The following is a 72,089-nucleotide window of genomic DNA, read 5'->3' on the forward strand; positions in this document are numbered from 1 at the left end:
AGCTCATTCATGTTGATCGAAATATATTACCCCTAGGTTCCTACGATGTACTGATATTAATGGTCTGGTTAGAAGGACGTTGTTCCTTAGTGGATTGTAAAAAGAAATTTATGAACTACCTTACCGAACTGAGGCAAAGAACAGAAATTCAGGGAATCTAGAAAAGCATAAAGTTATGCCCCATCACTGCTAACCAGCTAGGGAAATGCATTAGAAAAGGCTGTCAAATTTATGTTGTTTAGGCAGGATACTCTAATGATAGAAACAAAATGAATTCTTTAGAAAACATCCTTATAATCCAAGAATTCATGGATGTATTTCCAGAAACTATTCCTGGGCTACCCCCTAGATGTGACATCGATTTTATTATCGAACTCATACCTAGGCAAACCCTAGTTTCCAAAGTCGCTTATCGCATGAGCGTCCCTAAGTTAACGAAACTCAAAATGTAGTTGCAAGAGCTTCTAGACAAAGGGTACATTCATCCTAGTGTATCACCATGGGGAGCCCCAGTACTATTTGTTTGAAATAAGGATGGGAATTTAAGGTTGTGCATTGACTACAACCAACTAAACAAACTCACCGTAAAAAATAGATATCCCGTACCCTGAAAAATAATGCTGATATCATATCCTTTTTAGGCCTGGCAGGTTATTACTATCGAGTCATTAAAAAAATTTCAAAGATAGAATTTCCTATGATGTCCCTACAGGAAAAGGGCATGATTTCCAATGGACAACAAAATGCTAGCAGAGTTTTGAGTAGTTGAAGCAGGTTCCTCACCACAACACTGGTGTTAAAAGTAGAAGATCTAGAAAAACCATTTATTGTTTTCACAAATGCCAGTAAGGAAGGAGTTCGTGGGGTATTAAATCAAGAGGGAAAGGTCATCGCATATGAATTGCATATATTGAAGGACTATGAACACTGTTACTCTGCTTAGGATCTAGAGTTAACTGCAGTTGTACACACACTTAAAATTTGGCGGCACTACCTTTTAGGAAATAAATTTCTATTGTTAACCGATCATAGAAGTTTAACAAATTTTTTTAATGAGTCAAGTTTGAATGATCGATAGGGCCAGTGGACTACATTTCTAAGTGAATTCAACTTTGATATGAAACATGTTAAAGGAAAAGAAAATAGAGCTGTTGATGCATTAAGCAGAAAGATGCATTGTGTCTAAGAGTTACAACTCACTCAGGCACAATCTAACCTACCTGAAATTATCAACGAAGCATCCCTCAAGGACCCGAAATATGCTTTTCTATTGTAGTAAGCAGTAGAGGATGAGACAAAGTGAAAATAGTCTTATTATGATATAACTTCCCAAAAGTTACTAACTTTCAGGAACAAAATTTATGTTCCCAATCAAAATTACGCCAAGTAATTATTACTGGATGAATTTCACAGGAAGCCCTATGCCGCCCATCCACGATATCAAAAAATTTTAACAGTTATTTGGAAAAGTTACTTATGTCTAGGATTAAGAAAGGATGTTTCAGAGTACTTATCCAAGTGTTTAGAATTTCAGTTAGTAAAGGTAGAGCATCATCATCCTGTTGGTCTCCTACAACGGTTACCCATTCGTCAATGGAAATGGGATATAATTACATTAGATTTTATTACAAGATTACCCCGCATTAGAAAGCAACATGATTCAATTATGGTGGTAGTGGATAAGCTGAGTAAAACAACCCATTTAATACTGATGAAATATACCTACAAGAAAATAGAGATAGAAGATATATTCATGAAGGAAATCTTCCAATTACATGGGATACCCAGGGTTGTGATCTCCGACAGAGATGTAAAATTCACATCCACTTTTTCAAAAACCCTTTTTTGGGTTGGGTACTCAAATTCAATTCAACACCACTTACCATCTTCAAACGGATGGAAAAATGAAACGAGTAAACCAGGTCCTCGAAGATATGTTAAGAATGTTCGTTATGCAGCAACCCCACAAGTGGGAGGATTACCTCCATTTAGTAGAGTTCACGTATAACAATGGCCATCATGAGTCATTAGGCATGAGCCCTTTTGAGGTATTGTATGGAAGGAAGTGTCAAGTACCCACTGACTGGAATAACCTGGTTAATAAGTTGGCACTGGGTCTGGATATGTTAGCTGAAATGGAGGCCATAGTGACAAATGTTTGCCAGAACTTAAAGGCCATGCAAGATAGGCAAAAGGTTTGGGGGGATAAAAAGAGGACTAATAAAGAATTCCAGATAAGGGATCATGTATAGTTAAAAGTTAAGCCTCGGAAAAGCACTCTCCAGTGGAAAGGTTGCAGAAAGTTGGCACCATGGTATTGTGGACCGTTCCAAATCCCGTAACAAATTAGACCAGTGGCATATAAATTAGCACTTCCAGGCCACATCCGGGTTCACAATGTCTTCCATGTATCATTGCTAAAAAAATATGTACACAACCCTCAGCATATAATTACTTGGGAAAATGTACAGGTGACAAGAACAAATGAATATATGAAGTCGAAATTGTTGTTTGGCGCAATTTTAACTATCAATTATGGTTTTTACAGCTTGAGCTCGAGGGAGAGTTCCTGGTAGAGCCTCTTCGTATTCTAGATCAGATAGAAACAACCTTATGGAAGCGAACCATCCCCAAGGTTAAAGTGCAATGGAGGCACTTTGGCCCAGAGGAGGCCACTTGGGAAGAGGAGGAAGTCATGTTGCTGGCCTATCCGGTATTATTTTCTTAGAAGAACACTGAGGACAGTGTTACTCATAAGGGGGGAGAGGTGTAACACCGTTATGTTGCAACATATTCACTTTTATTTTTACCAAGTTATGCAGAACTTAGAAACTTTTAAATTCGCTTAACATGTTGTTAAAAGAAGTTAAGGTTGGAAAAGAAAAGTATCATGACATTTTGTTTAAAGAAATTAAACAAGGTTAATTAAGGAAAAGACCAAATACAAAATACTTATAACAACTCCTTGAACAATTACAAACAATTGCCATCACTTTTCTCCAAAATGGAAAAGGAAAGGGCAACAAGGGATGCAGAAATGTTTCCTTGAGCTAGGTTATGATACCAGTGGGAAGGTTTGAATTATGGCAAACAGTTGAGTGGGTATGGGACTTGAGGTTGGACAATAGTCCTCACGCCCAAGATACCTGACTTCTTTTATTCCAACTGTTAGGAGCAAAAAGTGCTTGGTGGGGGATCATGGACGTGATTTCCAGGTCCATGCCTCGGTGGCGAGACCTTCTAGAAAGATTATTGATTGCACAAAATAAATAACTCGAGACAAATAAGTATTCAAAGGATTTTAATTATTACTAACAGTTAAATGTTGTAAATGTTGTGTATTAGGAGTAATGGTCTCATTTTCTCGTCTTTAAGTTAGATACTGATAATTATGGATAACATTTTGTATACCAGTTACATTCATCATAGAGAAGAAAATTGATGCCATAGTCTTTTCTCTAGTTTTACATTATGATTAAATCTAAACCATGCAGTATTATAGTTTTTACAAACCTAACTAATACTTGTTGTATTAAAGAAAAATGTAATGATAGTAGAGTTACAATCCCTGCTTAAACCCTGCTAACTATGTATATTCTAGAATGGAAACAATATAAATTATTTGTACAAATAAAAACCAATTATCAAGGCAGAAGTAAACAAAGTATTCATTACATTCCTAAGCAAGAAAGGCATGATACCTCAAGGAATAAATTCCTTTCGATTGTGAAACATGATTGAAACCACATTCTATATATATATATATATTTCTAGGCTTAACATATATCTACGATTCAATATAGATGCCTCACTTATTACTATGCACATAACCAATATTAGCGTACATACAAGACTTTTTACTATGCATGGATCTTCCTATTCATGAACATGTATCGCCATTGGAAATCATTAGTGAAGACAGTATTATATAAACTGGAAGTCCAAAGAACTAAAACAACTAAGAAATATTCCTTTGTTCTGAACCCTCAGTTCAATCATTTCCCTTCATTAAACATGATACATTCATACTTCTACAAATCTATTCACATACCTAGCTTGCCTTGGCTAGGGCCGAAACTTGGGAACATTGTCTTTAAACCCATCAATCATTCAATACAATAAAAAATAAAACAGATGTCACTTTGGGCAGCGCATGCATTAAGCAACATCCATAAACATTTTTCAGTTCAAAAACCATTCGAAAAATTTAGTAAAGTCTAGGCAGTCAAGCTACGAATCCAAATGAGACACAACCTATCGACATAACCTTAATTCTTAAATCAATTGCAAATTTCAGGTTACGATGAGGGTTTGGCTATGCCGAGAGCCAGCAAACCCTCCCACCCCCAAACGTGGAGCTGAACCTAGTGTATCAGACAAGCAGACTGTCGATTTGCGAATTGTAACCAACCTGTCAATAGCAGAGAAATTTAGCTCAGGTATAGGTCCTTCTCAAAGGCTCATTAACTCCGAAGTTAGGGTCGAGCTATTACCTGTAAAACCATCAAGAAAAATCATTAGAGGTAGTCTTAGGAAATATTAACCTATAGATAATGCTTAAATAAAACTATGTTAATGATTTTGATACCTGAGAGGAGCGACGCCATAGTTGGAGCACCACATACTTGAAAACCAGCAATAATTTGTCAACCACAACTACTAGAGGGAAAATGAAAATAAGAGAGGGTGTTCTGGAGTAGAGCAAACCTCGTCTCTGTGGCAGAGGGGTATCTTTGTTCAGCCCTCGGGGACGAGAGAGGAGCCAATACCTTCCATCTAAACATACGTGTAGCAAACATTGTGGTCAGTATAACTGAAAATGAGTGAGGATAACTACAATTTCAAACTAAAGACTCTGTCTCATTGACTTACCTAGTTACTATTGCCTTCCTCAAGGTGATAGTGATTTTCTTCCTAAAGCGAAGGAGGGTACACAAACGTAGAGGCAGAAACCCTCATTCCATTGCTTCTTACCCTGCATGTATCAGAGCTTCACTCTCTCACCACGTAGAACGAAATGGGATGGAATGGTAAGGTTAGGGTTTACTTCAGGTTAGAGTCCCCATGTCTGAGCCACCTGCATCGACCGGACGCAACATTCAAATCTTTCACCTCTGCATTAATCAAACCCAAGTGGAAGAGTCATCACCCTACCGAGGTGAGGACAGGTGGAGCGCATCCATGACCTTGGACAGATAGCCATGCAGTTGAATCAGTGTTATATTTAATTCAATCCTTAATATGTGCCAGTCCACTGGGTCCCTAATGACCCCTTTAACCATTGAATACATTGTGCATTGAATAGGGTAATATTAAAAGTTAATTATGGTAATTAAGGAGGAAATTTGTTTTTGTTCGAGGTGTTACAATTATCTTCCCTGGAGGAATTATTATTAAAGATATGGGTGGAAATATTATTAAACTCATTTCTAATTTAAAGATGGTTTATTGGTTATATAATTTTTCATTGTATAAATTGCATTTTTGAATGCATAAGTATATTCAATGCTTTGAAAATCTATTTGGGAACTTCGATTGTGTAAAGTAGATAACTTAAACTTGCAATTCCAACAAATATTTGTTACGTTTCACATAAAATTACCTTGAAAATATCTTTGGGAACTTCAATTATGTAATGTACATAACTTAAACTTGCAATTCCAACAAATATTTGCTAAATTTTACACAAAATTGACAAAAAAAACATACTTGAAACATTGCTCTAAAATATAGATTAGTAAGATAACTTGAAATATTTTAACCATGAGAATTTATTTTTTCAATTGATTTATATAAATATACCAAGGTATTTCGTTTAACCATCTCTAATACATACATATTTGATATGTGTTGAAATATTTTATTTATAACTCACATTGATTTGTTTATTATTAATAATATTTTTTAATTGTAATATGCTAATTTTAAATTTAAAATTGAATTAATTGTACATCTTTCACTATGTTTGTGAGAGAGTAAATTATTATTATTATCTTCAAACTTTTAATCACTTTTTCTCCTTAATTATCAATTATTGAAATATATATAACTTTTTTTTTGCTTTCCATTTATATAAAAACTTGATATTAAGATAAAATAGTTTATATAGATATTTAAATAGTTTACACGCGTGGCTTGAATATAGAAAAGATTATACACTAATCTTATAGTAAAACATAGAATATATCCCTCAACTTAATAATAATTAATTTAATAAAAAAAATTATTATAATAAAAAAATTATATTTATAAATTATTAAGTTTAATTAAAAATAAAGAAATATGTATTCAAATTGATTAATGACATTGTGTGAAAATTATATTTATATATATCTATATATATAATTATAATTATAATTATAATTATATAGTTTTTAATTAATTCTTAATTTTTAAAATATTGGGATTCTAAAATAAGGTATGGACATCCTTTTTGGGCTTTAAATATATGATTTAATGTTAAATCCACGCCTTTTAGTTGTAAGCTAGCTAGAGCTTGGGTTGATTAACAACGATTTATCTGGTTAAAGCATATCAATCTTTTTAAGGTGAAAAATCAATGGCGCCACTGTTTTTGCAAATTGTAACGGGTCCTACTCTAGCCTCTCTACTTAATGGTACAGGTGGTTAAAGCATATCAATCTTTTTAAGGTGAAAAATCAATGGCGCCACTGTTTTTGCAAATTGTAACGGGTCCTACTCTAGCCTCTCTACTTAATGGTAGAGGTGGAAGGGCTAGTTGACTCTTTCAACGACAATCTACCTCACCAAAACTCAGTTGATAGTCCAGTTGGAACGTAAATGATTCCACACTGCTTCTACCTTACCAAAACTCAGTTGATAGTCCAGTTGGAATGTAAATGATTCCACACTGCAATCAAATCAATACATGAAGTTCGACTACCTTGTAATTAAATCAGACATTTCAATAGGACATCGATGTAAGAGAGACGTAGAGAAGGAAGATTATATTACAATTTTGTAGTATATTAATAAAGTGCGTATTGATGTTTCCCATTGTTTATGTTATCTAATCCTTTCTCTCATTTATGTTTATGTATGTATCATTGTTTATGTATGTATAATGTATGTATCATAATTTATAAGATGTGATATGATGTTCCAATGTCATACTATTAGTAATTACTTACAATTCCTTAGACTATGAAACGTTGCTTCCATTTTTGGGACTTTATTTTAATTGAGCATGCCTACATAACTACTCGATCGGAAGGAAATTTATGAATGGTGAGGTTGTAAGATAAAAAATTACATTAAGAATTATGCATAAAAAAATTTGACTAACATTTACAAAATAAGAGTGTATTTCATAGAAACTTATGAAAGATTTTTGTACGTTATTTTTAAAGAATTTTGTTAAGAATTATTAATGGGGTTAAATTAATTTGTATTAGTATAGATCCATCTTAATACACATGATCCATTTGATTTTTTTTAGAAGCTTTATATATATAAATAACAATTGTAATTTTTCTTTGTTTAAATTAGATTTTGAATGTATAAAAAAATTCAATGTCTTCAAAATTTGTTTGGGAGCATGGATTGTGTACACTACAGAGTTTATACTTGGAATTCAAACACATATTTGCTTAATTTCAAATAAAATTGATGAAAAAATATACTTAAAAAAGGGCCACAATGAGACTTCTTAGAATGTCTTAGCCATTAAAAGATGTTTTTTTCAATTTCTTTATATAATGCATATATAGTTTTTTTAATTATATATAATATATACATATTTAAATATTTTTCATGAAATAATTTATTTTGGACTATATTGTCCATTTTGGTTTTTAATACGTTTTTAAATACATTTTAATATTTATTTGTTTGCTAAGTTGTGTGATTCTTGATATGATTGAACGCTTAACATTTGGCTTGAGAAACCACAAGCTATAGGCATCTAAGCCATAAAAATCACTCAGGAATGTGCGTGACCTAGGCCACACCAGCCCTTAACATGGTTGGATTTTTTCCCACCAAGTCTCTACTTGTTGACCTTCACTTGACTCGTATGCCTCGTTGTCTAAACACACCTCAATACTAATTAACCCTCCACATTAAAATATTTTATTTAAGAGTCACATTGAATTTTTTATTATTAATAATATTTTTTAAATGCTACATATTAATTTGATATCAAGAATTAAATGAATTACATATCTCCTTGAAATTCTTTACCATTAAGTTACTCATTTGCTTTAAACATTGAAATTTTTTATTATGATCAACACTAAAATCATTTTTTGTTTGCTTTCTCTTCATATATATCTGTATCCATGAAGTTTGGATTGAAAGAAATTAGCCAACATGCATATTTAAAATGTTTATTTGGGTCACGTACTCAAATATTTTTATAAAGTATAATAATTAAACAATTTTCTCATACTCAAAAGTAAAACTAAAAGTTTTGTTTTTGTAGTTCATTTCTCTATAAATTTGGAATAAGATTATGATATTTCTTATGGACATTGAAACACTTAATTTATGGCTGAGTGAGGGTAAAACATGTACATTCTTTATTCTTTTTTATTATAGCCAACATTGTTTTTTAATTTAAAGAAAATATATATTTTTGAAAGAACATGTGTGAACTCAAAGTTTAGAATAAAGGAAACTACACATATCCGTTATAGTGGGTTGTAGAATGAACCTCTCAACTCAATAAGTGGGTTGAGAAAATGTGCAAGTATTGTTATAAAGAACGAGAACTTGAAGAGAGGGTATCCATCGATAAAACTATAAGAATGTTTCATGATTATCTCCATGATAGCTTTCTGTATACTATACCTTCCTTTTTGCAAAAAATCTTGTTAGATAATGGGGTTGTTTACATAGTCAAATAGAGACCACCACCAAAGCCTCCACGTGTAAGCACTATTAAGGAGGATAGGCACAAAAGTTGGCAAATTGTTTTAGAATTTAACTAGAAGATTGCAAGATACAGTTGGGGTTACTTCCTAAGTAAATTATTTTAGTAATTATGATAATCATTTTTGACCTCAAGTAACATCGGAGTATAGGGGGTTCATTGATCATTGGATACCCCAGTTAGAGCTGATTAAATCAACTACACTGAAGAATGTGATGCCAAAAATGAGGATAAAGTTGACTAAGAGGATATTTATAGCAACGGAATAATGCAGTGTCATGAACTTTTAGCCGACATCAAGAAAATCAAAAGGGAAAAATAAAAAAAAGAATGTTGTATAATGTGTTTTCATTAATGTCAAAGCATAAGGGGACACCCTTTGGAGCAAAACTAAAGGTGGGAGCGTAACCATAATGCGATAGTATTTCCAAACCTAAAATTTAATCCAAGGCTCCTTCTTAGAAGAGAAAGGGGCCCAAGACCTTAGATTTCATTAAAATAAGGCACAATCACATTCGGAGGCATACTAGCCAAATCCATCACTAGTATGGGGTCCCACACACCCCAACAACATGCACACTACTTAATCAAGGCAAGAGGTCCAAAATGCATCACGATCAATCATTGGGTCATCCTAAGGGAGCAATGGTGAATCAAGATTGTTCTTGCTCAAACAGACCCCCACTCTTTGATGGAACCAATTATGATTTGAAGAAAATAAGCATGAGGACATATTTGATTACTTCTAATGTTAACATTTGGTTATTTTTGAAGGATGGTTATCAAGTTCTAGAAGTTTGGAAAACCAATTTAGATGGTAAAAGCAAATATGTATGTAATGCAAAGGCAATGAATGTCATTATATGTGGCCTAGTAGAATAAGAATTTGTTAAGGTATTCAAGTGTAAGTCTATCAAAGACATGTGGGACAAACCTGAGAGTATTTATGAAAGAGATGAAAAGATAAAGAGATAGAGAAGATTCAAACTCATCGAAGATAACTTTAAAAAAATTGTGGAATTCTTTTTTCATGTATACAAGGTTGTTAAAATTATTAGATGGCATGGTGAAAAGATTAAGGAATAAATAATTTTTCAGAAAGTGAGATCTTTTCCCTTGATATTTAATGCAAAGGTTTCATCCACTAAAAAAATGAAATATATGGATAGTTTAAAGATGGATAAATTGTTGTGCAACCATCTGAGAGAAAATATAGACCAACGACTTATAAATTATCCTCTTTGAGGGGGAAACCTCCTTTTGATTAAATAAATGAACAATTCTTGGATGATTCAAATGATAAGACTCCCTTGGTATATATAGGAGTCTAAGTGGTCACAATATAATCATAGACTACATAACAATAATAATGTAAGGGCACAACAATAACAATAGTGGGCCTCTACAGTGCAAAACAATAACAACATGGGGGGTACATTCCCACAACAATAATAGTAGTGGGCTACACTGATAATAATAAGATGAATAAAATATTATTATAGGAACCTAACATCACCCTCTCCAAAAAATTGTTATCCTCAATGCTGGGGTAGTTCGAGATTCTTCTATATAAAATTCTCATCCTCCCATGAGGAATATTCGACGGGTAAGTTCTTCAGCTTAATCATATACTCTGAAACCAATTGATTCCATAGTTGTCACGTTCTTTTTTCTGTGACTGATTCAGGATCAAATATGGTTTTTCCTTCTTCTTCAAGTTATGAAAACATTAATTGAACTCATAGATTCTCACCAATAACTTTATTTAAGCATGAAACATGGAAAACTAGGTGTATTCAGGAAGATGCATGCAACTCCAATTTGTATGCCATTGTACCAATCTTTTCAACACCTTGGAAGGACCATAGTACTTGGGTGATAATTTATTATCATTCTTAGCTTTCTTGATGGACATTTGTTTGCATGATTGTATCCGTAAAAATACCCAGACACCTACATCAAAACTTCTTTCACTGCAATGTTTATATAACTATTATTTCATTGAATTATTCACTAGAGTGATGTTATCCTTTAAGATTTGGAGAACTTGTTGTTGATGCTCGATGTGATCTTCCACTGTGATGTTGATCTACCTGTTGTTTCATTGGATTATTCACTAGCGTGATGTTATCCTTTAATATTTCGATAACTTTATGTTGATGCTTGATGTGATCTTCCACTGCTTGAACCTTATAATTTTCTCTTAAATATGATGTGATGAATGGTGGATGATATCCATAATGTGCCATAAATGTGTTCATTTTTGCTACAGTATGGAAAGAGGTGTTATACCATCATTTATCTAGAGGTAACCACTTGACCCATTGTGTTTCATTATCCAATACAAAGATGTTAAACACACATGGGAGCAAGAACAATATGAAAGATGAAACGTGCAAGTACAATTTTTTTATTGACAAATGATATACATTTATAGTACATTATTGTGATTGTTGGGTTTCATATCCCAAGGTCTCTTGGACTACTTAGTCTATTCAGCTTCCACACTAACCCATTTAGGATTAGGTTTCCAACAAAAGAAACAAAGATATCCTTCCAAACATTTGTTAACTATCTCATTTTTCCCATCAGATTGAGGATGATAAGATGAGCTAGTTGAGTACCAAGACAAGAAAATTTACGCACAAAAATTTCCAGTGAAAATGGGGTCTCTTTCACTTACAATAATCTTTGGGTTTCCATGTAGCTTTTCAATTGTTTCCATAAATGCAATAGCAATTCTACTAGCTTTAAAAGGATGAGATAATGCACATAAGTGTGCATAATTGGTAAAACATGAGCAAAGACGACTTACCTGTAGCAAAGATATTCCTTACTTGTAATTTTGGAGTTAAACGCTATTGAATCTCACTTACTGCAACATAGTTTTGGGGACGACTCTCCACCCAACCGTAAACTCAGCTGCACATAATCTTTCTTAGACATCTCACCACCCCTTAATCCCTCAACCAATGTACTACTACCAAGGAATCCTTTGACTCACAACGCTTTTATCTCAACATAATCGATGAAGGAATGATGAATCTACTCTTCCTCAGATTCCATTAAATAGACAAAAAAAGGAAAGTGGACTGCATGCACACGTTCCATGTGTCAACATGCAACTTTTATTTCTTTATTTTAAGTTTTAATTAATTTAATATTTCTCTTAATTTAACTCTTTCTTATATTATTTATTTTTACTTTTTGTTAACTTTACTTATTTTTACTATTTTTATAGTTTACTTTATTTCATGGGAAAGAAGCGCAATTTTGTAATGAAAATAAAATTACATGTTGCATTGAATAAGAAACATATCATCATCTAGTCGAATGACTAATGATAACGAGAAAAATACAATAATCAAAGTAATATGCATGATGGGAGAAACTAGGATTTTCTCCCCTTATTTTTCTCGACATTTCGCCATTCCCCTTGAGATGACATAGAAGACACAAGTGCAAGCTAATTCCCAACTTCCTGTCTGGCATTATCCTTCTCTATATCTAAACTGTCTGATGAGTGAATATGTTTGTTTCCACTCGTGCCCCTTTCTTCTGGTATCATGTTTGACTGCACCGGATGGTTTTGAGTTTCAGTTGGGTCTTGTGGGGTTTCCCCGTATGTTTCTGATTCCGTTGGTGTTTGGTTATTCCCCTTGGGTGGGGATTCATCCTCAGCATCACCCTCTTCCTCTTTGAATTTAGGTGGGGGATATTCTAAAGCTTTAGCCTATTTCCCAAACTTCTTCTCTCTTGAGGTGTATTTTTTAGCTTCTAGACACATATTATGAAGCTGCCCTATTTGCCTTTAATTTCTACACCTGAATTTTGTGTTCTCTTAGTTGATATATATATATATATATATATATATATATATATATATATATATATCTAGTTTATTAGTTAGTATTTTATTTATTCATTATTATTATATTTTATTCGTTATTCATTATTTATCATTATTATATTTTATTTATTGTTTATTATTATTTACTTATATTATATTATATTATTATATTATTTATTTATTTAATATTTTTATTATTATTAGGGGTCATTACAACTCTTTCCTTCAAAGTTGGGTAAAACTGTATTAAAATCCATTGATACCTCCTCCCAATGTTGAATTGAAAAGGATAAAGGTTGTAACAAATCTGGGATCTTAATTGTCTCAAATCTCTTTCTTAGCAAACCAAACATTCTGCCACAAACTTCTAAATGTTAGATTTACGACCATCCGAAAAGAAATCCTTCTTTATCATGTGGTAAGTTTTCAAAAATCCGTAGTGACCTCCTAAGGGTGAAGTACACATTTCCAAAAGCATATTTTTATTGAGTTGGGAATTCTTACAAACATATAAACGATCTGTGTACCATAATGAATCATTTTTCATCTATAGGTATCATATGTACTAGGATATGGCTGCAACTTTTGAATGAGTGCCCAAACATCTTCATCATTCTTCCATTCATCGCTTGCTTTTGTTATCCAATCAGGTTGGATAATAGAAATGGAATACATAAATGCTTCCACATCCTCATTCTTTCTTGAGAGTGCATATGCAACAACATTTTTCTTCCCTTTTTTGTAGACAATTTCAAAGTCATAACCCAACATCTTTATGACCCATTTTTTCTACTCTTATAAAGATAATCTTTGTTTCAAAAAGTATTTAAGACTATCATGATCCATTTTTACCTTGAAGTGCCTTCCCATCAGGTAAGGTCTTCATTGCTTTAGTTCATGTAGTATTGCCAATGTTTCCTTCTCATAAATAGGTTTCTGTACATACTTTCCTTTGATTGGACAACCTTCAAAATCAATGTGTTTTCCTTCTTACATTAAAACAACACCAATTCCATTTCCTGATGCATCACAATCCACAATAAATGTTTTTGTGAAGTTAGGCATAGCCAAATCTAGTGCTTGGCACATTTCCTATTGAAGATGTTCAAACGCCTTAGTCGCTTTCGCAGTCCAAGCACATGCATATTTATTTAGTAGTGTTGTTATTCTACCAGAATTCTTAACAAATTTATGATAATATACTATTAACCGGAGAAATCCTTGAATATGCTTTATGCTTGTGGGGATTTTCCATTCCTTAAATGGATTTAATTTTGTTAGGGTCTACCTTAACACCCTCATGAGATATTATATGACCCAAATATTCCACTCTTGTACTCCAAAGAAACATTAGGAGGTTTTTGCACATAATTGTTTGTCCTCCAATAATTTGAGTAGACTATCAAAATATTGAACATGATCCTTCCAAGACATGTTGTAGGTTAGTATATCATAAAAAAATACTAACACAAATCTTCTATGGAAGGGTTTGAAAATGGAATTCATCAAAACTTGAAATGTTGAAGGTGCATTAGTAAGGCGAAAAGGCATGAACAAAATTCATAATGACCCTCATGAATTTTGAATGTTGTTTTCAGAATGTCTTGAGTCTTCATTCGAATTTGATAATATCTTGAACGAAGATCCAGCTTGGTGAAGTAAATTGCTCCATGTAATTCATCATAATATTCATCAATGACAGGGATGGGAAATTTATCTTTAATAGTGAGCTTGTTGAGCTCCCTATAATCTAGATAGACATGTCATTATCCTTCCTTCTTGTCCACCAATACTATTGGAGGAGAGAAAGAACTTTGACTAGGTTGAATTATGCCAACCTCTAACATTTGTGCAACCATACATTCAATTTCACTACTTTCAGGATAGGGATATCTGTACGGTATTGTGTTCAAAGGAACACTTCCTGGAATCAAATGAACATCATGATCAAGATCAAAGATAGGTGTGAGGCCTTTGGGAGTCTCAAATATCTTGGAACCATTATCCAAAACTTTTTGGATATCTAGAGAAATAGATGATTTTGATGTTTGAACCTATAGTGAGCATAAGTGTGTAATTATGCCTTTTTGTTCTTTCTTCAAAATATGTGTCATTCCATTAGATATGATTATCTTTCTTAGTTTCCCTGTGATACCCATTAATTGAAATTCCTTTCCTTCCCAGTAAAATTTCAAGAAAAGTTCTTGAAAGTTAAAAGTTATAGTCCCTAAATATTGTAACCATTGGACTCCTAGTACAACATTAGCACCACCCATCAGAATGGGAAACATTGGACTATTCAATACATATTCCACCATGATTAGATTAATATTATGGAAATTTCCAATGAAATTTATAGTTCCTCCATTTGAAACCATCACTTGACACTCAGTTGTTGGATATAGGAAGCAATTCAGTTCTTTGGCTAACTTACAATCAATAAAATTATGAGTAGTACCTGAATCAATCAACACTATTACCTTTTTATTCTTGATATATACTTCTATCTTGAGAGTTTGAGGAGTGAAAATTATTGATAATGCATTGAAAGATATGGTATGATTCATTTCATCTTTCTTTGGGGTTGGTTCCTAGTTTATATCCTCCTCTTTTGATGTTTCTTGTTCCTTTTCTTCATCATCTTCACAATCTATATAGAATAATTTCTTCTCATCACACTTATGAAATTTAGTGTATTTTCTATCACAACTGTAACAAAGTCCTTTTACTCTTTTTCCCTCTAGTTGTTGTGACATCAACCTTGTAGGTTATGGAAGGCTAGGAGCAGCAACACTTCCATCTTTATAGTTGTGAGTGGTAGACTTCCTTGTTGCCATAATTTTACTTTCAACTTTTCTTCCCACCCTGAATGCCTTCTCCAATGAATCAGGTTCCCAAAGGCGAACCTCATGTTGGATTTTACCCTTCAAATTCCCTATCAATACATCAATCATTGGCTCCACTGGAATATTAACTACCATAATATTTAATTTTTGGAAGTCCTTAGTGTGCTTCACCATTGAACTGTTTTGTTCGAGATTTATCAATTGGATAAAGAAGGTGTTTCTCTTTATATCCTCATAATGTGCTATCATTTCCTCCATAAAAGCCAACCAGTAATCTTTTTTTACAAGAACAAATCCATCAATACAATACAAATTGATTGGGTTATGTTGATGGTGCTAGATCGGCCAACATTCTGGGGATCGCCTCTTTATGAATTCCCAACTAGAGCTCACACCATTTGGTGTAGGAGTCCCATCCAGTATGATGACCTGATTTCCATTATATTGAAGATATGCCTTAGCTCTCACTTGTCATCACATGAGACTGGGATAATTAGACTTCAAACAACGAGGTTCGTTTTCCTGGTGAGTGCTTAGTGTAACTTGCATCTAAGTTCTTTCACTATAGAGGGAGAGGGTGAGAGTGAGTCTCAAGTCGAGAGGGAATAGTCCCAACTCAGAAAGAGACACACAACATAGCAGGATCTGTGCAACATTCGGTGCAGTAGTCCTCACAGATGCGAAATCGTCATACACAAAGGTGAACAAATAGCACGTACAACACCCATCAGAGTAGTGTACATGAGTGTGACAGTCGTTATAACAATTTTACAAGAATGATTTTGACTATTACTCAGCAGAGTAGTCCACACGAGCGAGATAACAATAAAAAATGATACAACACATTTCCAATAGCATATGCACTAAAACAACTGAAATAGTTCAACTATCTTAGTACAACTTAAGAAAATATTCATTACAAGCATTTAAGGAATATTCTTAAAAATCAACACAACGCACGCATGAAAACGTGTTGGCTTGCGACCGAATTCTAAATTAAGGGAAAGTCCGAAGGCACATTTGCATGCCATACATCACTAGACCCAGTAGTGGATCATTGGAGGCACTACTCACTCCTCAAATAAAAGATTACAGACTCTCAAGGCTATGTGGGAGGAGCCAAGGTGAAAAGTCTTTTGCATGTACAAATGAGGGGTATATATAGCCAAGGGTGAAACTGGCCCTTGTGACTCTTCAACTTCCCTCATGATTGTTTGACTTACATGACTCTTTAACTTCATCCGTCAGTTTCTTGGACTTCAACTTTATATTATATTGATTACACAAGTATGACCCCAAGTAGTGATGTGGCGAAGACAACTCATGACACTAATCGACATAATACTACTGATATGCACATGTTGGTTAGGTTTCTCATGTCGCATTGTTGTACTACTGAGTGATACGTTTTCTCATGGTGTACCATCGCTTCACCTTTGCATGGAAAGGTGTGTGAAGTCTTCACTGGTCTTGGTGTTTTCTTGATGGTCCACGCATGTGCATTTTTTGCCTTTACTTGCTACCTGGTGATGAGTCCCAATTTTTGGTACAATTTGGGCTCATATTGGCCTACTTGCCTTGCTCAACCATTCATATTTTACCACTTATGCATTCATTTCTTAGTATATTCGTGTTGTTTGTAGGAAGAAGGGCAGGCATTATATCTATGTGACTAATACATGATGATTTCGGGTTCTTGGCATTAAAGAGAGCAAAAGACCACGCAAAAGGAGACAAGGAGACAGCAAAGGTGACATTGCGGGTTCATAGGGAGGTTGTCCACAGTCTTGATGACCCTCCTCTTGATTATCACCTTCACTCCGAGCTCTAACAGCTCTCCCCACCGAGCTTAAAGGAAGCCAACACGTTCTACAGGATCAGCAGTTTTACAGCAGTTTTGACTCTCAGTTAGACAGCCAAGATCCACAAATGGAGGAAGCCAGCTTGATCTCCATTTTGTACAAATATGAAGGCCGTAGCCTTTGTTAGGAGCTTTTTGAACTTTTGGACTGATATTGTAATTTTTGGAGCATAGCTCGGTGTTTGTTTTTGTAAGCCAGTTTTGGCATGACATCAGACTTTTGATTATGAATAAAGGCAAGCAGATTTGGATCTAATTCTGAGCTTTTAAGGGAGCTATAGCTCTCAGGTTAGGGCCCAACCTGAGAGCAATAGATCTCCTCTTCTTGTAGTGTTATTCACCTTTCTTTCCAGCATTTTGTTTACTTGTTTTGATATGCATTTCAAGAACACAGTTTGCTGATTTGATTTCGTTAATAGGACTGAGTAGGATTGGTTTATGATTAAATTACTTTCAGCTGCTTAGATTTGGATAGGAGGTTTGTAATACATAGGAGCTCCAAGAAAAGGTTGTTAGAGATCACTGCCATCTATGTTTAGGGATTGGGGTGCAGTCTATACCAACCACCAAAAAAAACAAACAAAACGCAGTCTTTTCTACTCTCATGCAAGCTGCAACATAGTCGGTTTAATCGTGGATCCTTCCATGCACTTTCGCTCTTGAGCCATACCTTGTCATTGCAATTCCATGCACTACTCTTCTTCATGATTTACATCACTGTTTATTGATTTAATAGCACAGGTAGCACTGGTTAATGAATTCTCATTTTTGGTGCAAGACACAAGTCATTTGTTTTATTTACACTGCTCCATATCATTCCACTTCCTTCTTCTTCTTCTTAACCTCTCCTCAAGCCACCTACTCGACCTCTGTTCAGCTCGTTTGCCTTCCAACTCATCCATTGCCACGTAGCTTCATCTTTTTGACCTTTCGTTGCTGCCATCCTTCTATCCACCAACCAACTCCGTGCACTCTCTCTCCATCTTGTTCCTCTGCCCCTGAGCCACCACAAGCTCCATCTCCACCTTACCTATCCACCCAAACCATCCCATCACTTCACCATCACCCAAAACTTCCACTTACAGCACATCCTGTAGAAGGTAGCAGACTTCCTGTAGAATTCCTTAGTTTCCTGTAGGATCCCCTGCAGACATCCTGTAGTAACCTGCAAACTTGGTTGCCGAGCATCCGAACGTTGTAGACCTCTGTGGACTGATGCTAGGGACCCTCTAGGACCTCTCCTAGCCATCCTGACCTTTCCCAAGCTTTCTCTCCCTTCGCACCACCTCTGCACAGCCAAACCCTAATAAGAAACAAAGTCATAATCACTTCATCCACTTAAGCAAAAATACAAAAACCATGTTCTTTTTCATAGAAGTAGTTTGAGTTCATGCATTTCACATCATTAGAGGTAATGGCATCCTTTTTAGAAATTTGCACTTTCCCCATTGCGTCATAGAGGTTAAACTAGTCAAATTAGGGTTTAGTAGGCTTTCATGTTTTGGTTGGCTTTCAGTTCACTTTTTCAAAGTAGATCAATTTTCCTCGAGATAACCTTCGTCCATCATCTAGAAAGCTTCTTCTGAAGAGCATATAGAAGTTGGCTTGAGCCCTAGCGGACTTGTGCCAGCTGACCAAGTGACAGCTGCGACAAGAGCTAGTACTTGTGCATACAGCACCGTCGCTTCCAAGTTTGTACGAACTACCGGGTTGATAAAATTAGAGATAGGGAGCCCCAGGAGTTGTAGCATTATTGCTACAATACTGGAGCCCACCATCTTTTTGGCGCCGTTGCCGGGGAAGCGTCAGAGTATTAGTAATTGTTGCTTTTCTTCTATTTTCTTACTCTTGCCTTCTGCTAAGTAGTTTATTTCATTTCCATTCTGCAAAAGTAGCATAGACATTTCCTGCTTTCATAGATTAGCATTTCCTGCTTTCATAGATTAGCATTTCCTGCTTTCATAGATTAGCATTTCCTACTTTCATAGATTAGCATTTCCTGCTTTCATAGATTAGCCTTTCATTTCTGCAAGCGTAGACTAGTGTTTCATTTCTGCAATTTCATTTGAGCAAAGTAGATTAGTTCTTTCCTGCTTTCAGTTTAATTCTGCATCTTTATAGTTAGCTGTAGATCAATCTGTTTCAGTTTTGCAGGTACAAAAGAAAAAGCAAAAACAATCAAAAAAGAAAGTCTTTTCCATTTCATGCCTCGTAGGAACCGAGATAAATCAGGCAAATTCCTACCCAACACCCCCACCACATCACTGAGTCACCCTTCTCTCTTCTTTGGTGACAGTGACCCAGAAGAACCTATAGGTGAACATCCAGAGATATACAAAGATCCTATAGTAGAAGAAGAGTTAGAGACCACTCCACCTGAAGCTATGGTTGACAATAGAAGAGAAGATGAGAGAATAGAAGGTGCCTTCCCCATCCGAGAGACCAATGGAGAGATGAAAATGAAGAACATTAGCCCCTCCGCCTTACCTCACTTCCATGGTCTGACTACTGAAGATCCTGATACCTTCCTGTTTGAGTTTTCTGTACTTTGTAGAACCTATGACTATACTGAAGATGAGCAAAAGCTGAAACTCTTCCCTTCAACCCTTAAGGATGCAGCATTACGCTGGTTCATGGCCTTACCTGGGAATAGTATCACCACTTGGGCTCATATGCAGCAAGCTTTCAATACCAAGTACAGGGATTATTGTAGGTCTAAGGAAACCAAGGGAGAAATCTTTCGGATGACCATGGGGAATGATGAGTCCTTAGAGGATTATGAGGAGAGGTTCCAACTAAGCTATAAGCGGGCCAGGTGCACACTTGACCCTGAATCCCTCAAGTTGGTCCTGCTCCGAGGAGTCCCTAAAGACCTCTTAGATACCCTTCACATGTTAGCTGGGGGGGACATTTACCAACTGCCTTATGAGGACATCAAGACTGTGTTTAGAAACCACTCCAGGGCAGCTAGGAAACGAGGTAGGGGAAACCTCCTCTCAACTAGTGTCCCTTTCTCCAAACATGAGCTTGCAAATCAATTAGAAGATCTCAAGAGTGAGGTGAGACAGACCATTGCCATGCAGCTGGACACATTCAGGATCCAGCAGAAGAAAGAAGAAGCTGAGAGAGCCTTGGCTGTCTTCTGCCCTAGGTGCACAAGGAGACACCCTAAGAATGAATGCCCATTGCATTCGGTTGAAGTATGTTTCGTTTGTGAGGAGGACCATCCCACAAATCAGTGTCCAACCTTACCTGGGTTTAAAGCCATGTACCAAGGGACAGAAGCTCCCACTGAACCTCTCTATTACCTCAACCAAAGGAGGCCACAAGGATCTGGACCTTATCAGCAGGGGATGCAAGGGGCACCTCAAGCTTATTACAGCCCCAACCAATCGACTCCTATGCCTTCCTGGGGTCCCCCTGCTCATCCTTCCTGGTCCATGCCTCCTCCATGGTCTTATCCACCTCAGTACCCCACTCAACCTACGTCTCATTCATATCATTCACATACCCAGCCACAGCCTCAGTGAAATGCACCTCAGTCGGGGTGGAGGCCCCAGTACAACACTCCTCTTGCCATTTTGCCTCCACCACCGGTTCAACCTCAGCCATTACCTCCTGCTCCTCCAAGGCAACCTCAAATGCCTGCTCAACCGAACCCGAACCCCAACAAGAGACAGGCCCAGCAGGTATACACTGCGGAGACCTCATGCCCTACCTATGCTGTGGAGATCTAGGAGATCAACCTTCGATCTGGAAAGACTCTACCAGATCGCCAACCTCCTCCCCCAGAGGATGAGGAAGATAAACAGGAAAGTGAACCAAAGGCTATTCCACCCTTTCCTGAGAGACTAATAGCCACCACAGAACCTAACCCAGAGGAGGATGAGCTTATGGGTGAGCTCAAGCAGTTGTGTGTAAAAATACCACTTCTCCAAGCCATCAAGGATGTGCCAATATACAACAAACTGGTTAAGGAAAAGTGCTTCAAACACCCAGGCAGGCGGAAGAAGGATGCTTCAACCATCAATGTCATAGGACAACTATCTGACCTTATGTTAGGACAAGTCATCTGCCCAAAGTACTTAGATCCTGGAAGTCCTGTAGTAGATGTCCACATCAATGGCACCATCATACCTCACACCTTGATTGATCTGGGGGCTACCATTAATGTGATGACCAGGGACACCATGCTCAAACTCAATCTTCAGGGTTCCTTGAGGAAGACCTCGACAGTACTGCAATTAGCAGATCGCTCCACTGTGACTCCCGAAGGGATTGTGGAGGATGTCTTGGTCTCTATCGACTCTTGGGAATATCCTGCATATTTCTTGGTTCTGAAACCCAAGGCAAAGCTTACTGGATATCATCTCATTTTGGGAAGGCCTTGGTTAGCCACTGCAAATGCTTACATAAGTTGTCGTGCAGGAAATATGACCATCAAAAATGGTCCTATGTCCAAACAGCTAGTCCTATACCCTCCTGCCCAACCCTCCTTAGACCATGACTTACCACTCTGGTTAGAAGAAGGAGAGGAAGACGAGGTGTACTCAGCACCTCTGTGCACCTTAGAGACCACTAGAAGAGACCCCCCAACCGAGGATGACTTGATTGAGACCTTGATCCAGAATCCACCTTCCAGTGCACTATCCTTAGAGAAATTGGTGGAGGATGCCCAAGCTAGCACTTTAGTGGATCTTTGTACAACCAACCCTGTCACTCCCAGAGTCAAGAATGTGGAGTTCGGCCCTGAGAGAACGTTGAAGATCAGCTCCTCTCTATCTCCTTCCCAGGAAAAGGAGCTGTGTAGCCTGTTGGCCAGCCACCTAGATGCTTTTGCTTGGAGCTATAAGGAGATGAAAGGAGTCCATCCTTCGGTTTGTACCCATCACATATACATCAAAGAGGATTGTAAGCCAGTTAGGCAACCCCAGAGGAGAATGAATCCAGCCCTTAAGGACATTGTCAAGGAAGAATTGCAAAAACTGTTGGATGCCGGATTCATCTACCCCATCTCAGATAGTGAATGGGTGTCCCCTCTGGTGTTGGTTCCCAAGAAAAATGGGAAATGGAGAATCTGTGTGGACTACCGGGAATTGAACAAAGCTACCAAGAAAGACCATTCCCCTCTACCTTTCATAGATCAAGTGTTTGATGGACTGGCAGGAAAGAAGTTCTTCTCTTTCCTGGATGGGTTTAGAGGGTACAACCAAATCCAAATCAGCCCGGAAGACCAAGATAAGACCCCCTTCACTTGTCCTTCGGGTACCTTTGCCTACCGAGTCCTTCCCTTTGGGCTATGCAATGCTCCTGCTACCTTCCAGAGAGTTGTTTTGAGCATCTTCTCGGAGCTGGTCCATGATGCAGTGGAAATCTATATGGATGACTTCACTCCTTATGGGGCCAACTTCCAGGAAGCATTGTCCCATCTAGGAAAAGTCCTAACCAAATGCATTGAGATGAACTTGTCCCTTAGTCCTGAAAAATGTGAATTCCTAATGACTGAAGGGACCGTGCTAGGCCATACCATTTCTTGCCAAGGGTTGCAGGTGGATCCTAACAAAATTGCTCTCATCAGGAAGGTTCCACCTCCTCAAAAGGTAAGGGATGTTTGGAGTTTCTTGGGATTAGCAGGATACTACCGGAGATTCATTAAAGATTTCAGCAAGCTGGCCTCGCCATTGTTTGGCCTGTTGGCAAAAGATGTGGAGTTTAAATGGACTGACGACTGTCAGAAGGCTTTAAATGAATTGAAGGACAAGTTGGTGTCAGCCCCAATCCTGAGAGGTCCAAACTGGGCCCTACCTTTCCACATCCACACTGATGCCTCGAACAAAGACATAGGTGCAGCTTTAGGACAGGTTGAGCAAAAACTTCCATATGCCATTTACATTGTTAGCAAAAACTTGTCCAAAGCTGAGCTGAATTACACTGTAACCGAGAAAGAATTCTTGGCTGTGGTCCATGCACTGAACAAGTTCCGACATTATATTATTGGCTATCAAACCTTTGTACATACAGACCATGCTGCAATTAGATATTTAATGAATAAACCAGATGTGAATTCTCGTATTATTAGATGGTTACTTTTGTTGCAGCAGTTTGATTTGACCATTGTTGACAAACCAGGTAGAGAAAATGTTGTTGCTGATTTTTTATCTAGATTGGATTTGTCTGCAGATGAGGATGGAACAGTGGATGACCAGATGCCCGATGAACACCTGTTTGCTATTTCAGTACTCTCTCCATGGTTTGCTGATATAGCAAACTACCTTGTTTCAGCACAGTTCCCTCCGCACCTATCTTCCAGAGAGAAGAGCAGAATCATCAGAAAAGGTGCCTCATTTACTTGGATCGGGGGCAATTTGTTCAAGCTTGGCCCCGATCAAATCTTAAGGCGTTGTGTAAGGGAGGAGGAAGTCTTTGATATCCTCCTCACTTGTCATGATGGGCCTTGTGGAGGACATTTTGCAGCAAAGAGAACTGCCTTCAAGATCCTGCAGTCAGGCTACTATTGGCCCACACTTCATCAAGATGTTAGAAGATATGCCAGCCAGTGTGACCAATGCCAAGAATGGGGAAACCGACCCAAAAGGACGAGATGCCTCTCCAACCTCAGGTCACTCTTGAGCCATTTGAGAAGTGGGGTATGGACTTTGTGGGTCCAATCAACCCTCCTTCGAGGCAAAGGTCTTACATCATTGTGTGTACTGACTACCTGACAAAGTGGGCAGAGACCAAAGCAATCAAAGCAGCAACAGAAGAAAAGGTGGCCGAGTTCCTAAGAGAAAACATCTTCTATAAGTTTGGCTATCCAAGAGAGCTAGTCACCGATCAAGGGAGCCAGTTCACCTCCAACCTGGTTGAAGATCTACTAGCTCATCACAAGATCAAGCATAGGACTTCCACCCCCTATCACCCTCAAGCAAATGGGCAGGTGGAAGTCACCGATAGAGCATTAGAAGGGATCTTGACTAAGGTGGTGAGCAGCAGCAGAAAGGACTGGGCAGATAGCCTGGTTGAAGCCACATGGGCTTACAACACCACTTGGAAGACCACCACCGGCTTCACACCTTATGAGCTAGTCTATGGGAAGAAAGCTTTTCTGTCCATTGAGTTTGAATACAACACTTTGAGGATGGCAGCTCAGCTGGACCTAGATCTCAGCCATGCACAACAAGAAAGGCTATTGCAGCTGAATGGCCTAGATGAGCACCGAATGTAGGCCCTCCTTCACTCAGAAGTGGTTCAACTTCAGAGAAAGGTGTGGCATGACCAACATCTCCATGACAAGCAATTTCAGCCGGGAGATTGGGCTTTGTTGTATGACTCCAGATACAAAGATTTCAAGGGGAAGCTAAGAACCAGATGGCTAGGGCCATATTCAGTGGAAAAATGTCATGACAATGGATCTGTGCTTATTAGGACCATTGATGAGGAAGCCATCCCCATGCTTGTCAATGGGCATCGATTGAAGATCTACAGGAAGCCTCCCTCAAGACAAGAGTTCATCAAAACTATGGAGAAGGCAATGTTGGTCATAGAGAAGGGTTCTGCATCTGCTTTGGGCATACCCTGAAGAATCTAATATATATATATATATATATATATATAATATATATATATATATATATATCATAAAGATCCTTGGGTGAAAACCTCATTGAGGCGCCCCTATTGTCCTTTCAAAAAAAAAAGAAAAAGAAAAAAGAGATTGGAAAAAGATCCTTGAGTGAAAACCTCTTTGAGGCGCTCAAGGCAGATGGCAAGGGTGAAAACCTCAATGAGGCGCCCCTGTTATCTTTCAAAAAAAAGAGAAAAAAAGAAAAAAAAACAAAAGAAAAACAAGGTCAGCAGATTCATTATGTAAAATTGCATGCAGGTGTTCTATGGAGGAGAGGAAGCCTCTCAACTCAAAGCCAAGGGTCCTCATCATGCAGCCAGGACACCTCACCAACACCTCCGCCAAGAAACCTAATTTTCTCCAAGGTATGTGCAATTTTATTACGGCTTGAGTCTTCTACAGGAAGACGCAGATTTTCTACAGGAAAATGCAGAGTTTCTACAGGAAGATGCAGATCTTCTACAGGAAGGTGCAGACTCTCTACAGGAACGCATCCTTTCTACAGGAAGCGCTGTGTTTCTACAGGAAGCTTCCTGTAGAAGCTCAGAATGGGCCAGAATTCATTTCATGAGGCGATCTAACGGCTAGGGATCGGTTTGGATGCATGCATGCCACGGTTGTCAACCATGCACATTGCTGTTATCTTGCTCCACCGTCCTTGTCGACATGCAACCAAGTACCTGCACCAGCAAAGTATATCGATGAGTCTCGAGAAAAAAGCAACCTGTAAATGGAAAAGCGCTAGAGATCTCACACCATATTCATCACAGTCAGCCCGAGGCTCCGAGAGCATGATCGTGAGGCCATCCATCGTCGTGAAGCATGCACCCAAGGAGGAAGAACTGTTCCAAGACATCCCGCGGGAGTCCTGTAACAATTAAACTTGCTAGAGTGGATACCATTCACCGCGCAGGCCATCTGAAGGGAAACGTGGGCGCATGCAACTGAAGCATCCCATCCATCGACGGTAGCTCATGAACATGGACCTCCGGGCCTGTGTAAGTCCGCCAGCAACAGGTAAATCGACTCATCAGCGTCCAGAGAGCCGAAACATCGTGTACAGCCACGCAGGTAAGTGTCTCGACCCTTCCTTCCATCAGACTGCATGAATGTTACTTTGATTGATTGCTTAGGTGTAAAGGTGAATGGGTTGAGCGGCAGTATGGTCAGTTGGCCGGCCACGTCGGCCAGTTAATGGTCTAGTTGGATGTATGGGTGGCGGCCGCAACAAAAAGAATGGGCAGCACGCACGTGAGAGAAATCCCGTCGAGGAAACGAGTTCAACAGAAGAGGCGGCGGCAGATCCACGGGAATTGGTGCGGCAGCAAGTGAACGCACAGTTGAATGATGGGGTGACGTCACCCAATAGTCCGGCGGGGACAGCTCACCCCCGCGCCACGGATTCCGCCGAATTCAAAATCTAATCGGCTAGATTGCATTCATGCATTTAGCAACCACCGGTTTGAACTCGAGCGGCCATCCTGATCCTTCTGCAGTGTGATACGCCGAGCCTTTGGCTATCAGAGCGATTGAGAAGCACGCCCAAGGCGCAGACCGACTGCAATCTCTCCCGAAAACCACGCGCTGCATTCTACAGGAACGATGTCATTCTACAGGAACGCTGTCATCCTACAGGAACGCAGTTTTCTACAGGAAAGCGGGTGCCTCACGTAAAAAGGTGGCCAATTAAAGAGGTAACCCTGAACTCTTCATGCAACTGGTTATTAAAGGTGGCAAGATTGTCGTCCACAGTCCAGTCATAGAAAAACAGTGAAATTGTTGTCTGCTGTGCCTATACTGTCATTCTACAGGATGTCGAGTAATTAAACTGTGTGAGTTCCTCAGGGATAAGTTTTGTGGGTTTGACATTCTACGCTCTGTCTCAGTAAACCAAAATCTCTTCCACAATCACCACCTCCGGTTAAGAAACTTGTTTTATCATGCCGGGTGGTTTTATAAGACAGGAACCCACTGATTCGACCAAATTGAGGGAAAACCAGGAAGTGGTAGAGCTCTTCACACGGGTTCAATGGATATCTTTTTGTGACAAATTGCAGGGGTACGATGATGAAGTGGCAGAAGAATTTTTGCAGGCTCTGAAGCCAAAATACAAGACACTGGCCACAGTGAACTTCAGAGGTCTAAGCCTCAACTCACCCCGCAATATATCAGTCGGATCACTGAACTTCCGATGGGTTTGCCATGGGATAAGGAAGAAAGAAAGTTGAGCCAGCAAGCCAAGAAGGAATTCTTTCCACCTGAGGAGGAATTCTCAGAGGACAAAAATGGGGTGCGAAGAACCAGCTTGCTGCCACCATGGAATGAAGTCAGTTTGCAAATCATGAAATATATAACTTGTGAAGGCCCTTTTAGCATCGTGTATGCATATCACTTTCACTTGCTCACTGAATTAAGGCACCGGATTGATCTTCCTGTAGAAAAAAAACTGAGCATCCCTTATTTCCTATTGCAGTCTCTAATTGAGTGTGCCACAAAGCTAAAAGAGGGCATACCAGATCAGATAGCCCACCATGGGCTGATCAAGCTTCTTGTGGAGGATGCGCTGCATTCATATAAGGTTTCCCTCTCATGGGAATCATTCCGGAATTTGACAAGAGATGGAGACATTAAAATGTTGATTGAAGAAACGGGGTCCTCCAGCAGTGAGGAACAAGAAGCAATGGCCGAGGGAAAGAGAGAAAAAGGCCAGAAGACCCCGACCACAGTGCAGAAGAAAGAACAAAAGAAGAAGCATGAGGAAAAGGATGACAAAGAAAAAGGTGGCACACCCATCTTGTCAGCAATAGAAAAGAGGTTGAAGAGCAGAATGGACAAAGCTGAGGTGGTCCACGTCAGCCCAGGTACTTCATCAGCACCTACAACCAAAGCAAAAAGAAAAACCCATGCAGCTAGGCAAGGAAAGGTGGTGACACCCGTGTCTACAGGAAAGCAGAAACAGGCTTCTACAGGAAGCCCGAAAACAGAGGCAAGGGCTTCTACAGGAAGCCCGAAATTGGCAAAAGGGGCTTCTACAGGAAGCCCAAAAATCATTGAGAAACAGGCTTCTACAGGAAGCCCGAAAACAGAGACAAGGGCTTCTACACGAAGCCCGAAATTGGCAAAAGGGGCTTCTATAGGAAGCCCAAAAATCATTGAGAAACAAGCTTCTACAGGAACCCCGAAGACAGAGAAAGGGTCTTCTACAGGAAGCCCGAAAATTACCAAAGCAAGGGCTTCTACAGGAAGCCCAAGAGTGGATAAAACCGGGTCTTCTACAGGAAGCCCAAAATTGGTAAAGAAAGGATCTTCTACAGAAGGCCCGGAAGTGGGCAAAGCAGGGTCTTCTACAGGAAGCCCGAAATCTGAAAAGAAGGGGCCCTCTACAATGAGCTCTGAGAAAGCAAAACGCAAGGAAGAGAAGGCTGGTATTCTCGAAAAGGAGGCAGCAGCTACGCTGGCCGCCCTCAGTACACCTCCAAAACCGAAGGAGAAGAGAGAGAGGGAGACCCCTCTACCATCTGAAGCCAGGAGAAGTAAGAGGATAAACACGGGCAAGCCACAGCCTCCACCCAGCAGCGAAACCATTTCAGGGGGTGTCCCTACTTCGCCCAGTAAAATATCCCCCTATAAAACATCGGCCACCCCCGAGAAGGGAAGCCCAAAAATAACTTCCTGGACGCGAAGGATAGGCCAATCAGCTTCCGAAGCCCGGCTCAAGGAAACAATAAAGGGGGAGGAAGCGCCACCATCATCACCGCCAGGGGCAGAAAAAGGCAGGGCCACCAAGAACAGGAAAGGAAGAGCATGCTCCGGGCTCTAGTTCTCGGCCAAGCACGAGGAGTCGGAGCAAAGTTGCTCAAGGATGAGCAAATAGTTTAGCTGGGGGGTGATGATGAGCCCCAATTTTTGGTACAATTTGGGCTCATATTTGCCTACTTGCCTTGCTCAACCATTCATATTTTACCACTTATGCATTCATTTTTAGTATATTCGTGTTGTTTGTAGGAAGAAGGGCAAGCATTATATCTATGTGACTAATACATGATGATTTCAGGTTCTTGGCATTAAAGAGAGCAAAAGACCACGCAAAAGGAGACAAGGAGACAACAAAGGTGACATTGCGGGTTCATAGGGAGGTTGTCCACAGTCTTGATGACCCTCCTCGTGATTATCACCTTCACTCCGAGCTCTAACAGCTCTCCCCACCGAGCTTAAAGGCAGCCAACACGTTCTACAGGATCAACAGTTTTACACCAGTTTTGACTCTTAGTTGGACAACCAAGCTCCACGAATGGAGGAAGCCAGCTTGATCTTCATTTTGTATATATATGAAGGTCGTAGCCTTTGTTAGGAGCTTTTTGAACTTTTGGACTGATATTGTAATTTTTGGAGCATAGCTCGGTGTTTGTTTTTGTAAGCCAGTGTTGGCATGACATCAGACTTTTGATTATGAATAAAGGCAAGCATATTTGGATCTAATTCTGAGCTTTTAAGGGAGCTATAGCTCTCAGGTTAGGGCCCAACCTGAGAGCAATAGATCTCCTCTTCTTGTAGTGTTATTCACCTTTCTTTCCAGCATTTTGTTTACTTGTTTTGATATGCATTTCAAGAACACAGTTTGCTGATTTGATTTCGTTAATAGGACCGAGTAGGATTGGTTTATGATTAAATTACTTTCAGCTGCTTAGATTCAGATAGGAGGTTTGTAATACACAGGAGCTCCAAGAAAAGGTTGTTAGAGATCACTGCCATCTCTGTTTAGGGATTGGGGTGCAGTCTATACCAACCACCAAAAAAAAACAAACAAAACGCAGTCTTTTCTACTCTCATGCAAGCTGCAACACAGTCGGTTTAATCGTGGATCCTTCCATGCACTTTCGCTCTTGAGCCATACCTCGTCATTGCAATTCCATGCACTACTCTTCTTCATGATTTACATCACTGTTTATTGATTTAATAGCACAGGTAGCACTGGTTAATGAATTCTCGTTTTTGGTGCAAGACACAAGTCATTTGTTTTATTTACACTGCTCCATATCATTCCACTTCCTTCTTCTTCTTCTTAACCTCTCCCCAAGCCACCTACTCAACCTCTGTTCAGCTTGTTTTCCTTCCAACTCATCCATTGCCACGTAGCTTCATCTTTTTGACCTTTCGTTGCTGCCATCCTTCTATCCACCAACCAACTCCGTGCACTCTCTCTCCATCTTGTTCCTCTGCCCCTGAGCCACCACAAGCTCCATCTCCACCTTACCTATCCACCCAAACCATCCCATCACTTCACCATCACCCAAAACTTCCACTTACAGCACATCCTGTAGAAGGTAGCAGACTTCCTGTAGAATTCCTTAGTTTCCTGTAGGATCCCCTGCAGACATCCTGTAGAAGCCTGTAAACTTGGTTGCTGAGCATCCGAACGTTGTAGACCTCTGTGGACTGATGCTAGGGACCCTCTGGGACCTCTCCTAGCCATCCTGACCTTTCCCAAGCTTTCTCTCCCTTCGCACCACCTCTGCACAGCCAAACCCTAATAAGAAACAAAGTCATAATCACTTCATCCACTTAAGCAAAAATACAAAAACCATGTTCTTTTTCATAGAAGTAGTTTGAGTTCATGCATTTCACATCATTAGAGGTAATGGCATCCTTTTTAGACATTTTCACTTTCACCATTGCATCATAGAGGTTAAACTAGTCAAATTAGGGTTTACTAGGGTTTCATGTTTTGGTTGGCTTTCAGTTCACTTTTGCAAAGTAGATCAATTTCCCTCGAGATAGCCTTCATCCATCATCTAGAAAGCTTCTTCTGAAGAGCATATAGAAGTTGGCTTGAGCCCTAGCGGACTTGTGCCAGCTGACCAAGTGACAGCTGCGACAAGAGCTAGTACTTGTGCATACAGCACCGTCGCTTCCAAGTTTGTACGAACTACCGGGTTGATAAAATTAGAGATAGGGAGCCCCAGGAGTTGTAGCATTATTGCTACAATACTGGAGCCCATCACCTGGCATGCTTCGTGTGTTTGTCCAACCATGATAAAGTCTTCTAGCATTTGCTCCTTGTTCATCCCATTCGTTGTCACCTCATTTCTCATCCATGTATCTATTTCTACAATCACTCATGATGAGATGACATAAAATTCAAAAATATCTTAGTCTACCATGATGCATTATCTTTCGTTTCCAGGTGCAGGTGACTGCGAGAAAGGTCAAGGCTCTGAAATAGCGCAGAGAACATGTAAGGACGAGATGTGAGGCCTCGGGAAACTCTCGGGAAAAGCTACATATATTTCATTAAGAGGTTGGGTTGAGCAGTCCGGGACAACAGTGACATTTGTGGAGATGGCTCACCTGGGAGGAAGAATTATTTCATTTTACTGAGGAGGCAAAGTAGGAAACAAGAACCATTGGCACTAAAAATTACACAGTTTTTAGCAGGAGGTCGGGATGAGGCTGTGGGAGCTTGCTGGTCAGAACTGCGTAGTTTTGCGAGGTAGTCAAGGAGGGTGTGACTATGTAGTTTCCAGGCTTAGAGGGGTGTCAGGTAGCTGGTGGACTATCAATGAAAAATCTGTAACTTTTAGGAGGAGTGGAGTGAAACCTAGCAAGGGGATTGCATGACAAATCTGTGCATTTCTCGGGACTCTGTAGTTACAAGCAGTGGGTGCATGACCCTCATGTCTGTGGAGTTTCTTCAAGCAGTGCAAGGAGGTAGGTTGGGCAGCTTCTGCACATTTTTGGAGATGAGTTTAGCCCTAGGTCACTACTCAAGTCAAATTCTCTTGCTGACCAGTGGGAGGCTTGATGGATGGGCTTACAAGGAGAACAAACTGAGATAGCTTCTTGTGCAACTTATGCACTATTCTAGGTGACACTAAGTCGGTTTGAATCCCATATTGCATAATGCAAAATTCCTAGAGGGCAACCTTAAGCTCTGCAGAGTTCTGGGCAAAAGTGCTTGGTCACTGAGGGCTAATACTACGTAGTGCAGCTCAGTGGAGGCTCCACTGATGGAGGGTGGTCTGTTTAATATATTTTCGGATAAAAGGCTTAGTGTCTAAGTGAGTGAAATCATGTATACATTACCTTGTGAACACACACTCAACATGAATTAATGAAAAGACACCTCAAACCAACAAGACAACATGTCTCAGTGTGATTGTCTAAATGTTTAGAGTGAGAAGTGCAACACATGAGATAGATCATCGAACGTTTGTGACGACACTTGAACGACATTGTTTACAACTTTGTATGTGAGTGTGATTGATGTTTACATAGAAAACATATCTCATTCACACAAAGAAAAACCTTCAGCATCACCAGAACAAGGTCGCAAGCATCACATAGGAATCGACATACTGAAGACGACAATTGGTCAAACAAACAAAAAGGAAGAAATCCATGTAGAGGAAACCATTTTTTGTGTTTTCACACATGCATGTCACTAAAGACAAGATGATATGACAATTTCAAGCAGACTTGAAAACTCAACTAAGAGGTGTACTTCGATTGATGTTCTTTACTTACCATACTTACCCTTGATATTATCATGCATCCAACGGGTTTACAAGCGGTACTGATCATTTTCAATAACTTAGTCTCTAGGTCCTTCTCCTCAACTCCTTGGGGGTTTTTCAACATGTCACCTTTTCCTATAGTGACTGAGAGATAAATCGACGCAGTTTCAGTGGGAAGTGACTGTTGTCGCGATTTTTTGAATGCAAGACAGATAGGGCAGCTTGGACAACACTACACATTTTTGAGGCATAGGACGCTGCCACGGGATGGGGTCCTAGGAGGACACCTATGCATAGTTTCTCAGTGTAGTGTAGCCTAGGAAACATAGAGGAAATATTGCATTGTTTCAGGATGCAATGCATTATTGCAGGATGGGTTCCGAGAGGATACATGTGCTCAACTTCAGGTTGCAAGCTAGATGGAGTAGTTGAGGGACAATACTACACAGTTTCTGATGACAGTGGGTTTCGGCTAGACAAAAGACACTCAAGGACACAACTGCACAATTTTGGATGCCAAGGGAAGCTAGGGTCTTTGCGCACTACAAAATTCCAACAAGCAAGGGAGGAAGCTTGATGGTTGCAGAAGCAAAGTGGACAATTTCGGGAGGGTGGATGAGGCTAATTTTGTTGGGAAATTGGCTAAGTGTGAGAACAATGAAACATATGTAAACATTGATAAGACTTGACCGTGATCACACATGGACACTTAGTGGTACAACATAGACCATCCAAAATGTATAAGACATACTTTTCTTGATGCAAGAAAATTCATGGAAAGAGTGTGTGAACTCATACACACATGATTCCTTTAATGAAAAGAAACATTCCCTTTGCATGCCAAACAATAAACCCTATGCCAAAATATGACACATGCTACAAAGATGAGAGTCTGAACAACTCTTAAGTTCAAGGGGGGAAGCTTGAGATGATCACCTTATCAACAATTGACAAAGGAATGATCGATCGCATGATCCAAGGTAGGCTCCAAAATTTGCGTGTGAGCGAAAATTTTGAAGGGCGGTTGTAGTCGCGACAACATTGCCAACATATTGGTAGAAATACAACTCTCTGTATGGACCTTGTTTCATGAAAAGGGAGTCTAACACTTCTGGAAGTATTGTTAGATTCTTTGATCGTGATGGCTTCCACACTAGCTTGTGTGAAAGATGTAGTCCCTTCCATTCTCTTAATCAGTCAGCACGTATTCCAAGCCAAGTCCATTTAGTTGTTTTGATTGGTGATGATGGATGTATTGATCCACAAGTAACATAACTGTCAGAGTTTAAGTTTCATCTCCGGTGTTGCTCCACTGCCAGTAGGCCTAGATAGTACCCCAATAGAGTCCCACAGGAACACAAGCATCGCTCCACTCCTAGTGAGCCTGGTCAGTACCCCGGCATATTTATTTGTATCGCCTCTCTTTGCAGGAACCCTTTCTCTTCTTTTCCCTTATTTGTTTTTTTATTTTTTCATTTTTTCAAACAATTGTGCATGGGCACTTATTTCTTTTAGAGGTGGAAGAGGGATACCAAATTATTAAGAGCATAAGAGGTTTTCCCTTCAGAAAATTATTTTATATATACCTCTGACATAATTGTTAACGTTTTCCCCCTCACGGTACTCTAATTAACTGAGTAGACAAGGGTTAACCCAAAGTAACTCATTAGAGTAGGTAGTACTAGTTAACAGTGCAAGCTTTGTGTTTTCACCAAGACTCACTCTGAACATAACATATTTTTCACTCAAGGAATCATCAAATGAAGATAACAAGCTCTTCATAAAGAGACAGGACACTAGATAACCAGATGTTGATAGTTGTACAAGTCCTCTTAGCTTTTCCCAGCTTGTCTCAAGAGCCAAACATGGTTTCATGTAAGGCTAACCTATGGACATGAGCAAGCAAAGAAAGCGAAAAGAAAAAAGTAGAACTAAAGTGAAACTAAAACAAGTAAGAAAATAAAGTAAGTAGGGAAACCAAACCAATTAAGAAAGCAAATAAAACATGCAAACTAGGAATAAAATCAAAGCAAGAAAGCAAACATTACTCCTACTCCTATGCTAAACAATGCATGGGCCTACTCACATGAGGTGATATTTCAAATGCAGCCATCAGCGCATTGGCTGGTCCATGTGGGAAAAGGCATGGTAAAAAAGAAAGATATACATGTAAACTAGTGAAGAAGAAAGATATAAGAATGAAGACCAACACACTTCGAGTTCTAAAGCATCCAAAGAAAAGAAAAGAGAGAATGCACAGGACAAATATTATGTAGACGTATTGTTAGTTTCCTATACCGATAGGTTTCATTTTTCATGATTGATAGTGGAAGTGCCAAATATGTTCATCTTTCATGCTGCAAAGGTTCCATATTTTTGTGAAAATAAAAGAGAGTTAAAAAATGTAGAGAGGGTAGGCCTTAAAAGAATGATCAAAAGACAAGAAAATGTATTGGTCAGAAAAAATAATTGAAATGAACCCCAAAGAAAGACCAGGAAAGTGGCTAGCCAAATTGCCACTGCTAGCTTGTTGGATGGCCCAATAGTTCAAACTGGACCATGCCATGTTTTAAATTGCTTGTTCTAGTCTAGAGAATGAATATTTGTCCAAACAGTTCAAGCTTGGCAGATGAGTAGCTAGATAGAGAAATGAAGGAGCCCAACTGCTTAATCTAGGCCCTTGGAAGAGATAAGGGTAGATTTATATAGGAGGGAAGTCAAAAGAAAAGAGGATAATCAGGGTTTGCAAGGCTAAGTGCACCCATTCAAAAAGAAGAAAAAATGTTAGGTGTATTAGGCTGGATAGGTAGTTTGAGGTTGCAGAAGCAAGGTCTGATCACCTGATGTATTGAAAATCATATCTTATCTCATCAATAAGAGAAGGGTCAAAGCAATGGTCTAAATGGCAGAACTATCAAAGCATGTCTAACTCCCCTCACTCCCCCTAAAAAGTTTCTTACTAATATCCCCTTGAGGACTTTAGGATCTGCCCAACCAGTCCTGCTTGCACTTCCCCCTTGAGAAAATCAAGTCAAGTTTTGACCTTCTTCAATAAAAAGAAGTCACATTTCTTGTGTAAACCCTCATTTCAAATTCCATTCATTTCTTGTATCTAAGTTTTCAGTTCACAAGCTTAACCTCTCCCTTACACTTCACCTCACAAACCCATATTAACTCCTAACTCTATTATATAGCTCCCTAGCTACTTCCCCACCCCTATTTTCTACAAAAAACTATATAAAATTCCCAAAAAACATATTAACTATCCCACCCTCTAGCATTATAGCTAGGTAACATAGTTTTGGGAGATATTAGTCCATTTGGGGCTATTATGAACCCTTCCGCGTCCTAACCCTGGAATTAATCTAACCTCTGGTTAGGTTAATAACCTATACCTAAACCCCCACCCATCTAAACCTTGCAATTCTGCCCCTCCGCAGTCAAATTCCCAATGTTTAATGCCTAAAGGTTTTAAATTAAACATTAAATTATATTGCCCCACACTAACCCAACCCACAAAACCCACATAAACCAAAGTTTGGACCCGCCATGGTGCGATATTATTTTATATATGGGAGGGACCCGCTCCAAAGCTGCATGCCACCCCAAAATGCCCCGCCAGCCGTCCGTTCCCCAGCCCTCCAGATCCAATGGTGGGCGGGTGTTTTCAGCCCCCAACACGCCGGAGGTTAACGTCCGGGGGATGGGCGGTTTCCCTGCCGTACCCCCGCCACGTGTCGACCGCCCGGGGTGTTCAGAGGCCCCTCCCCCAATACTGCCTGTGCTCAAAGGTGGTGCGGGGAAACCGGATACCACCCTCCATTCCCTGACGTCAGCAATCACGTCAGCTATGATGTCACCACCGCGTCCCCGCCGCTGCCCCACATCACTTGCCACTTCGGCCGACTGCGTCCACATTTTTCCACCTTATGCCATCACGTCTTCATCCAAGTCAGTGTCCTTGTCACCCTGCCGTACCCGGGGCCCGCCGATGACGTCATGCTGACGTCATCGCAGAAAAGCGCCAAAAGCGCAAATGTATCCAATTTTTTATAAAAAACGCGCAAAGTGACTGTTTTCGGTCATTTTCATTGAAAATTTTGTAGAGCGTCATTTTGCTGTTCACGCCATATTACCTCCAGATTTCAAATTTAAACAATTGGGATGCCACCACCTGCAGATTCGATGTGAACACTCGCCATTCAACCAGCTCAACCACCCTCGGTGCTTGTTAAACCAAGTATTTACCGAATTCCATTTGTTCGCCCCTGTTCTTCACGTTTTCTCGAATTCGTTCACTCAATTACCTACAATCTCCTAAGTTAATGATTCTGTCCCTCACAAATTCAGCCTAAATTCACTGATACACCCCCTGTTTAAGAGGAGCCCAGCAAACCCCGCTCCATTCACGATTTCACCGTGCCAAAACCCATTTTCGAGCTCGAGTTCCCGATAAAATTTCATACCTGCTCGGCATTGTTCCCTTTTGCCGCATTCCACTACAAAACCTCAGTGCATTGAGCTGTGATAATCCCTTTCCCCTCTGCATTTGGCCCTCACAGTCTCTCAATTCAGAGAACTTGTTAAAAAAGAAAACAAAGCATAAACCAAACTCTGCAAAGTTTGCCTTTTCACCACAGCTACAAATATTGAAGATTTTTGGTTCAGCTGAACTCATTCTGCCACCCCTCTACAAATCCTCACAAGCAGTTATCCTCAGTCTGTTTCTACTCAAAAAACTTCACTCCAAAGATAACATCAGAAAAGTTTTATAATGGCTACTCCATCAGCTCTTAGTGTCACTCCTATGAATCCACCAAACAAAGAGCTTGAAGCCATGCCTCTTGCTGATAGAGATTACCTTATTCAAGATCTAGTTGGTGACAGAAATCACTTGCAAACCTTCTGCTAGTTGAGAAATAGCTTTCAAAACAACTGTGACATGTATGGTATATGGGAGTCCATTTTGCCTTATTACTTCCTTCCATTTGTCAATATTTTTCCTGAGATCATCTGCTTATGTGCCGAGAACTATGAGCCAACTCAGAGAGCTGTTAAGTCTCCATCTGGGAGCATACTTTTTCACATTACTCCTGACTCCATCAACCAAATGCTCAACTTCAAACAGACTCAGCTATTGTTTCCCTTCTCCATGAACTATTTGCTGGATGCAGGCTCCAAACTCTCCAGTTCTGAAATTGAAAAAATTACCAAGACATTCATGAGGGCAGACCGCCAGCCTACAGGGCCACCTCCTTTCCTATATGTCCATTTCAATGAGGTGGGCAAACTACTAGTTGATATGATCTCTTATGTGCTGGGTTTTAAAACAAGTGAGCACATTGATGAAAGAGTGTTGGTGTTATTATCTGCATATAGTCCAGGGCAGCCCCCTGCTTACAAGTATAACTATGCCAAATTCATAGCCAATAAAAAACATGCTCAGCTATTGAAAGTGGATAGGGAGGGAGTATTCAAATATTCATCATATATCTACCATTTGTTCATGTATTACCAGTCTGAAAGCTTCCAATGTCCGATCAAGAAATTGGATTCTAGGGGTGAAAAGAGGTCTGTCATCTTTTGGTCATCAATTTTCCATGAGGCTCAAAACTCTCCATTTTCCTACTGTGAGTTGATTGACCAATTTGTATACCCAGTCTCTTGCCTCCTAATGAGATCCCCTCCTCCTAGATTGTCATTTGACATACAGAAGACCTTGGAGCTATCCAAGAGTTACAAAATAGGTAATTGGTACCTATATCAAATCACACTGTCATTAGAATCTATCGCTGTGAGCTCTGTCCTTACAGGCTTCCAAGGTATGTACCAATGAGTCTGTTTGCCTTGGAATACTATAGGCAACTCATTAGTTCTGACCTTACCCATTTTCATAGTGCCAAAAAGAAAGCTCACTTGAAATTCAAAGACCATCTAGGCCCCTTCATTATGAACAAGAAAGAAGGTTGGCAAGATCCTGATCAAATTTTGAGGGACAAATATAAGTTAAGGAGGAGTTTTTGGTGGGTCCCTTATGACCTGGAGGGTTTTATCAGAGCTAGAAGAGTTAAATATAGGCTGCTAGGTTATGACCATTGTAAATATCCACAAATTGAAGAATATACCAACCAAGATGAGTGGCTGCAAGGCACATTAGTTGAGGAATTGACTCAAGAGGAAATAATGGAGAAAAATGTCAAGGATTTAGAAAAAACTCTTGACTTGGATTCTTTGCAGCAGGTAACATTGAAGTTGCCACATCAAATTGGAGAAGGCACATCTGCTACTGCAGCAACACAAGTCACCGAGGGACCATCTACATCATCAACAGGTACAACTAAAGGGAAGGAAATAATGGATGCAGAGAAAGAAGTGGTCACAGAGTAGCCTGCCACTTCAATGGAGAAACCTCAAGTACAGGCTCCTCTACAACAAACAGAAGCACCACAAGTGCCTGCCTTACAGACTCTTTCCCATGAGGAAAGAGGCAGAAAATGAGACCGAGAAGACTCCACACCTGCTAGTGGGTCTACACAGCAGCCCGAAGCCAAGAGGAAAAAGGTTGATTCTCCAATTGAGGAGGAAGTCAGTGAAGAAATCCTTGGAAGTCCAAGGAGAGATAGAGAAGAGAGTCAAGAAACAACTACAAGCTCTTTCCAACAAGAGCAAGACAGACAACATGGCATGGAGGTGTCTTCCTCCACATAGAAAAGTAAGAGGCCAGCTAGCATCAAGGCCACCTTTAAAGAAATTAAGGCTCAAAATGAATTGTTAAGAGTACAGTTGTATGACCAATTTCTTAAGGCAACACCTGCCAAGCTGGAAAGATTTATGGCAGCACATGACATCAAAGAAGAAAAGATGATTCTCAGCCATTTTAAACCCACGGTTTAGTAGCCTCAGTCAGCTGTAGACTATGTCAGGACAAAGTTAGAGGTTATGGCAAAGGACATTCACCCCATGGATCAAATAGAGTTACATAAGCAAACAGGGGAAATGGTCTATGCCACACTTGTAGAAAAGGCCACACTGGCCCATGAGTTAAAGGAATCTCTGAGGAACACAAATACTCATCTTGATTTAGAAAGAATGTCCTCCACAGCCAAAGACAACAGAATTAAAACATTGGAGGACATTATTGTGGACCTAGGGCATGATCCTAAGAATCCCAAAGCTATCAAGGCCCTAATAAAGAAAAAGGAGGATGATATTGTTGCTCTGAAAAAGCAAATGAGGCTCTCCTCGACTATGCACTCACAAACGGGAGAGCTGGTGAAAGAGAAAGAAGCTGAGGATACATTGGACTTGTTAATGCAAATGAACCAGAGAATAGTTCAAATGGAGGGATAATTGGAGAGAGCACTGCAAGACAAGCAGGGAGAGTTGACCTCCCAGCCACCTCAAACTGCCTCAACTACTGCTGCAGCTACACAAGCAGCAGTGACCCCTCCTATTACTATAGAAACTACAACAACTACAGATGCTGTAGCGGCAACAACAACAACTCCTCAGTCTAGCATAAGCATGGATGAATTGACAAAAGCTATCAAGAAGCTAGAGCTTCAAGTAATAGAGATAAAACAGGCCAAAGAAAAATTGGCTGATCTAGAAGCAAGATATGATACCTCCAAGGATGACAATGGCTGAACAGATAAGATAAACTAAGGCCTTGAAGGACAGAATAAAGGCCTTGGAGAAGGAGCTAAATTTAGAAAAGACTCTGGCTGAAATAAAGAATATTTTGTGGACCAGGATTGACCACTCTATCACTAGATAGTGGAAATCAATCTGAACTGTACATGAGCAGATTGAATTAATAGGCCAAGCCCAAATTAAAAGTCGAAAAGCTAGAGCAGCACTAGGAAATATGCCTGAGCAGGCTAGCAAAATTATACACTTCATGAACACTCACACTAAAGAGGAGTTGGTAGCCTTAGACATCAGTAACAGAACAAAAACTGTTTTAACAGCAAAAAATGTGCTGACCCTTAGAAATTTTGTGCAAAGTTTGGAGAGAAAATGTCAGGAAATGCAGGCAGAGGTAGATTATTACAAGCTGAGGATGCGAGAATTGTAAGGAAAAGGATTGCCCAGCCTATTGACCGGCACTAGAAGACTGTTGACCCGTGAGCAGTATGCCACCAGGATGACTAATTTCATTTCAAATCAAATCACAGCATCCATAAGTACCTCAGAAGAAACATGACCTCCATCGGGACAGAGCCTGTATGATAAGCTAGAAAATTTATTTTACATTGAACATGAAATTTATCACTTGTTTCAGGTCCCACCCAATTTTTACAGATACACATAGGCAGATGAGACTTTAATAAAAATACGAAGACACCAACTGCCTAAAGAAGATTGGTGGCAAACAATGCTACAAATGTTGCCAAAATTATCTCGCTCCTGTCTCTTTTTGGTCAACCTCAGGTAAACAGAATTGAATACGCAGGCACCAGGCACAACATGGAGACAACAGGCAGAGCAGGTGAGAATAGTGACTCAACAAAATACTAGGACGGCAAGCCCAAAAAGGAGAAAACTCAGATTTTAGAAAGCGTGGCCCCAGCCGATTCATTTGGTCACAAAAGTCAAAACTCTCGAACAAAATGGACAACTAATGCATTAAATATTTACTACAGCATTTACTCTTTCAGCTATAATTCCTCAAGAGTTGGCATAGAAGTTATGAGCTATTAACTCATCAGCTAGATATTTTGTATCTTATTTTTGTATATATACCTCCCCACAGAACGTATTTGGGGTTGGTGATTTTCTCTCTAAGACACTGCCTTGTAAATTTTCAGACTATCTAATACAAATGGCTGGGAAAGTTCATGATCTCTGCACTGTTTGATGTCAAAGTGATGATCTGCGTTCTGCTATAGAATTCCTGTGTTGTTTGATGGAGCAATAAGTTATTCTAAACCATGTTTTGTCCTTCTGTGTTTTCTTAATTCAAATATATGTTTCATTAACTTATCAAAAGAGAAAAAGAATAGCTGAGGACTTGTTTGAATGCACCCTCTGCTCAATCTCTATTGTTAACTGTGTTTTCTTTAGAATTAATCATAAACATGAATTCTTAACTGCTCATGTTTGTATTCATTCTCTCATTATGAATGTTATTCAGGAATTCTTAAATGCTCCCAGATAATGTTCCCACTTTTTCCCTCTATCAGCATAGTGAAAGATCCTTAGCTGCCTTTCATTCCCTAATTTCATGCCATCATATTATAGATTTGAAGAATTTTTCCATGGATCCCTGTTTGGCTCTGTAGCATAACCTTTTTCTCAAGAAACATTTCCAGCAGTACACCATCATCGACTCCATGCCCAATGGCCTAGATTATTTTGAAACAATGTACCAGTTCTGACTGAAATCATCATCCCAACAAATTCAAAACAAAATCCTGTGCATCATAACTAGCCTAAAATTACACCAAAACAAAGCTAAATCAGAAAGAGAGAGCCCTCTCTCGTTGCAGGTAGGCTAGGACATGTGGTTAAAATATTGGTTAGTGGTTACCTCGGCCGTATTCCCTTTGGAGTCAAAGGGAACAACCTGAGTGTTAACATAATTGGCGACTCCACTGGGGACAGAATGGATTTTTTCAATTGTTGTCTATCCTTTAAAAACTACAGATGAAGCCTGAATGTCAGCCAGGAAGCCTTTGAAACGGTTCTTTCTTTGCATTTACAGGAGTAAATAAAAGCTGCTTAAGTCAAACTTCATGCTAGTTTTAAACGCTAGATAGTTGTTCCAAAAATTCGAACAGTTCCTTGTTAATTCTAAAAGCATTCACAGAAAATACCAAAAACAAACTCGAAAGCTGGCTCCTAAGAAGAAAAATCGGCATACCAGGTCAAATCCTAACCCAGATCCTCCAGCTCCTTTTGACAATCCTAATCTAATCCCAAAGATTCTTATGAAACAAGAGGAACAAGAAGAGCTTGCTCATTCTAGCCATGAAGCAGTTCAACAAAGTTGTATTCCAACCCCTGCTAAACCACCAGTTTGTCCTCACATAACATCTTCTTCTCCTTCTTCCTCATCCACCTCTCAAAACACATTCTTCACACCTCCATCCACTGCACAAATTTCCGTTGTTTTCCCTATTGTTCCAACTATTCCCTTCCTTCCTGTTGTCCCATTTATCCCTGTAAATATGGCAAATCATTATGCCCCTTTATAGCTACTTGGGAATCTTGGGGCTATGCCTCAGGACTACCAAAATAAGATCACTTATTTTTATGGTACCAGCACATATACTGCCTTACAGCATACCAAGAAAATGCAAGACTACTTTGAAAATTATGAAATAGACAATGATGATGTGAGAATGAAATATTTTGTCCAAAGTTTAATAGGTGAAGTAAGAACTTGGTTTAGAGCACTTGTTGCAAACTCCATAGCCGATCTGGATGCTCTTTACCAATCCTTCCTCAAAATATGGGAAAAGAAAAAAGACCCACTGCATATCTTATCTGAGTATGACAGTATAAAAAGAGGCCCGCAAGAAACTGTCCTAGATTATTGTGCAAGATTCAACAATGTTTACAATGCCATCCCTCAAAACCTTAGACCTCCACCTGATTTAGCCTTAATTCAATTCCCTGATGGATTTGATTCTGACATAGCATATCAACTGAGGGAAAGAGCCCCTCCAACGTTAGCAGACATGCAAAACATAGCTGTTAGTGTAGAGGCAAACCTTATTGCTAAAAGAAATAGGGCAAGAGCTGAGAGAAGAACTACTTTTAAGGAAGAACCTTCAGCATTTGAACAAAAGCTAGATGCAATCATCAAAGGCATGGACAGACTTGGGGACATGGTGGAAACCATAGAGAGAAAATCATCATGGGAAGGTCAACCAAGTACCGCTAGAAACCCAAACTTTAGAAAGAACCAAAATCCAAATGTTGGAAGGGCTGGTCCCGACCAGAACATTAGACCTCCCTTTCAAGAAAAGTATGCTGAGGCCTCAACATCTAGTGAACCGACCGAGGACCCTCACATCAATTTAATGGGTTTGGACAACGAACATTAGGTCTTTCTAAAACAAGAGGATCAAGAGTCCCATAATTGCAATCAATTTCAAACCAAATCAGGAGAGTCATTTGACTTTAGGGAAGGCTATGTTGCAGCAGTTTATGAGGTACATAAACAGTATAAACTAAGGAGTAGAATCATAGATGTGCCTGAACCTATCAAACCAAAGGATAATAAACAACCAAAAAAGACAAAAGATAAAGTTGTTCTTTCAGAATCCTCTGGTAAAACAGACGCACATCCAAGAAAAGTCATTATGGAGGATATATCAGATGTACAGCCCTCTAGAAACCATCCATCCTCATCCCTCCCCTAAAAATAAAGCTCAAAAAACATTCCTGAAAATAAATTTAAGACTCATTCAATTCAAAATCATACCCATGATCAAGAAAAGGCTACTGAAAATTCAGCTGAAGAGGAAAAATCTGCTGCCCATAATGCTAAGACTCGGATGGAAAAACCCTTCAACTTGGAAACAGAAATAAGTAAGCTAAAGATAGTTTTTCCTCTTTCTGAACTGGCCAAACAAGAAGTGTATAGACAGCAAATTAATAGGTTACTCCAAATATCAGACAATAGGGATTCTGTCAATGTTCTAGATGATCAACCTGAATTACTGTTTGGTCTTGAGGTTAACGGAAACACAACAAATGGAGGAGTTCCACCCTTTTATGTCAGCTTAAACATTCATGACAAGGTGTTACACAATGCAATGTTTGATTCTAGGGCCTCACACAACTTAATGCCCAAATCTGTAATCGAAAAACTAGACCTGGATATCACAAGACCATATAAAGATCTGTTCTCATTTGATTCAAGCCAAGTCAGGTGTCTAGGCCTAATTAAAGATTTGTGTGTTTCCCTGGTCCAATACCCAACCAAAAAATTTTTGATGGATGTGGTGGTAGCTGACATTCCACCCAAGTACGGTATGCTTTCATCAAGATCTTGGGGGGCCAAACTCTAAGGATCTTTGTAACTAGACATGTCCTATGCCACCATTTCAATCTTTGGATAGCCAAAGAGGTTATACTATGAAACATTAATGAAATATGTGGTGAGTAGTCAAGAAAAGCCCCAAAACTTCCCCATCTATTCAATACATTCCGACATGGATTCATTCATTTTGTATAATGCTGACATGTGTACCAAAGCTAATGCCAAACTACTAGTAGCAGCACAGACAGAGGGTTTGAATGAACAATTTGCTTCTCAAGATCAAAAAACTTTTGATATAATTGATACAACAAAGGAGAATGACACATCAAATGACTTGCAAGAAACCAATCTGCCCATGGTCCAACTTTCTAAAAATCTCAATGCAAACCTTGACCATGAAACCTTATGGTATTTAGAGTTTGATGGCTCTGTAAACAAGTTGGGAGCAGGGGCAGGGGTCTGGATTCACAACATGCAGAATGACCAGGCTGAAGGCCATGCATATAGGTTAAACTTTCGATGCACAAACAATATGGCCGAGTACGAAGCCCTTTTGTTAGGTCTCAAACTCATCAAAAATCTAGGTGCAACCAAAGTCTCAATTCTAGGGGATTCAGATCTGATCATACAACAGATGAAGGGAAACTTTATCACAAATGATCTTAGGTTAAGGGCTTATAAAGGGGCAGCTATTCAAATACTTGACACCTTCTCAGAATCTCAGTTAACTAAAATTTCCAGAAAGCTCAATTTACATGCTCATAGCCTGGCAACCTTTGCCAGCACTTGCAAGCTACCTTTTGAACCCAACCACAGTTTCACTGCTGAAATCAAACATAGACCTGCAGTCCCAGATAACATAAAAAATTGGCAAGTCTTTGAAAGTGACACACAGATAAATAACTTCCTGACTTTAAAGGAAGAGTTTTCCGGCATAAACATTGATACTAGCACTATGGATGATCAACAATAGGCATACATAATTAAGAAGAATATATCAGCTGAAACAACGAATCTGGTTTTGCATCCTACTACCTTTAATAATGAAAATGTACAGGACCTGAAGCAAATAGATTTTGATGAAATAGCTGAAACAAAAGCCGAAGTAATTGATCTAAAAGACAATTTTCTCCCCATAGGTTTAACCCCTTTGAAGGATTTGTTTGATTCAAATGATATCTCAAGGAAACCAAAAATGCAACCACTGAATGCTGAAATTGAAGACTGTAACATTGCAACCACAGAAAATCCCAAAATGGTAAAATTATCCAAGGCATTACCAGATGATCAGAAATTGAAATACATTGAATTGTTCAAAGAGTTCCAAGATATCTTTGCCTGGAGTTATGAGGACCTCAAGTCCTATGATACCTCAGTCATCCAACACACTATACCTTTGAAAGAGAACCAAAAGCCTTTTAAAAAAAATCTTATGAGAGTGAATCCTGTCCTCCTTCGCCTCATTGAAAAAGAAGTTAAACATATGTATGAGGCATGAATCATTGCTCCAATCAGGTTCTCAATGTGGATTTCAAATCTAGTGCTTACTAGGAAGAAGACGGGAGAGATTAGACTGTGTGTTGACTTAAGGAATTTGAACAAAGTCTCTCTCAAAGACCATTACCCCTTACCAAAAATGGATCATATCCTACAAAGGATAGTGGGAGCCTCTAGGATCTCATTATTAGATGGATTCTCTAGATTCAATCAGATTTTAGTACACCCAGATGATCAAGACAAAACTTCCTTTACAACACCTTGTGGAACTTTTAAATATGTCAAAATGCCTTTTGGGCTTAAGAATGCAGGGGCTACTTTCCAAAGAGCAATGGACATAGCCTTTTCCAAAGAAATCCATGATTTCCTAGTAGTCTACCTTGACTATCTCACTTCCTTTTCAAAATCAGATCAAGAACACTTAGAACATTTAAGGCAGGTTTTCTTAATTTGCAGAAAATATGGCATATCTTTGAATCCAAATAAATCACTGTTTGGCCTAGAGGAAGGCAAGCTTCTAGGTCATATAATCTCAAAAGATGGCATTAGTATCGACCCGGACAAAATTCAAGCTATCCTTCAAGTGCCTCATCCGAGAAACATCAAAGAACTACATGGCTTCTTAGGAAAGATCAACTTCTTGAGAAGATTCATTCCTAATTTGGCTGAGCTCATAAGACTGTTAAAAAATATGTTGAAGAAGGATTCTAAGGTCAAATGGACCATGGAAGCTAAACAAGCCTTTGAGGATATCAAAAGAGCTTTAACAAACACACCAGTCATCACAAGTCCTAGGTTTGATAGGGATTTCATCATTTTTTCTTTCGCATCTGAGAATACAATTGCTGATGTCCTATTACAAAAAGATGACCAAGGGTGTGAAAAGTCCATTGAATTTTTTAGCAAAGCCCTTAGAGATGCTCCCTTAAAATATCATATTATGGAAAAGCAAGCCTATGCCTTGGTAAAGGCCATCAAAGACTTCAGAATCTACATTTTATACTCTCATGTAATTGCCTATGTCCCAAATGCAGTGGTTTAGGACATTTTAACCCAAGAAGGAATTGACGGCAAAAGGCGAAAATGGATTTCCAATATCTTAGAATATGACATTGAAATCAAGCCTACAAAACTAATAAAAGGACAAGGGCTAGCCAAACTAATGACTGAAACCAATTTCCAAGCCCTTGATATCAATGAACTGGACAACGAAGAGGAGATGGCGACTCCACAGATCAATCAAGCCTTTTTACAATCTCCCTGGTATGCTGATATATGTTTTGTATTGTTAAACCTGCAAGCTCCTCCAGGGTTGTCTAGAACTAAGAAAAGGTTCCTAAAAATGAAAGCATCAAAGTTTTGTATCATAGACAATGTTTTGTTTTGGAGAAATCATGAAGGAATTTTACTTAATTGCCTAACATTGGATGAAACTGACAATGTCCTCAAGGAATTTCATGCAGGTGACTGTGGAGGACACTTATACTGGAAATCCACAGCTGATAAAATCCTAAGGGCTGGATTTTATTGGCCCTCCTTGTTTACTGATGTGAAAAATTTTGTAATGTCTTGTCACAAATGCCAAATTTTCGAAGGCAAGAGAAAGTTGTTACCTTTACCACTCAAGCCTATTTCAACTGAGAGACCATTCCAGCAATGGGGTTTAGACTTCATTGGTGAAATCCACCCTTCGTCCTCTGGCCAACATAGGTGGATTTTGACTGCTACAGACTACTTTACCAAATGGATAGAAGCCATCCCTTGTAGGCAAGCCAATGACTCCATTATTATGCAATTTTTAGAAACCAACATCTTGTCCAGGTTTGGCTGTCCAGATAAAATTATTACAGACAACGCTCCTGCTTTCAAATCCAAAAAAATGATCAACTTTTGCCATAGATACCATATGACCTTGGGCCATTCCACAGCCTATTACCATCAAGGCAATGGCCTAGCTGAGTCTTCTAACAAAAGCCTTATCAACATCATCAAAAAAGTCTTGGAGGACAACAAAAAGAATTGGCATAAGAAGTTGGTAAATGCACTATGGGTAGATAGATTGACCACCAAAAGATTCATTGGCACAAGCCCATATGAATTAGTTTATGGAATGGAGGCAAGATTCCCTTCATCTTTAGGAATTCCTGTAATCAAGTTGCTGCAAGAAATAAAATTTGAGCCTAATGATATTCAAAGAAGGATCAATCAGACAATTCACTTACAACAAACAAGAGAGGAAGTGTATCATAGAACCCAAGTACTGCAAGAGAAGCTCAAAAGAATGTTTGACAAAATAACCAAAGCTAAAGACTTCTTCATGGGAAGCAAAGTGCTGAGATGGGATTCTAGGAAAGACGACACCAGAAAACATGGCAAGTTCGATTTCTTGTGGAGGGGACCTTATGTCATTTATGTTGTACAAGGTAATAACACCTATTTTCTGAAGAGTTTGGATGGCTCAAATACTGAGGAAGGCCCAGTCAATGGGAGGATGCTCAAACATTATTTTGACCCCCTTTGATGAAACACAATGCAACTATATATTGTACATAAATATTTGTATTTCCAGCATTTTCATTTACAGCGGTTAGATAAGGGACCATATAAAGGAAAATCAAGGTACTGCACCATTTTTTGATATATGTTTTGAGTCTATCATTGGAAAGTAATAGAAAACACTTGGGAACTATGAAGGTGATGATGAATACTCAGAGAAACCAGTAACTACAGAGTTGTAATTCCACAACAGATCAGCTCAAAGGGTACTTCATACAAGTTACAAGGATTCAGATCAATGGTCTCTAACAGAAGGAAAATTCAGACTGCAACAAGAATGGAAAAATAAGGCGATCTGACCTGCTGTTCTTGGCTTTTCATCTGGAAAAGCCATCCCCAAGTGGAGCCACTGTTAGTTTCCTATACCAATAGGTTTCATTTTTCATGATTGACAGTGGAAGTGCCAAATATGCTCATATTTGATGCTGCAAAGGTTTCATATTTTGTGAAAAGAAAAGAGAGTTAAAAAATGTAAAGAGGGTATGCCTTAAAAGAATGATCAAAAGGCAAGAAAATGAATTGGTCAGAAAAAATAATTGAAATGAACCCCAAAGAAAGACCAGGAAAGTGGCTAGCCAAAATGCCACTGCTAGCTTGCTAGATGGCCCAACAGTTCAAACTGGACCATGCCATGTTTTAAATTGCTTGTTCTAGACTAGAGAATGAATATCTATCCAAACAGTTCAAGCTTGGCAGATGAGTAGCTAGATAGAGAAATGAAGGAGCCCAACTGCTTAATCTGGGCCCTTGGAAGAGATAAGGGTAGATTTAGATAGGAGGGAAATCAAAAGAAAAGAGGATAATCAGGGTTTGCAAGGCTAAGTGCACCCATTCAAAAAGAAGAAAAAATGTTAGGTGTATTAGGCTGGGTAGTTAACTTGAGGTTGTAGAAGCAAGGTCTGATCACCTGATGTATTGAAAATCATATCTTATCTCATCAATAAGAGAAGGGTCAAAGCAATGGTCTAAATGGAAGAACTATCAAAGCATGTCTAACTCCCCTCACTCCCCATAAAACGTTTCTTACTAATATCCCCTTTAGAACTTTAGGATCTGGCCAACCAGTCCTTCTTGCACTTCCCCCTTGAGAAAATCAAGTCAAGTTTTGACCTTCTTCAATAAAAAGAAGTCACATTTCTTGTGTAAAACCCTCATTTCAAATTCCATCCATTTCTTGTATCTAAGTTTTCAGTTCACAAGCTTAACCTCTCCCTTACACTTCACCTCACAAACCCATATTAACTCCTAACTCTATTATATAGCTCCCTAGCTACTTCCCCACCCCTATTTTCTACAAAAAACTATATAAAATTCAAAAAAAACATATTAACTATCCCACCCTCTAGCATTATAGCTAGGTAACATAGTTTTGGGAGATATTAGTCCATTTGGGGCTATTATGAAACCTTCTGCATCCTAACCCTGGAATTAATCTAACCTCCAGTTAGGTTAATAACCAATACCTAAACCCCCACCCATCTAAACCTTGCAATTCTTCCCCTCCGCAGTCAAATTCCCAATGTTTAATGCCTAAAGGTTTTAAACTAAACATTAAATTACATTGCCTCGCACTAACCCAACCCGCAAAACCCACATAAACCAAGGTTTGGACATGCCATGGTGAGATATTATTTTATATATGGGAGGGAGCCACTCCAAAGCTACACACCACCCCAAAACACCCCGCCAACCGTCCGTTCCCCAGCCCTCCAAATCCAATGGTGGGCGGGTGGTTTCAGTCCCCAACACGCCAAAGGTTAATGTCCGGGGGATGGGCAGTTTCCCTGTCATACCCCCACCACGTGTCGACTGCCCAGGGTGTTCGGAGGCCCCTCCCCCAATACTGCCCGTGCTCAAAGGTGGTACGGGGAAGCCGGATACCACACTCCGTTCCCTGACTTCAGCAATTACATTAGCTATGATGTCACCACCGCGTCCCCACCGCTGCCCCACGTCACTTGCCACTTTGTCCGCCTGCGTCCACGTTTTGCCACCATGTCCCACCATGTCTTCATCCGAGTCAGTGTCCATGTCACCCTGCCATACCCGGGGCCTGCCGATGACGTCATGCTGACGTCATCGCGGAAAAGCGCCAAAAGCGCAAATGTATCAAATTTTTTATAAAAACGCGCAAAGTGATCGTTTTCGGTCATTTTCATTGGAAAGTTTGGAGAGCGCCGTGTTTGCTGTTCATGCCATATTACCTCCAGAATTCAAATTTAAACAATTGGGACGCCGCCACCTGCAGATTCGACGTCAATACTCACCATTCAACTAGCTCAACCACCCTCGACGCTAGTTAAACCAGGTATTTGCCGAATTCCATTTGTTCGCCCCTGTTCTTCTCATTTTCTCGAATTCGTTCACTCAATTACCTACAATCTCCTAAGTTAATGATTCTGTCCCTCGCAAATTCAGCCTAAATTCACTGATACACCCCCTGTTTAAGAGGAGACCGGCAAAACCCGCTTCATTCACGATTTCACTGTGCCAAAACCCACTTTCGGGCTCAAGTTCCCGCTAAAATTTCGTACCTGCTCGACATTGTTCCCTTTTGTCACATTCCACTACAAAACCTCAGTGCATTGAGCTGTGATAATCCCTTTCCCCTCTGCATTTGGCCCTCACAGTCTCTCAATTCAGAGAACTTGTTAAAAAAGAAAACAAAGCATAAACCAAACTCTGCAAAGTTTACCTTTTCACCATAGCTACAAATATTGAAGATTTTTGGTTCAGCTGAACTCATTCTACCACCCCTCTACAAATCCTCACAAGCAGTTATCCTCAGTTTGTTTCTACTCAAAAAACTTCACTCCAAAGATAACATCAGAAAAGTTTTATAATGGCTACTCCATCAGCTCTTAGTGTCACTCCTATGAATCCACCAAACAAAGAGCTTGAAGCCATGCCTCTTGCTGATAGAGATTACCTTATTCAAGATCTAGTTGGTGACAGAAATCACTTGCAGACCTTCTGCCAGTTGAGAAACAACTTTCAAAACAACTGTGACATGTATGGTATATGGGAGTCCAATTTGCCTTATTACTTCCTTCCATCTGTCAATATTTTTCCTGAGATCATCCGCTTATGTGCCGAGAACTATGAGCCAACTCAGAGAGCTGTTAAGTCTCCATCTGGGAGCATACTTTTTCACATTATTCCTAACCCCATCAACCAAATACTCAACTTCAAATAGACACAGTTATTGTTTCCGTTCTCCATGAACTATTTGTTGTATGTAGGCTCCAAACTCTCCAGTTCTGAAATTGAAAAAATTACCAAGACATTCATGAGGGCAGACCGCCAGCCTATAGAGCCACCTCCTTTCCTATATGTTCATTTCAATGAGGTGGGAAAACTGCTAGCTGATATGATCTCTTATGTGCTGGGTTTTAAAACAAGTGAGCACATTGATGAAATAGTGTTGGTGTTATTATATGCATATAGTCCAGGACAACCCCCTGTTTACAAGTATAACTATGCCAAGTTCATAGCTAATAAAATACATGATCAACTATTGAAAGTGGATAGGGGGGAGTGTTCAAATATTCATCATATATCTACCATTTTTTCATGTATTACCTGTCTGAAAGCTTCTAATGCCCCATCAAGAAATTGGATTCTAGGGGTGAAAAGAGGTATGTCATCTTTTGGTCATCAGTTTTCCATGAGGCTCAAAACTCTCCATTTTCCTACTGTGAGTTGATTGACCAATTTGTATACCCAGTCTCTTGCCTCCTAATGAGATCCCCTCCTCCTAGATTGTCATTTGACATACAGAAGACCTTGCAGTTGTCCAAGAGTTACAAAATAGGTGATTGCTACCTATATCAAAATCACACTGTCATTAGAATCTATCGCTATGAGCTCTGTCCTTACAGGCTTCCAAGATATGTACCAATGAGACTGTTTGCCTTGGAAAACTATAGGCAACTCATTAGTTCTGACCTTACCCATTTTCATATTTCCAAAAAGAAAGCTCACCTGAAATTCAAAGACCATCTAGGCCCCTTCATTATGAACAAGAAAGAAGGTTGGCAAGATGCTGATAAAATTTTGAGGGACCAATATAAGTTAAGGAGGAGTTTCTGGTGGGTCCCTGATGACCCAGAGGGTTTTATCAGTGCCAGAAGAGTTAAATACAGGCTATTAGGTTATGACCATTATAAATATCCACAAATTGAACAATATGCCAACCAAGATGAGTGGCTGCAAGGCACATTAGTTGAGGAATTGACTCAAGAGGAAATAATGGAGAAAAATGTGAAGGATTTAGAAAAAACTCTTGACTTGGATTCTTTGCAGTAGGTAACATTCAAGTTGCGACATCAAATTGGAGAAGGCACATCTGCTGCTGCAACCACACAACAGGTACAACAAAAGGGAAGGAAATAATGGATGTAGAGAAAGAAGTGGTTACAGAGCAGCCTGCCACTTCAATGGAGCAACCTCAAGTACAGGCTCCTCTACAACAAACAGAAGCACCACAAGTGCCTGCCTTACAGACTCCTGCCCATGAGGAAAGAGGCAGAAAACAAGACCGTGAAGACTCCACACCTCCTAGTGGGTCTACATAGCAGCCCAAAGCCAAGAGGCAAGAGGTTGATTCTCCAATTGAGGAGGAAGTCAGTGAAGAAATCCTTGGATGTCCTAGGAGAGATAGAGAAGAGAGTCAACAAATAGCTACAAGCTCTTTCCAACAAGAGCAAGACAGACAGCATGGCATGGAGGTATCTTCCTCCACACAGCAAAGGAAGAGGCCATCTAGCATCAAGGCCACCTTTAAGGAAATTAAGGCCCAAAATGAACTGTTAAGAGTACAGTTGTACGACCAATTTCTTAAGGAAACACCTGCCAAGCAGGAAAGATTGATGGCAACGTATGACATCAAAGAAGAAAAGATGATTCTCAGCCATTTTAAACCCAAGGTTCAGCAGCCTCAGTCAGCTGCAGACTATGTCAGGACAAAGTTAGAGGTTATGGCAAAGGACATTCACCCCATGGATCAAATAGAGTTACATAAGAAAATAGGGGAAACAGTCTATGCCACACTTGTAGACAAGGCCACACGGGCCCATGAGTTAAAGGAATCTCTGAGGAACACTAATACTGACACTGATTTAGAAATAATGTCCTCCACAGCCAAACACAACAGAATTAAAACATTGGAGGACATTATTGTGGACCTGGGGCATGATCCTAAGAATCCCAAAGATATCAAAGCCCTAATAAAGAAAAAGGAGGATGATATTGCTGCTCTGAAAAAGCAAATGAGGCTCTCCTCGACTGTGCACCCACAAATGGGAGAGCTGGTGAAAGAGAAAGAAGCTGAGGATACATTGGACCTGCTAATGCAAATGAACTAGAGAATAGTTTAAATGGAGGGATAATTGGAGACAACACTGCAAGACAAGCAAGGAGAGTCGACCTCCCAGCCACATCAAACTACCCCAACTACTGCTGCAACTACACAAGTAGCAACGATCCCTGCTATTACTATAGCACTACAACAACTACAGATACTGCAGTAGCAACAACAACAGCTCCTGAGTCTAGCATAAGCATGGATGAATTGACAAAAGTTGTCAAGGCGCTAGAGCTTCAAGCAACAGAGATAAAACAAGCCAAAGAAAAATTGGCTGATCTAGAAGCAAAATATGATAAATCCAAGGTGACAATGGCTAAACAGACAAGAGAAATTAAGGCCCTGAAGGATAGAATAAAGGCCTTGGAGAAGGTGCTAAATTTAGAAAAGACTCTGGCTGAAATAAAGAAGATTTTGTGGACCAGGATTGACCACTCTATCACTAGACAGTGGAAATCAATCCGAACTGTGCATGAGCAAATTGAATTAATAGGCCAAGCCCAAATTGAAAGTCGAAAAGCTAGAGCAGCACTAGGAAATATGCCTGAGCAGGCTAGCAAAATGATACACTTCCTGAACACTCACACTAAAGAGGAGTTGGTAGCCTTAGACATCAGTAACAGAACAAAAACTGTTTTAACAACAAAAAAGGTGCTGACCCTTAGAAATTTTGTGCAAAGTTTGGAGAGAAAATGTCAGGAAATGTAGGCAGAGGTAGATGATTACAAGCTGAGGATGGGAGCATTGCAAGGCAAAGGATTTCCCAGCCTATTGACCGGCGCTGGAAGACTGCTGACCCATGAGCAGTATGCCACCAGGATGACTAATTTCATTTCAAATCAGATCACAGCATCCACAAGTACCTCAGAAGAAACAGGACCTCCATCAGGACAGAGCCTGTATGATAAGCTGGAAAATTTATTTTACATTGAACATGAAATTAATCACTTGTTTGAGGTCCCACCCAATTTTTACAGATACACAGAGGTAGATGAGACTTTAATAAAAATACGAAGACACCAACTGCCTAAAGAAGATTGGTGGCAAGCAATGCTGCAAATTTTGCCAAAATGATCTCGGTCCTGTCTCTTTTTGGTCAACCTCAGGTCAACGGAATTGAATACGCAGGCACCAGGCATAGCATGGAGACAACAGGAAGAGCAGGTGAGAATAGTGACAACAAGCCCAAAAAGGAGAAAATGTAGATTTCAGACAGCGTAGCCCCAGCCGACTCATTTGGTCACAAAAGTAAAAAATCTCTGACAAAATGGACAGCTAATGCATTAAATATTTATTGCAACATTTACTCTTTCAACTATAATTCCTCAAGAGTTGGCATAGAAGTTATGAGCTATTAACTCATCAGCTAGATATTTTGTATCTTATTTTTGTATATATACCTCCCCACAGAACGTATTTGGGGTTGGTGATTTTCTCTCTAAGACACTGCCTTGTAAATTTTCAGACTATCTAATACAAATGGCTGGGAAAGTTCATGATCTCTGCACTGTTTGATGTCAAAGTGATGATCTGTGTTCTGCTACAGAATTCCTGTGTTGTTTGATGGAGCAATAAGTTATTCTAAACCATGTTTTGTCTTTCTGTGTTTGCTTAATTCAAATATATGTTTCATTAACTTAGCAAAAGAGAAGAAGAATAGCTGAGGACTTGTTTGAATGCACCCTCTGCTCAATCTCTGTTGTTAACTGTGTTTTCTTCAGAATTAATCATAAACATGAATTCTTAACTGCTCATGTTTGTATTCATTCTCTCATTATGAATGTTATTCAGGAATTCTTAAATGCTCCTAGATAATGTTCCCACTTTTTCCCTCTATCAGCATAGTGAAAGATCCTTAGCTGCCTTTCATTCCCTGATTTCATGCCATCATATTACAGATTTGAAGAATTGTTCCATGGATGCCTGTCTGGCTCTGTAGCATAACCTTTTTCTCAAGAAACATTTCCAGCAGTACACCATCATTGACTCCATGCCCAATGGCCTAGATTATTCTGAAACAACGTACCAGTTCTGACTGAAATCATCATCCCAACAAATTCAAAACAAAATCCTGTGCATCATAACTAGCCTAAAATTACACCAAAACAAAGCTAAATCAGAAAGAGAGAGCCCTCTCTGGTTGCAGGTAGGCTAGGACCTGTGGCTAAAAGATTGGTTAGTGGTTACCTCGGCCGTATTCCCTTTGGAGTCAAAGGGAACAACCTGAGTGTTAACACGTACCATGGTGCTCCAATGTATTGCATGAAGATGAGAAACATATACACTCTTTGAACTATGAAATATGAGCAAACATGAGAAAGTCAAATAGCTTATGCTCTGTAAGCATGCTCGTTGTGTAAGATTCCTCCAAGGCATGAGCGATGGGATCATGTGATTCAAGTGGAGGAAGTAAACTATGTGTATTAGATTGATCTTCAATGCGAAGCATAGAGTGATGAGGAGCTTTATGTGTTTCATTTTTTTTATTGGAAGTGGAACTAACCTTAAGATAGTGAAGTCCTGACATAACCATTAGCTCAGGTTGAAGTGCCTTGATAGCTTGAGGGGTTTCGACTTAGTCAATAGATAGATCATCGGAGACCAATGCCTTAGAAATATTAATGGCGAGTTAATGAACATCATGATCAAATGAGGAAGTACATAGATCATGATAGCCATGATTGAAAAATTTGGGATGTTCGTCATAATCCCCATGATTTGATGAATCATGCAGATGTGTAGATGAGAAACAAGGATGTTCACCCTCTGCATTTTCACAAATCACAGATGACAGATGGGATGGATTTTTAGAGGAAGATGTGTCCTCTCTGCAATGTAATGACAAGGTAACATCTGGCATGTCCTGTGAATGATTAGAAGTAGAAATACCGAGAGATGATTTTTCACAGGGGAAATCAAAAGTGACAGAATCAAAAGAGATGTAAGTATAGAGCGGACGAGGTGTGGATGGAAGGGAGTCATCCTTCACCATAAGTTCTTCTTCATATTCCTACACACACTCATCATGAATGATATCGCAAGTTCGCTACACAGCACCAACTTCGTCAACAACTTGATCCTCGTGAACATAAGATGTGGAGTCTAGAATGAGAGAATACAACACAGTGCAATCTAGAGGATCAATGGAATGTAGCGACGGAGGTTGATAGAACAAGTCCACATGACAACCAGTAGGCTTGCAAGCCAAATCAACGCAAACATTGAGAGTAGGTGGGGTGGGAGGAAGTGACAACTCAACAGATGTGCGCGCACCTTCTCCCACCTCGTAGTGTGGAACTAGAGCTGTTTAATGAGAAGAGGATAGACAATTACTTGTGACAGCAACCTCATCCATCTTAGATTTGACAGCTCTAATATTGAGGTATTATGGGAGGGATTCGAATGATTCCAATAATTGTGGATTTTTGGAGATGTAAAGAAGATACTTAAATCTTCCATCGAGAAATTTAAAATCAATTTCATCTTCAGGGAATCGATATGCAAGATTATAAAAACGTATGTGAAATATCTTAATGGATTCATCAGGTGTTTTCCATAATTTCAGAATTTCTTTATTGAGCATTTTACGGCCAAAATGATGGAAATCATGGTCTCTCTCTACAATCAACTGAGAGAGAGAGTAAACAGAGTTATCAGGCAGCGTGACACACCATAGAAATGGGTGCCCTCGAACCGTGAATGTGAACATTGAGCAGGTGATGTAATCTTCATGGTTTTTATACTTGTGACACGTAATTGTAAAGGAAATTTTGTGTTCAAGCTAGGATATTTTTCCTTCACCTTCATATTTTTGTTGTGACAGGTCATTCTAGAAATAGTCCAGGATTTCAATGTCATTTCCATAAGAAATACATCTCAGAGGATGAAGTGTAACATAAGAGATGATAGATGTGGGAAGATTCAAGATAGACTTTGATGATTTAGCTTGTCATCTGGCCCTCCTTCTAGCACCAAAAATGTTGATAGTGTTGGACACACCAACATTCAAGGGATCTCCACAGTATGAAGTCCAAACCAGACCTCACATCGTTTGGTGTAGGAGTCTCATCCAGTATGATGGCGAGGTTTCCATTATCTTAAAGATATTCCTTAGCTCTTTCTTCTTAGCATGATGAGAGTGGTATACTTAGCCTTCAAACAATGAGGTTCTTGTGCCTGGTGAGTGCTTATTGTAACTTGTGTCTAAGTTATTTCACTACAGAGGGAGAGGGTGAGAGTGAGTCTCAAGTCGAGAGGGAATAGTCCCAACTCACATAGATATACACAACACAACAGGACTTGCGCACCTTCCATTGGAGTATTCTACACGGATGCAAGAGTCACATACACAAGGTGAAAAAATGGCATGTACAACACCCAACGGAGTAGTCAACACAAGTGTGATGGTTGTTATAAAAAGTTTAGAAGAATGAGTTTATCTAGTGCCCAACGGAGTAGTCCACATAGGCAAGACAATGATAACAAATGATACAACACATTTCCAACAACATATGCACTAAACCAACCGCAATAGATTTACTATCTTAGTACAAGTTAAGCAAACATGCATTAAAAACAATTAACGAATAGTCTTACAAAAAAATACAATGCATGCATGAAAATGTGATGGCTTGTGATAGGTTATGAATTAAGTGAAAGTCCCAAGACACATTATTACACTATACATCACTAGCCCCGGTAGTGGAGAGCTGGAGCCATTGCTTGTTCCTTAAAGAAAAGATTACAGACTCGCAAGGCTATGTGGGAGGAACCAAGGTGAAAAGTCTTTTGCATGTAAAATGAGGGGTATATATAGAAAAGGGTGAAAATGGCACTTGTGACTCTTCAACATCCCTCATCACTGTTTGAATTACATGACTCTTCAACTAACATGACTCTTTAACTTCATCCATGGGTCTCTTGGACTTCCACATTACATTACATTGATTACACGGGTATGACCTAAACTAGTGATGTGGCTGAGTCGAGTCATGACACAGCTCCACATAAAACTATTGGTATGCATATGTTGGTTGTGTTGTTCATTTCAAATTTTTGTGCCACTAAGTGATGAGTGTGCTCATGGTGTACTAGCTTCACCTCTGCATGACAAAGTGCACAGAGTCTTCACTAGTCTTTTTGTTTGCTTGATGGTTCATGCATGTGCATGTGTCTACTGCCATCCAACCATGAGTTCATCCAACCACGAGCAAGTCTTCTAGCATGCCCTCCTTGATCATCTTGCTCATCATCAAGCCATGTCTCATGCATGTACCTCTTTTTTCTATCGCTCATGACAAGAAAACATCAAATCTAGAAATATCCTAATCTGTCATGACGCATTGTCTTTCATTTCCAGGTGCATGTCACTAGGAGAAAGGACGAGGCTCTAAGACAGCGCAAAGCATATGTCAGGCTAAGATACGAGGCTCTAGGACATTGTCGGGAAAAAATACATGGACAACATTGACATTTGTGGGAGATGGCTTAGCTGGGAGGCATAATTACGCAAATTTTCCAGCGAGGAAGTGCGGGCAATAGGAAGCACTAGCACTAAAAACTACTCAATTTTGAGTAGGACGCCATGATCAAGATGCAGGAGCTTGCTGGTCAGAACTACGCAGTTTTGAGATGCCATCGGGCAGGACATGACTCTGCAGTTTGCGGGCTGATCGGGGTGCCGGGCAGTAGGTGGATTGTCAATGAAAAGTGAGCAATTTTTAGGAGTAGTGGAAAGAAGGCTAGTGTGTGGACTACATGAGAAATTGCACAATTTCCTGGGATAGTGTAGTGACAGGCAACTGGTGCCTGTCCCTCATGTCTACACAGTTTCTTCAGGTAGTGAAAGGAGGGAGGCTGGAGAACTTCTATGCATTTTTGGAGATGCGTGCAACCCTAGGTCACTACTCAAGTCAAATTGTTTGGTTGACCAGTGGAAGGCTTGATGGATGGGCTTGCAGGGAGAGCAGACTGAGATGACTTCTTGAGCAACTTCTGGGATGTTTAAGGTGATAGAGAGTAGAAATGTAAAAGTAGAGGAGGAAACAAGGAACAATGTAGAGAAGAAACACAAATCTGATGTTGTTGCTTTCCTTTGCCACTTGCTTTTGTATTAATACAAAGTTACGTATTCCAAATATTTATATAGTCATCACATAGTACATATTACCACTTGATTTTGTATTAATTCAAAGTTACATATTCCACAGTTACATACTCCAGATAGTTATATAGTCATGTCATAGTACATATTTCCACCTACTTTTATACATATTGCCACCTGCTTTTGTATTAATTCAAGGTTGAATTGGTACAAAGTTGAATTAGTGACCTAATTTAATATAGAATAATTTCAAATCTAAGTGCCAATTTTCTTATTTTCTTCTTTGGGCACAACTTCTTTAATGCTATTAAAATCACTTCATGCGAGTAGGCTTTTGTTGAAGATAGAAAAGCATTTCAATATAGAATATTGGGAAGTAAAACCTATCTCTTCATGCTAATAGTTATCCTCATCATTGGCTTCGCTGAAGAAAGCAAACTTTTCAAATATAGAATATTGGGAAGTAAAACCATATAGAATATTGAGAAGTAAAACATATGGTGTAAAGCAAAGCGTTCCAATATAGCATATTGGGAAGTAAAACTATATAGAATATTGGGAAGTAAAACTTATGGTGTTGGGGGCTTCTATGCCGATTGCTCCATGACTAGTTTCATTGAAAGAAACAATAAACACTACCTGCAAGGACTACACGCTACATGAAGAACTTGTTAAGGAAATGTAATGCCTCTGGAAAAAATGTAAATATTTGATTTACTGTGGTAAATATAAACTGAACCTGATATTATTATATGTTTAAAATTTAAATATAATTTGTTTTCATTATGAGATGTAACAAGTTTTTCTTTAAAGGATGGAAATTTCTCACGGAGGAAGTTGTCCTCTCGAACTAAAAAAATACAGTTGCTATGAGAGCATCCCTAACTACCTCCCCTAATTAGAAGAGTTTCCAGAGAAAAGGAGGGGAGGAGAGGAAAATCTGTGCTGTAGGGACAGGAAAAGGAGGAAAAACAAAAAAAGCAAGAAAGCTAACTCTGGTGATGATCAGATAGCGCTGCACACTGTGCGAGCAACTTGTGGAAGACTATGGTCTAGCAAGTAAGCTGTTAGCCTCCTATCGCAATAGGTGTTCGTATTTCATGATTGACAGTTGAAAGTGCCAAAGATGTCATCTTTTCATGCTGCAAGGTTCCATAGTTCCAGAAAGAGGCTAAAGAAGAGGCCATGAAAGTGTGCCAGTCTAAATGCCACTGCTATATTCCAAATTTTGATGAGTTAATCCATTTTGATGAGTTTTTCAGTTAAGGGAAGTCCAAACAGCTTAATCTTGGCTTCCCTAGGTTTCAATTTCTTGTTGTAGAATATAGAGAATGAATATGTGTCCAAACAGCTTAATCTTGGCAGATTTGTAGATAGGTAGATAAACAAGGGTGCTCAACAGCTTAATCTGAGCCCCTGGATGATATAAGGGTACGTTTAGATAGGAGGGCAGTCAAATGGAAAAAGGATAATCAGGGTCTGCAAGTCCAAGTGCACCCATGCAAAAAGAAGAAAAAATGCTAGGTAAGTAGGCTGGGTAAGTAGTTTTGTGGTTACAGAATAAAGCTATGTGATCCATTTCATGTTTTTTAATGTTATAACTATTCAGATCACAAGTATAAGGAAATTTCCATTTGGAGGAGCTCAAGCGAGGCATGTCTAATTCCCCTTTCTTCTAAATCTCCAAATCACTCACTAACATCCCCTTGAGGACCTTGGGATTTGCCCAACCAGTCCTATTATGACTTCATCTTTGTAAAAAACCTAGTCAAGCTTTGACTCTCTTCAATGAAAAGAAGCCACATTTCTTGTGTAAAAATCATGTCTCCACAGTCCATTCACTTCCTAAGTCTAAGTTTTAGCTCACAAACTTAGCCTCTCCCCTACACTTCACCTCACAAATTCATATTAACTCCTAACTCTACTATCTAGCTCCCTAGATCATTTCCTTATCCCCTATTATACAAAAAACTATATAAAATCCCAAAAATTATTACATATCCCACCCTATAGCACTATAGCTATGTACATACAGTTCTGGGAAATGATAGTCCATCTGGGGCTACTGTCAACCCATCCGCGTCCTAACCCTGGGATTAATCTAACCTCTGGTTAGGCTAATAACCTATATCCACCCCTTTACCCTTAAAACCTTACTGTTCTACCATTTCGCGCTCACTATTTAAGGTTCAGTGTTTAAAAGTTTCAATTAAACATTGAACGTTACCCCCGCATAACACATAAAACCCACATTAACCAAGGTTTTGGACCCCCCACGGCGTATTATCATTTAATATTCATGTGGGCCCCGCTCCAAAGTTGCACGCCACCCCAATCAACCCGCCAGCCGTCCGATGCCCAGCGCTTCAGATCCAACGGTGGGCGGGTGTTTTCATATACCGATCCATCGAAGGTTAACGTCTGGGGGATGGGCGGTTTCCCTGCCGTACCCTCACCATGTGTCAGCCTCTCGGTGTGTTCGAAGGCCCCTCCCCCAATACCACCTAAGTGGAAAAGCGGTGCGGGAGAAAACCGGATACCGCCTCCGCCGAATGACGTCAGTGCCACGTCATCAACCTGTGTTGGCCTCCTGACACTGTGCCCTGTGCCATGTCACTGCCACGTCGCTTCCACCATACTGCCACGTCATCACCCTGCGATACTACCACATCACCCCGCTGATGCCACACTGCCATGTCACCCTACTGACGTCACCCTGCCACGTCACCACCGTATTAGGACCCATGTTGATGTCATGCTGACGTCATCACTAAAAAGGGCGCGAAGCGCGAAATTTGCAGCGAAGGATGCCCGGAATGAAAAACTGAGGCAGTTTTTGATGCGCGATTAAAATAGGCCAAAATGGAAGCCCTCTCATGGCTCGACTACTAGCAGGCCCAAAATTTGCAAATTGACAGGAATTTCTTCACACAGGATTCAGAAAAGGGGCGAAAACAGTTCTTAAGGCAACATAGGGCCGGACAGCAGTCATAAAATGTCGATGGGACAGTTTAAAGCATTCAGATGACAACAAGGAGCCCAGGTTCACTGAAAGTGTATCAGAGGAAGCGACAAAGAATATCAGTCAGTATTTTTGGTGGAAATCCGTATTTCCAAAGCAGGAAAACATTAAGAGGCCCCGATCAAAGTCAATAAAGCAGTGTTGGGCCATCAAAGCTCACCAGATCAAACTTAACGCATAAGGCCACGTAAGGACGGCGCTGCAGAAATCAAAGCACAGTTATGTCCAAATTCTAGCACAGGGCTTTAAGGACATCATAGTTACTCATTTTTTGAGGCAGCTTCCCCCAGCGCAGAATTAGATAGATATTTTGGCATTTATTTCAATCATATGTTTGGTTCAAGAGACTTATTGCATTAGATCTATCTCAGATCTTATTATTGTAGATATTTGCTTATAAAAACCACCCTAATTTACTATTTAGGGGGTTGGTTGGTTGATTCGCTCCACTAGAGACTCGCTCTGTATGTTTGATGATTTCTTTAATCAAAGACTACTAAAAGTTCGGAAGATGGAATGTCTGATGTGTTGTTAATGTGTTGAAGAGTGAATTATGGAATTCTTGTGCTGCAACATGCCTCAATAAGTGTTTCCTACCTCTGTTTTCCATTGATATATACTCATATCATGCATATGTCACCATCTAAAATAACAAGAAAAATGAATAGCTTAGACTTTGTTTAACTGCACTCTATGCTCAATTTCTGCTGTTTCTTTATGTTTTCCTCTGAATTGGTAATGAATATGAATTCCCTTTGGCTCATATTTCCCCTAATTCACCCATGTTTGATAGTTATCTAGGGATTCTTTACTGCTCCTAGATAGAGCTCATTCACCTTCCCTATGTTAAGCTGAAAGAGAGATTCTTAATTGCCTCTCATTTCTTAGCCTTCAATCCATCCCCATTTAGCTTGAAAGTTGTTTCATGAATAGCTATCTTGCCGCATATTCCACTTGTGACCAAGAAAACGCACTAGCAGTCCTACTCCTTGACTCCATGCCCAATGGTTTGAAACTCTCATTTTATACCTACCTCTCTACTTGGAAACATCATCCTCCCCACCAAAACTTAAACAAAACCCCTTGAACTCAATAACTAGTCTAAAATCATCATCAACAAAGCTAAATCATTAAGAAAGAGCGCTCTCTAATTGCATGTAGGCTACGACCTGCAGTCCAAAGATTGGTTACTGGTTACCTCGGCCGTATCCCTTAAGGAGCCAGGGGACAACTTGAGTGTTAACATAATGGCGACTCCATTGGGGAACCAATGAATTTTCTAATTTTGTATATTCCTTAAAACTACAGATGAAGCCTAAATGTCAGCGAGGGTGCCTTTGAAACTGTTCTTGCTTTGCATTTACAAGAGTAAATAAAAGCTGCTTCGGTCAATCTTCATGCTAGTTTTAAGTTGTAGATAGCTATTCCAAAATTTGATCAGTTCCTTGCTAATTCTAAAAACATTCACAGAAAATACCAAAACAGGTTCAGAATCTGGCTCCCAAAAGGAACTCGTGTTATACAAGGTCAAATACAAACCCAAATCCCCTAGCTTCTTCTGAAAATCCCAATTTAATCCCAAGGAACCTCAGGAAGCTAGAGCGAAGAGAAGATTTTTCTGATTATAGTCCTGAAACAGTCCAGCCAAGCTGTGTTCCAACCCCTATCAAAGTTTTCTTTTGTTGAACCCCTACTTCCCCTAGTTCATCATCCGCCTCTCAAAACACTCCTTCCACACCTCCATTCACTGCACATACTCCCATTACCGCTATTATTACCGTTGTTCCAGTCGTTGCATTTATCCCTGCTGTTCCACTTATCCCTGTGAATATGGCGAATAGATATGCTCCGTTACAGTTGCCTGCTAATCCAGGGGCAATGCCTCAGGGTTACCAAACTAAAATCACATACTTTGATGGTACTGGTTCTTGCACAGCCCTTCAACATACCAAGAAAATGCAAGACTATTTTGAGAACTACAAGATAGATGATGATAACGTGAGAATGAAGATTTTTGTCCAAAGCTTAATAGGAGATGTAAGGCCCTGGTTTAGAAGCCTTGCTGCAAATTCCATAGCTAACCCAGAGGCCCTTTACCAAACATTTCTTAACAGATGGGAAAAAAAGAAAGATCCCTTGCACATATTATCTGAATATGACACCATCAAAAGAGGCCCTCAAGAGTCTGTCTTAGACTATTGTGCGATATTTAATAATGTTTATAATGCAATACCACATAACTTAAGACCTCCACCTGATCTTGCTTTGTATAAATTCCCTGATGGTTTTGACACTAACATGGCTCATCAGTTAAGGGAAAGAACCCCTCAAAGCCTAGCAGACATGCAAGATGTTGCCGTCAGCGTAGAGGCAAATCTGATTTCCAAAAGAAACAGAGCTAGAATTGAGAGAAGAACCACTTTTAAGGAAGAACCCTCAGCCTTAGACCAAAAGTTAGATGCTATTATCAGTGTCATGCACAGGCTGAGAGATAGAGTGGAAATCATTGAAACGAAATCTACATGGGAAGGACAACAGCCCAATACCATAAGGAACCCAAATTTCAGGAAAAATCAGAACACAAATGCTGGTAGGTCTAGCCCAAACTATGATATAAGGCCTCCTTTCCAAGAGAACTATACAGAAGCATCCACATCTAGTGAGTAGACAAGAGACACTCACATGAATTTGATGGATCTAAAGGGTGAGCAATAAATTTTCCTATCCCAAGAAGACCAAGATGACCATGAGATAAATCAATTTCGGACTAAGTCAGGCGAGTCTTTTGATTTTAAGCAAGGTTATGATTCAACTGTTTATGAGGTCCAGAAACAGTATAAGCTGAGGACAAGAACCATAGATGTGCCCGAAAAGGTTAAACCAAGTGATATCAAACAGCCTAAGAAGATCAAAGAAAAGGGCGCCCTCATAGAAACTGCTGATAAAACAATCCCAAATCCAAAGGATGTCACCATAGAGGATGTCACAGACATGCAACCCTCTAATGATCACCCTCTGCCTCCTTCTTCCTCAAAAGAAGATTTGAACAGCTCTCCTAAAAACCTTTCTAAATCAGAAATAGTTCAAGAAATCAATGAAGAACAAGAGAAAACCGCTGAAAGTGAAATTGAAAAGCGAAAATCTCCCAGTCATAATACTAAATCACAATCAGAAAAACCTTTTGATTTAGAGGCAAAAATAGGTAACCTGAAGCTATCCATCCCTTTATCTGAACTTGCCAAACATGATATCTATAGGCAACAAATCAAAAGATCGCTGCAAATGCCAGAAAATAGGGATGATGTGAATGTATTAGATGATCAACCTGAGCTCCTTTTCGGTCCTGAAGTCAATGGTAAATCGGGACATGGAGCTGTGTTACCATTCTATGTCAGTTTGCACATTCATGATAAAGTATTCCATAATGCTATGTTTGACTCAGGTGCCTCACACAACCTTATGCCCAAAGCTATAATGGAGAAGCTAAACCTTGATGTTACAAGACCCTACAAAGAATTATTCTCCTTTGACTCAAGTCAGGTCAAGTGTTTAGGCTTAATCAAAGACTTATGTGTCTCCTTAGTCCAATACCCAAACAAGACAATCCTCATGGATGTGGTGGTTGCTGACATTCCACCAAGGTATGGCATGCTATTGTCAAGATCTTGGGGAGACACCAAGGATCTCTCCAACTAGACCTCTCCTATGCCACTATATCTGTCTTTGGGCAACCAAAGAGACTATACAAAAACACTGATGAAGTATGTGGTAAGTAGTGAGGAAAAGCCCTAAAACTTCCCTATCTATTCAATCCATTTTGATATGTATTCTTTTATTTTATTTAATGATGAAACAAGTCCTCCCACTGGTGACAAGCCGTCGACTTTAGAACTGGATACACACATCAACGAAGAATCGGTTGCCCATATGGATGAAATTGTCAAAACAATCAAGGCAACCAGCATATAAGAAGAACCTCCCCAAATAGAAAATTCAAATCTGCCCACTGCAAGAATGACAGAAACTCTTAATACTAACCACAAGCACGAAATCACATGGTATTTAGAGTTTGATGGCTCTGTTAACAAGTTAGGAGCAGGGGCAGGTGTATGGATTCACAATACACATAACAATCATGCAGAAGGCCATGCCTATAGACTAAACTTCAAATGCACCAACAACATGGCACAATATGAGGCCGTCCTTTTAGGCCTTAGACTGCTCAAAAATCTAGGAGCTACAAAAGAATCCATCCTAGGTGACTCTGATTTCGTCATACAACAAATGAAAGGAAACTTTGTTACTAATGACAATAGGATGAGGGCCTATAGGACTGCTGCCAATAATATACTCAATGCATTCACTGAATCCAAGCTTGCCAAGATTTCAAGGAATCATAACATTCATGCACACAACCTAGCCACTTTTTCTAGTACATGCAAGCTTCCCTTTAAGCCAAATCACCATTTCACTGCTGAGATAAAACATAGGCCTACTATCCCAAATAATGTTAAAGATTGGCAAGTGTTCGAAAATGATTCCCAGATTAAAAATTTCCTCACTCTTGAGCATGAGTTTTCAAATATTAATATTGACATGGATGTTATGATGGATGAACAATAGCAAACAAATGAAAATCAGTAGGCTGTAACAGCTGTAACAGCCAAACAAATGCTAAACCCAACTGTTTTTGACAATGCAAACATATATGAGCTGAAACAGATGTATCTGGAGGAAATAGCCAAAAAAGAGGCCGATATTGTTGATCTAAAAGATAACTTTCTCCCTGCTGGCCTCACTCCGTTAGAAGATATGTTTGATGCAAATGATGTTCCCAAAAAGCCAAAAGTACAACCATTAAACGCTGCTATAGAAGAACACAACATTGGGATAGCAGAGAAGCCCAAAATGATCAAACTATCTCAATCTTTGCCACCCGATCAAAAGCCCAAATATGTTGATTTGTTTAAAGAATTCCAAGATGTATTTTCTTGGAGTTATGAGGACTTGAAGTCCTATGACACCTTAGTGATCCAACACACCATTCCCTTAAAACCAAATCAAAAGCCCTTCAAACAGAAACTAAGGAGAATCAATCATGTGCTTCTCCCTTTGATTGAAAAGGAAGTGAAAAGAATTTTTGAAGCAGGTGTCATAGCACCCATAAGATTTTCTGAATGGTTATCCAATCTTGTTCCCACAAGAAAGAAGATAGGTGAGATTAGGCTATGTGTAGATCTAAGAAATTTAAACCAAGTCTCCCTAAAAGACCACTACCCATTGCCAAAAATGGACCACATCCTACAAAGAGTAGTGGGGTCATCTAGAATCTCTTTGCTAGATGGCTTTTCAGGTTTTAATCAAATACTGGTTCACCCGGATGACCAAGACAAGACATCCTTTACCACACCGTGGGGAACATTTAAATATGGGAAGATGCCTTTCGGACTTAAAAACACTGATTCTACCTTTCAAAGGGCCATGGACATTGCATTTTCCAAGGAAATCCATGATTTCTTGGTTGTCTATCTTGATTACCTTACCCCTTTCTCCAAATTTGATCAAGAGCACCTCAAACACCTAAGGCAAATGTTCATGACATGTAGGAAATACGGCATTTCCTTGAACCCCAAGAAGTCCCTCTTTGGCCTTGAAGAAGGTAAATTACTAGGCCATATCATCTCAAAAGATGGGATTAGAATTGATCCTGAAAGAATTCAAGCCATGCTTCAAATCCCATTTCCAAGAAACATAAAAGAGTTGCAAGCATTCTTGGGAAAGATAATTTTCCTAAGGAGATTTATCCAAAATCTAGCCGAGCTGATAAGACTATTAAGCAACATGTTAAAAAAGGATGCCAGGGTGAAATGGTCTCTTGAAACCAAGCAAGCCTTTGAGAGTATCAAAACTGCGATTAACCTAAGCCCCGATCCTCACAAGTCCTCAAATTGATAAGGATTTCATCATTTTTTCATTTGCATCTGAACACACCATAGTTGTTGTCCTTTTGCAAAAGGATGACCAAGGAAATGAAAAGCCAATTGCATTTTTGAGCCGAGCCTTAAGAGATGCCCCTTTGAAGTACCAAATCATGGAGAAGCAGGCCTATGCCCTTATTAAAGCAATCAAAGATTTCAGAGTTTACATTTTATACTCACATGTGACTGCTTATGTGCCAAATGCTATTGTAAAAAACATATTAACTCAAGAGGGATTAGAAGGCAAAATAGGCAAGTGGATTGCTAACATCCTTGAGTATGACATAGAAATAAAACCAACCAAGCTCATAAAGGGACAAGTTTTAGCCAGACTGATGTCTGAAACAAACTTTCAAGCCTTAGACATAAACCAACTAGACAATGAACAGGAGCTGGCGACTCCACAGATCAGTGAAACCTTTTTGCAATCCCCATGGTATGCTGATATATGCTTTATTTTGTTAAACCTGTTTGCTCCCCCAGGATTGTCCAGAACCAGGAAAAGATTTTTAAAGATGAAAGCTTCCAAGTTTTGTATCTTAGATGATGCATTATTTTGGAAAAATCATGAAGGCATATTGCTTAATTGTTTAACCATGAATGAAACTAACAATGTCATGAAAGAATTCCATGCAGGGGACTGTGGAGGACATCTATATTGGAAGTCCACTGCTGATAAAATTTTAAGGGCTGGTTTCTATTGGCCCTCTTTGTTTGCAGATGTAAAGAAGTTTTCTATCGCATGTCTTAAATGCCAAATCTTTGAGGGCAAAAGAAAGTTGTTACCTTTGCCTCTTAAGCCCATCTCAACCGAGAAGCCTTTTCAACAATGGGGTCTTGACTTCATTGGAGAAATCCACCCCTCTTCCTCAGGCCAGCATAAGTGGATTCTAACAGCCATCGACTATTTCACTAAATGGATTGAAGCCATCCCATGTAGACATGCCAATGAATCCATCATTATCCAATTCCTTGAGACCAACATACCTTCTAGATTTGGCTACCCCGAGAAGATCATTACTGACAACGCCGTTGCCTTCAAATCCAAAAATATGATCAATTTTTGCCATAAATTTCACATTACCTTGGGCCACTCCACAACCTATTACCCTCAAGGTAATGGCTTGGCCGAATCATCCAACAAAAGCATCATCAACATCATAAAGAAAGTGCTAGAAGAAAACAAGAAGAAATGGCATAGAAAGCTCACAAATGCCCTATGGGCAAACAGACTTTTAAAAACGAAATCCATTGGGATGAGTCCTTATGAGCTGGTGTAAGGCATGGAGGCTAGATTTCCATCTTCCTTGGGCATTCCTATCATCAAGCTGTTACAAGAGATCCAAGATGAACTAAATGATGTTCAATGAAGAATCAACTAGACCATTCATCTTCAGCAAACAAGGGAGCAGGTCTATGACAGAGCTCAAATTTTGCAAGAGAAACTCAAAAGGATGTTTGATAAGAGAGCTAAGGCTGAGGATTTATTTGTTGGCAACAAAGTTCTAAGGTGGGACTCACAAACAGAAGACAAGGGCAAACATGAAAAATTTGATTTTTTATGGAAAGGTCCATTTGTTATCAGCGCTGTGCAGGGAAATAACACATATTTCCTCAAATCTGTAGAGGGCGACATAACTGAAGAAGGCCATGTCAATGATCCCTGTTGTTGAACACAAGGCAACTGTATTATATTTGTACATAAATATTTGCATTTTCAGCACTTTGTTTTTTTTAGCAGGCCGAATAATGGAACAGCACTAAAGTTCTTTAAAGGCAGAACCAAAGCAAGTCCTCAATTGAAATCTCTGTCACTGCATTAATCTCAGCAAAAGAGTAGGCAGGTTTTCAATCAACAATATTAAAAGAAAGGAGGATTTTAAGTTTACATCAGCACCCTTTTTTCAAAACAGAATCAAGGGAAGTACTCCAGTTTTGTTCCCCTATGTTGTGTTTATTTCAAAGTCGGGTTCTCAGGCACAGGTAGGCAGTGCTGCTATTATATAAAAATTCAGTTTATGAGAATGTTGTGTTCAGGTTTCAAATTTTTAATCATTTGACAACCAGCACAAGGGAAGTTTCAGTCTACAGCAAAAATAGAAGATCAAGGCAGTCTGACCTGCTGTTCTTGGATTTTCGAAAGGAAAAGCCATCCCCAAGTGGAGCCACTGTTAGCCTCCTATCGCAATAGGTGTTCATATTTCATGATTGACAGTTGAAAGTGCCAAATATGTCATCTTTTCATGCTACAAGGTTCCATATTTCCAGAAAGAGGCCAAAGAAGAGGCCATGAAAGTGTGCCAGTCTAAATGCCACTGTTATATTCCAAATTTTGATGAGTTTTTCAGTTAAGGGAAGTCCAAACAGCTTAATCATGGCTTCCCTAGGTTTCAATTTCTTGTTGTAGAATATAGATAATGAATATCTGTCCAAACATCTTAATCTTGGCAGATTTGTAGATAGGTAGAGAAACAAGGGTGCTCAACAGCTTAATCTGAGCCGCTGGATGATATAAGGGTAGGTTTAGATAGGAGGGCAGTCAAAGGAAAAAAGGATAATCAGGGTCTGCAAGTCCAAGTGCACCCATGCAAAAAGAAGAAAAAATGCTAGCTAAGTAGGCTGGGTAAGTAGTTTTGTGGTTGCAGAATCAAGCTAGGTGATCCATTTCATGTTTTGTAATGTTATAACTATTCAGATCACAAGTATAAGGCAATTTCCATTTGGAGGAGCTCAAGCGAGGCATGTCTAATTCCCCTTTCTTCTAAATCTCCAAATCACTCACTAAAATCCCCTCGAGGACCTTGGGATCTACCCAACCAGTCCTGTTATCACTTCATCTTTGTAAAAAACTAATTCAGGCTTTGACTCTCTTCAGTGAAAAGAAGCCACATTTCTTGAGTAAAAATCATGTCTCCACAGTCCATTGACTTCCTAAGTCTAACTTTCAGCTCACAAACTTAGCCTCTCCCCTACACTTCACCTCAC

This window comes from Pinus tabuliformis, chromosome 9, assembly GCF_031772625.1.
Source record: "Pinus tabuliformis cultivar Carrire ecotype Pingquan chromosome 9, CPIR1, whole genome shotgun sequence".
NCBI lineage: Eukaryota > Viridiplantae > Streptophyta > Pinopsida > Pinales > Pinaceae > Pinus > Pinus tabuliformis.